We start from the raw sequence: 72,089 nt of genomic DNA, 5'->3' as shown, positions 1-72,089 counted from the left end.
TCAACAAAGTTTTGTACAATATGGATCCGAGCATTAATGATGTAAAATACTTGGATACATAGGATCATAAAATGCGAGTAAAGTCGATTTATTACAGCCCATCTTTTAAAGACCAAGGGGCACAATCTCACTGAGACAACTGAGCAACTTACATAAAGCTCTCCTAAATCCCAAGTGGCATCGATTTCCTATCTATTAAGCCCCTTGGGGCCAACCTTGGCGAGCCCAGCTTTCGCTGGCTCTAGCTCCTTTAAGAGATCTTTATTCTCTTTTTGAGAAGTTTGTGTTAAACACAACAAATTTTTTCTGTCAAACGGATATCGATCCTTAATTTGGCCACCCGTGCCCACATTAAGGCTCATGGGCTACTGGGCTTTGCGCTCATTATTTACTAATATTAAGGGGGCACATCGATCCCCTGATTTGGTGTTGCCACATGACCAGTGTCTCGGGGGCTACTGCATTGGCAATCCAGTGCAGAAAATTTAAGTGCAATATAGTTTTTGAGGAGATTATGACCCTCAAGTTGGTCGGCCGCACCCAACCTGAGTCTCGAGGACTTTGCACACCGCTTTTTGTGTCCCGAAGTATTCTTCCGAGCTAGGAGTTGATCCTCAGGCCGATTTTGCGAATCAACCTGAGTCTCGGGGGCTACTGGGAATAGCGGTCTTATGTCATCCTATAGGTGCATCTCCGGTTTTAGACCGATACACACCTTGAGGGCTACTGGTTATATATCTCGGCAGAGAATAAATTGCACCAATCAAAAATATTGACAAAAAATCGGCCCGCAGTCGGGGTGTGATACGTCTCCAACGTATCTATAATTTTTTATTGTTCCATGCTATATTATATTCTGTTTTGGGTGATTAACGGGCTTTATTATACACTTTTATATTATTTTTGGGACTAACCTATTAACCGGAGGCCCAGCCCGAATTGCTGTTTTTTGCCTATTTCAGTGTTCCGCAGAAAAAGAATATCAAACGGAGTCCAAACGGAATGAAACCTTCGGGAACGTGATTTTTGGAACGAACGTGATCCAGAGGACTTGGAGTCTACGTCAAGAAATAAATCAGGAGAGCACGAGGCAGGGGGCGCGCCTACCCCCCTGGGCGTGCCCTCCACCCTCATAAGGCCCACGTTGCTCCACCGACGTACTTCTTCCTCCTATATATACCTACGTACCCCCAAACTATCAGATACGGAGCCAAAAACCTAATTCCACCTCCGCAACCTTCTGTACCCGTGAGATCCCATCTTGGGGCCTTCTCCGGCGCTCCGCCGGAGGGGGCATTGATCACGGAGGGCTTCTACATCAACACCATAGCCTCTCCGATGATGTGTGAGTAGTTTACCTCAGACCTTCGGGTGCATAGTTATTAGCTAGATGGCTTCTTCTCTCTCTTTGGATCTCAATACAAAGTTCTCCACGATTCTCGTGGAGATCTATTCGATGTAATCTTCTTTTGCGGTGTGTTTGTTGAGACCGATGAATTGTGGGTTTATGATCAAGTTTATTTATGAACAATATTTGAATCTCCTCTGAATTCTTTTATGTATGATTGGTTATCTTTGCAAGTCTCTTCGAATTATCAATTTGGTTTGGCCTACTAGATTGATCTTTCTTGCAATGGGAGAAGTGCTTAGCTTTGGGTTCAATCTTGCGGTGTCCTTTCCCAGTGACAGCAGGGGCAGCAAGGCACGTATTTTATTGTTGCCATCGAGGATAAAAAGATGGGGTTTATATCATATTGCATGAGTTTATCCCTCTACATCATGGCATCTTACTTAAAGCATTACTCTGTTTTTATGAACTTAATACTCTAGATGCATGCTGGATAGCGGTCGATGTGTGGAGTAATAGTAGTAGATGCAGAATCGTTTCGGTCTACTTGTCGCGGACGTGATGCCTATATACATGATCATACCTAGATATTCTCATAACTATGCTCAATTCTATCAATTGCTCAACAGTAATTTGTTCACCCACCGTAATACTTACGCTCTTGAGAGAAGCCATTAGTGAAACCTATGGCCCCGGGTCTATTTTCCATCATATTAATCTTCCAACACTTAGTTATTTTTATTGCCTTTTATTTTACTTTGCATCTTTATCATAAAAATACCAAAAATATTGTCTTATCATATCTATCAGATCTCACTCTCGTAAGTGACCGTTGAGGGATTGACAACCCCTTTATCGCGTTGGTTGTGAGGTTCTTATTTGTTTGTGTAGGTGTGAGGGACTCGTGCGTGATCTCCTACTAGATTGATACCTTGGTTCTCAAAAACTGAGGGAAATACTTACGCTACTTTACTGCATCACCCTTTCCTCTTCAAGGGAAAACCAACGCAGTGCTCAAGAGGTAGCAGGGTGGTGCACCACCTTGGAAGTAGTCCGGCATAAAGCTCGGGCGCCAGTGGCTGGCTCCATAGAGGGCATTTTCGGCATTAAGCTCGGCTAAACTCCTTCAACTTTTTTGAACCAAGGTGATCTACGACACCTCGGATACAGTCCGGCGCTAGAGCTCGGATACATTCTGGCGTTGGAGCTCGGAAGCGGCCCGGCGTTGGTGCTCGGCTGCAAAAGATACCTCGAATACAGTCCGGTGTTGGAGCTTGGACGCAAGAGGACACTGCCGCCCGGGAACAACTTCAAACCCGAGGTGTGGCATAAAAATAACAAGGCATTGATAAAGGCCGGAAACTTAAAGGGGCTCCTCGGATACCCGACGTGTAAACTCTTCGGATTTACTTCGGCGATCCTCAAGATCGAAGATAAGAAGATTTGTTGAACCAGTTTTCAAGACCGACGACCGGAGATGAAGAACAGTTCAGAAGGATCGAGGAGCGTCCCCAACTTGAAGACCGGTCCAGGGGGGCTACTGACGGTGTCCTGGACTAGGGGGTACTCACCACATCGTCTCCCGACCAGGTGGATCGGGCCGAGGACCCCCATGGCGGTTCACTCATGGGCCACTTCGGGCAGCCCATGTCGCATACAAGGAGTATTCCAGAAGACTTGGTGATCAAGACAAGGACTCGTCTCCACCAACGTATTTGGCTAGGACTCTTGTTATCCTAGGCCTCTGGTGCATTATATAAGACAAGGCCAGGCTAGTCGATAGATTATTATGACACTAATCATCATACACCTAGGGTTTAGACCACAGCTTGTAATCTCTATATTCATCAAGATCAATCAAGCAGGAAGTAGGGTATTACCTCCATTAAGAGGGCCCGAACCTGGGTAAACATCGTGTCCCATGTCTCCTGTTACCCATCGATCCATGACACACAGCTTGGGACCCCCTACCCGAGATCTGCCGGTTTTCACACCGACAACGACAGCTTAGGTTTCTTGCCAAACCATAGTTCATACGGTGTCGTCTCAACGGATTTAGATGGTGCCCTATTAACGTGAATGCAGCCATCTCTAAAGCATAACCCCAGAACGATAGCGGTAAATCAGTAAGAGTCATCATAGATTGCACCATATCTAATAAAGTACGGTTACGACGTTCGGACACACCATTACGCTGTGGTGCTCCAGGTGGCGTGTGTTGCGAAACTATTCCACATTGTTTCAAATGAAGACCAAACTCATAACTCAAATATTCACCTCCACGATTAGATCATAGAAACTTTATTTTCTTGTTACGATGATTTTCCACTTCACTCTGAAATTCTTTGAACTTTTCAAATATTTCAGACTTATGTTTCATCAAGTAGGTATACCCATATCTGCTCAAATCATCTGTGAAGGTCAGAAAATAACGATACCCGCCACGAGCCTCAACACTCATCGAACCGCATACATCAGTATATTATTTCCCATAAGTCAGTTGCTCACTCCATTGTTCCGGAGAACGGAATCTTAGTCATCTTGCCCATGAGGCATGGTTCGCAAGCATCAAATGATTCATAATCAAGTTATTCCAAAAGCCCATCAGCATGGAGTTTCTTCATGCGCTTTATACCAATATGTCCTAAACGGCAGTGCCACAAATAAGTTGCACTATCATTATTAACTTTGCATCTTTTGGCTTCAATATTATGAATATGTGTATCACTACGATCGAGATTCAACAAAAATAGACCACTCATCAAGGGTGCATGACCATAAAAGATATTACTCATATAAATAGAACAACCATTATTCTCTGATTTAAATGAATAACCGTCTCGCATTAAACAAGATCCAGATATAATGTTCATGCTCAACGCTGGCACCAAATAACAATTATCCAGGTCTAAAACTAATCCCGAAGGTAGATGTAGAGGTAGCGTGCCGACGGCGATCACATCGACTTTGGAACCATTTCCCACGCGCATCGTCACCTCATCCTTAGCCAATCTTCATTTAATCCATAGCACCTGTTTCGAGTTGCAAATATGAGCAACAGAACCAGTATCAAATACCCAGGTGCTACTATGAGCATTAGTAAGGTACACATCAATACCATGTATATCAAATAAACCTTTCACTTTGCCATCCTTCTTATCTGCCAAATACTTGGGGCAGTTCCGCTTCTAGTGACCAGCCCCTTTGCAGTAGAAGCACTCTGTTTCAGGCTTAGGTCCAGACTTGGGCTTCTTCCCGGGAGCAGCAACTTGCTTGCCGTTCTTCTTGAAGTTCCCCTTCTTCCCTTTGCCCTTTTTCTTGAAACTGGTGGTTTTGTTAACCATCAACACTTGATGCTCCTTCTTGATTTCTACCTCTGCAGCCTTTAGCATCGCGAAGAGCTTGGGAATTGTCTTTTCCATCCCTTGCATATTATAGTTCATCATGAAGCCTTTATAGCTTGGTGACAGTGATTGAAGAACTCTGTCAATGACACTATCATCTAGAAGATTAACTCCCAGCTGAGTCAAGTGGTTATGGTACCCAGACATTCTGAGTATATGGTCACTAAAAGAACTATTCTCCTCCATCTTGCAGCCATAGAACTTGTTGGAGACTTCATATCTCTCAACTCGGGCATTTTCTTGAAATATTAACTTCAATTCCTGGAACATCTCATATTCTCCATGACGTTCAAAACGTCTTTGAAGTCCCGATTCTAAGCCGTAAAGCATGGCACACTGAACTATCGAGTAGTCATCAGCTTTGCTCTGCCAGACGTTCATAACGTTCGGAGTTGCTCCTGCAGCGGGCCTTACACCTAGCGGTGCTTCCAGGACATAATTTTTCTGTGCAGCAATGAGGATAATCCTCAAGTTACGGACCTAGTCCGTGTAGTTGCTACCATCATCTTTCAACTTAGCTTTCTCTAGGAACGCATTAAAATTCAAGGGAACGGTAGCACGAGCCATTGATCTACAAAAACATAGATATGCAAAAATTATCAGGACTAAGTTCATGATAAATTAAAGTTCAATTAATCATATTACTTAAGAACTCCCACTTAGAGAGACACCCCTCTAGTCATCTAAATGATCACGTGATCCATATCAACTAAACCATGTCCGATCATCACGTGAGATGGAGTAGATTTTCAATGGTGAACATCTCTATGTTGATCATATCTACTATATGATTCACGTTTGACCTTTCGGTCTCAGTGTTCCGAGGCCATATCTGCATATGCTAGGCTCGTCAAGTTTAACCCGAGTATTCTGCACGTGCAAAACTGGCTTGCACCCGTTGTATGTGAATGTAGAGCTTATCACACCCGATCATCACGTGGTGTCTCGGCACGACGAACTGTAGCAACGGTGCATACTCAGGGAGAACACTTCTACCTTGAAATTTAGTGAGGGGTCATCTTATAATGCTACCGTCATACTTAAGCAAAATAAGATGCAGAAAAGATAAACATCACATGCAATCAAAATATGTGACATGATATGGCCATCATCATCTGGTGCCCTTGATCTCCATCTCCAAAGCACCGTCATGATCTCCATCGTCACCGGCTTGACACCTTGATCTCCATCGTAGCGTCGTTGTCGTCTCGCCAACTATTGCTTCTACAACTATAGCTACCGCATAGTGATAAAGTAAAGCAATTACATGACGATTGCATTTCATACAATAAAGCGACAACCATAAGGCTCCTGCCAGTTGCCGATAACTTTTACAAAACATGATCATCTCATACAATAAACTATATCGCATCATGTCTTGACCATATCACATCACAACATGCCCTGCAAAAACAAGTTAGACGTCCTCTACTTTGTTGTTGCAAGTTCTACCTGGCTGCTACGGGCTCCTAGCAAGAACCATTCTTACCTACGCATCAAAACCACAACGATTTTTGATCAAGTGTGTTGTTTTAACCTTCAACAAGGACCAGCCGTAGTCTAACTCGATCCAACTAAAGTTGGAGAAATAGACACCCGCCGGCCACCTGTGTGCAAAGCACGTCGGTAGAACCAGTCTCATGAACGCGGTCATGTAATTTCGGTACGGGGCGCTTCATCCAACAATACCGCCGAATGAAAGTAAGACGTTGGTGGTAAGCAATATGACTATTATCACCCACAACTCTTTGTGTTCTACTCATGCATATCATCTACGCATAGACCTGGCTCTGATGCCACTGTCGGGGAACGTAGCATGCAATTTCAAAAAAATTCCTACGATCATGCAAGATCTATCTAGGAGATGCATAGCAACGAGAGGGGGAGAGTGTGTCCATGTACCCTCGTAGACTGAAAGCGGAAGCGTTATGTTAACGCGGTTGATGTAGTCAAACGTCTTCACGATCCAACCGATCCAAGTACCGAACGTATGGCACCTCCGTGTTCAGCACACGTTCAGCTTGATGACGTCCCTCGAACTCTTGATCCAGTAGAGGGTCGAGGGAGAGTTCCGTCAGCACGACGGTGTGGTAACGGTGTTGGTGATGTGATCCATGCAGGGCTTCGCCTAAGCACTACAACGCTATGACCGGAGGAGTAAACTGTGGAGGGGGGCACCGCACACGGCTAAGAGAACAATTGATGTGCCTTTGGGGTGCCCCCTGCCCATGTATATAAAGAAAGGGGAGAGAGGCCGGTGGCCAGGAGGGGCGCGGCATGGGGGGAGTCCTACTTGGACTCCTAGTCCAAGTAGGATTCGCCCCCCCTTTCCTTTCTTCCGCCGGAGGGAAAAAGGAAGGAGAGGGAAAGGGAAGGGGGGCCGCGCCACCCCCACCCCCCCCCCCCCCGGGCTTCCCTCTCTCTCCCTTAGGCCCATGTTGTCCCAACACTTCCCCGGGGGGTTCCGGTAACCCCTCGGTACTCCGAAAAAATACCCGAATCACTCGGAACCATTCCGATGTCCGAATATAACCTTCCAATATATGAATCTTTACCTCTCGACCATTTCGAGACTCCTCGTCATGTCCGTGTTCTCATCCGGGACTCCAAACAAACTTCGGTCACCAAAACACATAACTCATAATACAAATCGTCATCGAATGTTAAGCGTGCGGACCCTACGGGTTCGAGAACTATGTAGACATGACCGAGACACATCTCCGGTCAATAACCAATAGCGGAACCTGGATGCTCATATTGGCTCCTACATATTCTTCGAAGATCTTTATCTGTCAAACCGCACAACAACATACGTCATTCCCTTTGTCATCGGTATGTTACTTGATCGAGATTCGATCGTCGGTATCATCATACCTAGTTCAATCTTGTTACCAGCATGTCTCTTTACTCATTCCGTAATGCATCATCCCATAACTAACTCATTAGTCACATTTCTAGCAAGGCTTATAGTGATGTGTGTTACCGAGAGGGCCCAGATATACCTCTCCGATACACGGAGTGACAAATCCTAATCTTGACCTATGCCAACCCAACAAACACCTTCGGAGACACCTGTAGAGCATCTTTACAATCACCCAGTTACGTTGTGACATTTGATAGCACACAAGGTGTTCCTCCGGTATTCGGGAGTTGCATAATCTCATAGTCAGAGGAATATGTATAAGTCATGAAGAAAGCAATAGCAATAAAACTTTATGATCATTATGCTAAGCTAACAGATGGGTCTTGTCCATCACATCATTCTCTAATGATGTGATCCCGTTCATCAAATGACAACACATGTCCATGGTTAGGAAACTTAACCATCTTTGATTAACGAGCTAGTCAAGTAGAGGCATACTAGGGACACTCAGTTTTGTCTATGTATTCACACATGTACTAAGTTTCCGGTTAATACAATTCTAGCATGAATAATAAATATTTATCATGATATAAGGAAATATAAATAATAACTTTATTATTGCCTCTTGGGCATATTTCCTTCACGTCGGTGGTGACCTCAATGGTCATGGGTGGCACCGCTTGCTTGATGTCGAGGAAGGCCACCATCTGCGCCCCCCTGATGGCCGAGAGCACGGTGGCGCGCCATAGCGCGTCATTCCCTCTCGTAAGTTTCTCGGTTGCAATGGGTGCAAACGGAGATGAGGGGAAATAATTTGCAGAGGAACTCGCCATGGATGAATCGGAGGTAGGCTCTCATTACCATGAAAGAAAAGGTGTGAAGTGTTTGATGATCTCATTAGGAACGTGTTCGTGTTAATATATATGACAAGGTACATGCGGTGATAGGCAGGTTGTTGAAGTCTTGACCCCTAGTTCAAGCTATAAAAGATAAGGGTAGACTTGCTAACAACCTTGCCTGATACACACATACACATATTTTGTACATACAAGTCGACACGCTACTAACCTATCGTTTAACACTGTGGAGTATGATAAATAATTTGAAGTTTCTTGGGATGTGCTAGCTGCTAAAATCGCAACTAACCATATTTAAGATAACATCCTTTATATTGGAAATTATAATGACGATAAAACTCCCTCAAATTTGCAGTCGGGTCTCTTCTGAAGAAAAGGATGACACTAAGAATGAACAACCTTTTACTCTTGTTGATCTAGGAAAAAGAGGAAGTCTTATACCAAAAGAACCGTTGTGGTTACTCGACTTCTTACCAGGAGCCAGAAGACTGCTCATATCTCTATCCAATCCCCTGAGAGCAACTCCAACGGGGCGACTCATTTCATCCGCGGGCGTCCGTTTGGGTCGGCGCGGACACAAAAGTTGGCCCAACGCGTCGACCCAAACGAACGCGCGTCCGCTTTTCGTCCGCGGGCGACCCACTCCCTGCCCATTTTTTAGCTGGATTTGCATCGGCGCGGACACGAGACAGACGCGCGCTCGCCTTCTCCCCCCGGGCCCGCTAGTCGGTGGCACATTGGCCTCTCCCCATCCAACAACATACCCTCGCCCGCCTCATTCGTCGCCGACGCCGCCGCTCATTTTTTCCGGTGACTCTGCTGACGGCGCCGCAACATCCGCTCTGCAACGCTACCACCTCCCACATCATCCCACCACCGTCGTCTTTCCGCCGGGGAACCGACAGCTTCCCACCCCTGCTCCCCCTGACACAGTCGCGGTCGCGACCAAGAAGCCGCCTCGCCGCCCCCCGGCCAGATCCTCATCGGCACGCTCGCCGGACGCCGGCAGGGTAGCTAGCTGGTCCGTGCGCGCCACGACTCCCTTCGCCGGCCGTCTCCTTCGTCGATGCCCGCAAGCTGTTCGACAGTTTGCCAAGGTACAAAATGGACTCCGTCGACGAGTTCTTTTTTCACAATTTCCTTTGCGACTCCGATGATTCATCGTCCGATGACGAGGAGGAGATATTGGCTGCCGTGTTGGTCCATCACCACCTCAATAGCTAGCGCCCGACGTTCCATGGCTCCATTCCGGGTCACCTTCCGGCATTGAATCCCAACCGAGAGAGCGGGCATTTCATTCTTTGGAAGGACTACTTTGATACAACAAATCCATTGTTCAAACATCAGAAAATCCGCCGTCGTTTCCGTATGAGTAGGCATCTTTTCAACCGTATTAGAGAGGGGGTGCTCGGCTATGATGACTATTTCGAGTGCAAAGAGGATGTCATTGGAAAGATTGGTTTCTCCTCTTATCAAAAATGCACTGCCGCCATCTGAATGCTTGCATACGGAGTGCCCGGTGATCTCATTGACAAGTACGTCCGTATGAGCTAGTCTACATGCCTAGACTCCCTGTATAAGTTCTGCAAGGCTGTTATTGCTGTATTTGGCTCTGAGTACTTGAGAGAGCTGACTCCTGAAGATACAACCCGTTTGTTGGCGACGAATGCCAGCAGGGGCTTCCCAGTGATGCTTGGCAGCATAGACTGCATGCATTGGGAGTGGAAGAACTGCCCTTCTGCTTGGCAAGGGCAGTATAAGGGCCATGTCAGGGCTTGCACTGTCATACTAGAGGCCGTGGCGTCTCAAGATCTCTGGATCTGGCACTCTTTCTTTGGCATGGCCGGATCACACAATGATATCAACGTGCTTCAGCGCTCACCGGTGTTTGCTAGGCTTGCCGAAGGCAACAGCCCAGCAGTGAACTTTACTATCAATGGCCACAACTACGACAAAGGATACTACCTAGGTGACGGTATCTATCCTCAGTGGACCACAACTGTGAAGACAATATCCAACCCCGTCGAAGAGAAGAGGAAAAGATTTGTGCAAGAGCAAGAGAGTGCTAGGAAGGATGTCGAGCGTGCCCTTGGTGTTTTGCAATCTCGATGGGGCATCGTTCGGTATCCTGCTAATACTTGGAGCACGCAGAAACTGTGGGAGGTGATGACTGCTTGTGTGATCATGAACAATATGATCGTAGAAGATGAGCGCCCAGAAAGTCTGTATGATCAAGGATTTTAGTTTCAAGGTGAGAATGTTGTGCCTGAGCATGGAGGAGCGGCAATGTTTGAACACTTCACCCAATTTCATCATGACATGCGTGATTGAGAAACTCACGTGCAACTGCAAAATGATTTGGTTGAGTATATGTGGGCTCATCTTGGCAACCAATAGATGTATCTTCTTTATTCGGCTTGCAAAACTATGTGAGACATTTTTACTTTTATTCGTCTTGTAAAACTATGCTATTTTATTCGGTTGAAACTATGTTATTTGACTATATGTTTGAATGAAAAAGTTGTGTGTGAAACAATGCAAAAATGAGCTATTTGTTGAAATAGGGAGGCCAGCAGGCCATGCCGGCACATATGGGTCGGCGTGTTGGGCGCACTGCCGACCCAAATCTAAAATAGGGCGGACGCCGGGTGGGTGGCCGACCACGGACAAAAAGCGGACAAAAGCGCCGTCCGTTTGGGTTGGCCCGTTGGAGTTTCTCAGAAAAGAGCTATCAAACCAAGAAATATGCCCCGTTGGAGTATGATAAATAATTTGAAGTTTCTTGCAATGTGCTAGCTGCTAAAATCGCAACTAACCATGTGAAAGATAACATCCTTTATATTGGAAATTATAATGATGATAAAACTCCTTTAAATTTGCATCGAGTCTCCTCTGAAGAAAATGATGACACTAAGAATGAACAACCTTGTACTCTTGTTGATCTAGGAAAAAAAGGAGGTCTTATACCGAAAGAACTGTTGTGGTTACTCGACTTCTAACCAGGAGCCAGAAGACTGCTCAGATCTCTATCCAACCACCTGATAAGAGCTATCAGAACAAGAAATATGCCCAAAAGATTTGTCTGGAACTACAGGGGAAGGTAAGAGCATCAACAACTGGGCGCCCCAAACCAGCCTTAAACGCTCGGGCAGCCCTCCCGGTCACTGACCAGTCACGATTTTTTGACCCAGACACCCCCTCAAACGGGCCTCTAACGCCTGGGCTAACGGGCACCCCTCATATCCATGCCAAATATGGGGCGGATATGGGGCGCCCGGGCATGCCCGGCACGTAGGACTGACGGCATGGTCCCACGGGAAAATGCTCGGAAACCCGGCGTTCCGAAGCTTGTCTCCTCCGTCAGACCGATGTCGCCGTGTGGCGCCGCTCCGGCGGGCCGCGTAGTGCCTAGCCCGAATATTTTAGTCGATCGGTGGCACCGACTCCTACCATCCACATTTTCCTCTGCCTGTCTGCGGCCGCCGCCACTTTCCACTCCGCCTAGTAGCCATGCCCCACGCCGTCGGGTGAGGAGCCAGCCATTTCAAACGTCGGAGCACCGGCTCGAGCTCCTTGAGCAGATCCGAACAAGGCATGAAGGTTGGATTGCCGCGGAACTACCTTCGAATGCAGTGGACCCGAAGGAGGAGTTGGAGGAGGAGGAGGTGGTGGAGGATGACGACGAGGAGGAGGTTGAGGAGGAGGAGAATATGGGGGGCGCTAGCGACGCGGATCTGCATGCGGAGCAGCAGGCCATCCTCGATTCCCTCCGCTCCAAGTCGGCTGTGGAGGCCATACTTCGTTGCCGGCAGGAGATGGAGGCCACTGAGGAGGCGAAGATGCTCGCCTATATGGATGAGGTCGAGCAGGAGGAGGATGAGCCGGATCCCTCCTATCCGCCTGTCCAGCCGGCGCCCGACATCGTCGTTGTGGACTTCTCCGATGATGAAGATTAGCTAGGGTAGTATGTAGTACGTAGGATCCGTTTGCATGCTTTGTATGGATCTAGGGGTTTAAATATGAGAGACTCAGATGCAGAGTGGCTAATTTGAGGCGTGACCGGCCACTATCCGTGGACGGGCCCGGTCGCGTCCGCGGGCGTTTTAGGGACTGGATTTGCCAAGTCCGGCTATAGATGCTCTAAGAAGGTTATGTCTTCCTGCCTCACTGAACTTATTAGAAATCGAACCCGGCAAGAAGATAGTAAGGAGGACTCCACCCTCCTCCCCCCCCCCCCCCGCATCGCTCTCGCCCAGGGCGACTCGGGGGTGTCTCCATAACTTAACCATAGTGCGCTGCCGACCAATCCTCCCCTGCCCCACGCCGCCGCCGGAGGACGCCGCCGGGCGAAGCTCGTGCGGCTCCAGCTCAGGCTGGGGCGGTGTATCTTGGCGGGAACCGGCGGTGGCCCGAGCGTGCGTGGCCCTTGACGTCCGACGGCGTGCTGGCGGGTCTCGGCGGGGGGCTGTAGGTGGTGGTGGAGGGGTCGGTCATTCCCGCTCGGGCTGTACTGCTGCTTGCGACGGCGCGCTGTGGCGACCTGCACGGTGGCAGTGCTCTGCTTTCCTTGGGCGGGCGCATCCTCGAGAGCAGGAGGGGACCGTCCTGGCGGGCTTTGGTGGACGTGGTGTGCTCGTGGCAGCGGCGCTCCGGTGCTCCGGGTGGTGTCTTCTTTGAGCGGCGTGAGGTGGGTAGCGGGCATGTGGTGGCGATGCTGATTTGCAATGGATCTAGCGAGGCATCTCGGCCCGGTGCGGTGGCGCTGCTCGGGTCTTCCGGGTGGTGACGGGGCGGCATGGCCGTTCTGGTTCGACGGCGGTGCGATCCGGGTCGTTGGCGTCTTTGATGGGCGGCACGGATCTGGCTAGTGGTGGTGGACGATGTCTAGTGGCGCGCCGGTATGACGCTGACTATGTCTGTGTTGCTTGCCTTTGCGTTGCGCCCTTCTTACTTGCTGCCTGCTTGGCTCGTCGGTCCGAGTCGGGCTATCAAGGTGTTGCTGTGTCGTTTGACGGATCGGCACCGATGACCATGGATATGGCGGCGTCCGAGTGTGCTCGACGGCGGCCGTCGGTAGTCACTGGGTTGTATACCCCCTCCCCCCGGTCCACCAGGACCGGGAGGGGACGCAGGCAGGGGCGCTTCCTATGGTGGGAGCGCCGACCCAGAACCGGTGGCTGATGTCGGGATAGGAGAGAAAGGAGGTCTACCGTGGTTAGGTGGCCGTGATGTTGATGATTGGCTGTGCATGGGGGCATGGATGTCGGGGCGGAGGTCCTGGACGGCGGGCTTCACGGTTGGCTTTTCGGAAGGCTCCGTGGTGGCTTTACTTCTTGGTCATGTGGGCGACAAGGTGTGTAGTGATGGGAGGCTCCGGTCTGCCCTGGCAGTGCCCAGATCCGATGTGTATGGATTGGCCCTCATTATGGTGGTGATTGGGACTCCTCTCGGTGGTGTAGGCGAGTTTCCGAGCGAAAGCTCCGTGTCTCCAACGCCGGCGACGATGGCGCTTGTGGGTGTCGCTTGCTTCCTGGAGACGTCGTCGTGGGTCTCGTTCTTGTGCTAGGGTTCTGAGTGAAAACTTTTGTCCGGTTATTCAGACTCGGCAGCGGCGACGCTTCACGCCGTTATCCTCCTAGGGTCGTTGTCTTGGAGCTCAGGAGTCTTCGACCAGGCAGTGTGATGTTTGGCTTGTCCTAGGTTCATGTTGTATCTCTCGATCTGCTTTATAAGGGGACCTCCCCACCATATTGTATCGTTCGGCCATGTACTTTGATGTGTTGCTTTATATGTAAAACGGGGCGAAAGCCTATTTCGGAAACTTATTAGAAATCATACCCTGCATATCATTGCCCTTCAAGAAGAATTCACGGTTGAAGTAGAATATATTTCTTGAACAATAAACAGTGGCTCGACAATATTACTGATGTTTACAACTCACAAACAAAACAACATTACACAGCACATCCATACATTTTTTTTCCAGACTGCACCCATGCTTATTTATTCGGCAGATTAACTGAACGAAGTGGAGACTTGCATGGGCCTTTATTCCAGTATAGGCTAATTAAGCTAGCTTAGCCAATCTTGGGAACCTCTGCCACCGTATCGACCCAGACGCGAACGCGATTCAAATCGAAGTCTGCTGTCACAATAGTACTTCCTACCGGGACAATTCTGACTTTGAGGTCCGGCCGGTCCGCCTTGATCTTCTCCTTCGCCTCCTTGATCGTGCGCCCGACCAGCTCCGGCCACTCCGTCTTGGGACCGTCGCCTGGCGTGCTCATGTTGGAAACGAAATTGGACAAACGCCTGCAAGTAGTAGTGCTTCCTGGTCAACATCAGCGAAATGAATTTTCAGTTCCCATTTAAGTAGGCTTCACTTTTAGCTAGGCCACATCTCAATCCAGCAGTTGGTCTTCGGCTTAATTTTTCCTTTATAAGTTTGTAAGTAGTACTCCTAGTTTGGAGCATGTAAAGAAAACACTTTCTAAGTACAAAAAAGAGAAAATAGTGAATAATATGAAAAGAGAGAAGACAATGGATACTATGAATTTCTGATCATGCTGCTAGAGATGCCCGCGATAAATGATAATCTAAACCGAAGAATAGATAGGATAACAAAGATCTACTCAAAAAATAGTGAGGAAAGACATGGTACTCACCACCAGCTCTATGTACCTCTATGTGATTTGGTCGTTTCTAGCACTGGCTTGCTTTCCAGATGTGGATGTTTGGATGAAGCTGCCCTGTATTTATAGGCAATGCTAAATAAATACTCCCTCCGTTCCATAATATAAAAACGTTTTTGACACTAGTGTAGTGTTAAAAACGTTTTTATATTTTGGGACAGAGGGAGTAGAAAAGAGATGTTTGGAAGCCGTGTCTGCGCAAGCTTCTCATGGCATCCATGCACATTCACGTGCATGTTGAAATGTTGCTATTGTCAACATTTCAGGCTCCGCAAGCCCGCACACGTTGATACGTGTAGGTATGAAGGTTTGACCAAAACCTTATCATCTTATAGCAATGATGACTAGATACAAATGCAACTACTAGTTCACAAAGATAATTGAGACATTGCAAGAAGTAACGAACATTTTTCTAGTGTGTGATGCTAAATTGCGGGTCAAGGCGTGACCGTATGGTTAGGACGTGATAGCTTCACGACAAGTAATAAATTAAGTTTGGAGGAGCCGATACGGTGGAAATGTATCTATTTTTCTGGCCACTTTGTGTATAATGTGACATATAACTTTACCCTAATTAATAAATCTCATCGTTACAAGCATTGTTTTTGGCAAAAACCCAAAATTGTGTTTGTGAATGTGTAGGAATTTAAATCTAGAGAAAATAATATAAAAATATATTCCAGAGTTTCAGAAGAAAAATAATGGCACACAAAACAAAACTTGGCATGGTCCACACTTGGGGCTCTCACACCCAGGTCGTGCATCTAGGGCCTGGGTATGGGTGTGCTGGCCCTAGGTGCACCTCATGAGGCTTCCCTTAGGGCATCTACAACGCTTGCCACACATGCGCCTCATGCGGGAAAGAAAGAATGAAGCGCCCGCTGTATATCTTTGTGTCCTAGCGCATCTTCAGGCATCCCGCGTTGGAGATGCCATTATGATTACAAAATAACGGGTTCAACCGAAAACCGAAAAGATTGTTTTTCCTTTTTTTTCTTCCACGACGAGAGACGATGTCTCTACCGATCTTTATTTAAGGGATAGATCAGATTGCCTTCTCCGCTGTCGGGGAGGCCTCCTCTCCGCAGTCGTTGACACCATGTGTTCCACCATCGATGATGTCATGTTTTTCCGCTCATGTGTGAGCGATTTGGGTATGAGATGGATGGGAATTGGGTGATGTCAATCATATAATAGTGTTATTTTAGCCGATGTAACAGTGTTTTGATGTTATATTAGTGGCTCTAGTTCTATTGTTGTTCTTGAACTATTGTTTCTTGCAACTTTGTTGTTTGTAATGTAGCAATGTTTTCTTTCTTCAACTAGGGACCAAAAGTAGCAACATTTTGGAACTGAATCATATATATTATCATGATGTTAATTTTTTAGATTATTTCTATAAGTTGTTTCACCTTTATATCTCCAAATAGGTGCCCCTAAGGGCAACATACCAGAATATCATGGGTGTGGACGATGATTTGTGGATCAAATGTGTCCATTCAATGCTATTGTGTTGCTTCGATGGCCTTGAAAAATGATCATCTTAGTTAAACTATATATATTCACTGTGACTTGTGGGGTGGGACAAAAGATGGCGGATACCTATATATGTACATCTAATAACATTAGGAACACATGCCTACATAGACAAAAGTACATGTATTTCGAATTACTTGCTCAACTAAATATACACAATCATACGAGTAATTATCATCCATTCGATGTTCCATATTCCACCCTCGCATTTTAATATTCTCAGCTTGCTTTTACTAGTTTTGGCTACCATCTATAGCCATCACTTTTATTTATTTATTGTCAACAATCACCAATATCCTTGCACACCATCCAATGCCTTGATGCAACATGGAGCGTTGATGTCGCGACACCTCTCTCCTTCATCAGCTCGAAGTCGCGCATGCCGTTGAATTTGTGGTGCTTCTTATCCCCATCGCGTTAATGTTGTATGAAGCCTCAATACTGTGACCTCGCTTGCTTTCACTAAATTGAAGCCATGTGAATCCTCGACATTGCATGCCACCTCCATCGCCTCAACTCCAAATATAGCCTCGGAGCCGTGAAGTCCTGATGCGTCTCAAATGTATCTATATTTTTTCCATTTAATGCTACTTTTATATCGTTTATACACAGTTTACCACTTTTTATAGGATTTTAGTGGACTAGCCTATTATATAGTGCCCAGTGTGAACTGTTGTTTTGTACATGTTTTTGGAAATTTCAAAATTATTATTTTCCAAGCACTAAGAAATCAAATAAAAATATGTTGCAAAGATTCAACACCAGAACGACACTACGGGCCGGAGAGCCGCCAGGGGAGGCCAGGTACACCAAGCGGGTGGGCCACGCGACTAGACCCCCTAGTCGCGTCATATGGCCGCACCCCCCCCCTAGTGATTAGCTCCGCCGAATGTTGGTCCCCTGGATCTATATATACCCAAGAACCCTATATTTATCGAGATTTTTTACGTTGCGGCCTGGATGCATTTCGAGGTGACCCAATCTGTAGTCCTTTTCCGGTACTCTATTGGAGGGGAAAATTATTACCGGAGCCATCTACATCAACCTTATTGCTCCGATGATCATGCGTGAGTAGTATTCCTTCAGTAGATATGTGGCATCTCCTCTTGTTTCTCAATACAAAGATCACATGAGCTGCCCTACATGATTATGATCCATCCGATGTAATTTCTGATGTGTTTGTTGCAATGTGATGGATTGTCACTTTCTGGTCAGATTATATATGGATTTCTATTTGGTTTATTTGAGTTCTTTGATGCATGATTTATATACATGCATGCTCTTCAATCTAGTAGTCTTGCACTGACCATGTTTAAATGAATGATCTTCAAGAGAGAGAGTTATGTATGCAACACGGGTTTAACCTTGGAAGTAATCTATCTTAGTGACATAAAAACAAGAAAGATCTTGTATTATGTCATTGCCACTGAGGATAAAAAGATAGTTGCCTACTTATCTACTGATAAACGGGAGGTAAAGATAATACTCTATCGACATTATGTCACCTTGCTTCATGCAATACTCTATTTTACTTAATACTTTGAAATGTATGATGGAATTGTATTTCAAGTGGAGTACTAGATATAGATGCAGTTGAATAATGGTCTACGCTATGTAAGTACGTTAGGCCCATATGCAATCATGACATGTATGATTACTCATAACACTGTAATTTAATCAATATGCAACTATAATTTGTTCACCACACATATGTTACTTTTGGAGTGATGCCACTAGTGAAATTATGGATCCCGGCACTTTATTCCTCATAAATACAACATTGTTTGCTTTTTTCTATTCTTTTACAATCCAAACTTTTACTTTCATCAATTAAAAAATCTATTCTAACCACACACTACATTAATTCTTGTAAATAGCAAAGATAGTAGGATTGACAACCTCAGTAGTCTAAGTTGGGGACCAACAGAAGTTTTCTAGTTGTGTCCATGTGTTGATAATTGACTCGTTAAAGAACTCCCCGGATTGATACATTGGTTATAAACTGAGGGAAACGCACTTCGTGCTATAAACTGTTGCTCTTTGATACTTATATCCTTCATTATCTTGTGGAAAGAGTTTGTTGGGCCCCAAAGTGCAAGTGTTTGTAGATGCAGCCAGTCTTCCCACCATTGAGACTCAGGGTATCAATCCACGGGGTCCTGATTTAAAACAAATGGTCAGTACCTGCACACAAATAAGACACTTCGCTTCGTCTGCAAGGGTATCCACCTTACTAGTCTTCCTAGTTATAAGTATTAATGTATTTTGTGGTTGGAAGTAGTGGTTGCAAGAAAGTGAACAAACCAGTTCAAAGTGTAAACAATAATAAAAAGGGTTGATCGAGGTTGTGATCATAAGGAATAATGCACTGGGATCCATAACTTCACTAGTGGCATCTCTCTGGAAAACATAGTATATGTGTGGTGAACAAATCACAGTTGCACATCGATTAAATTGAAGTTTCATGATTGACCTTACATGTCATGATTGCATATATGCGTTACCACCTTGTATCCATAGACTGTTATCCAATTGCATATGTAGCTAATACTCCACTAGAGACTGCTATTCGGCATGCATCTCTAAGTATTAAGTAAAAATAGAGCATTGCATTAAGCAACATGACATAATGTTGATAGTATATTGTCTTTACATCCGGCTCATCACTCAGACAACTAGGAAACTATCTTTTTTCCATTAACACAATACAATCCCTTTTCTCTTTTCGTCACTGAGATGGATTACTTGCAAGACTAAACCCGAATAATATACACAACTCCCTCTTGGGGATCATTTATGTAAGATTGAAACAACGACCTAGGATTTACACCCACAGCCCATGTACGGGGAGAGGAACCACAATGATGCTCCGAACAGGGGTGTGATACCCACATGCATCACCGATGCCGAAACGCGGAACTTTGTCTTGGAGTCTCACTCACGCCACACCGGGGTACCAAGGTTGCCAACCAACTCAGAGGGTAGGCCCACCACCACGAGATTGAGGCTTCTAGATCACGATTTGTGAGCTGTTAATTCCGAGGTAGAACCACCACCAGGACCACCGCCAATGTGTGGTTTCTTTCATGGTCGCTCGGTTCGCTGTTGACCGGTCATGGTCAGTTGTTGTCCATTGACTTTTCAAAAAATGAATTTAGAAAAACAGGAATTCAAAAACAAATGCTCATGAATTTTCAAAAAGTTTGTGAACTCAAAAAAGTTCACGGGTTTGAAAAAAGAACTCGCTAACTTGAAAAGTTCACAGGGTTTGAAAAAAGAAACTCGTGGGTTTAAAAAAGTAAAAAAACATGGAGTTAAAAAAAGTTCATGGATTTGAAATAAAGTACCTGCATCGATAAAGTTCATGGATTTGATAAAAGTTCATGCATTTGAAAAACTTCACAGATTAAAAAAATCATGATTTTTTTTATGAATTTGAAAAGGTTCATAAATTTTAAAAATTTAGAAAAACTTTGCTAATTTGAAAATAGATCAATAATTTGAAAAGGAAAATAAAATGAAAAATACTAAGAGACATTGAACGGAAGCTTCCAGAAGCTTCCCAAGCCAGGTTCTGGAAGCTTCCCAAACCGGAATGAAGCTGTCGTTTGAAAACGCTTATCAAACGCGAAGGAGAGCATGTGCAACAGTTGCAAAAACGCGTGTAACTGGCGCGACAGGTGCCAAATCAGGTTTGGGCTAAAAAAATGCGTGAGGGATGTATGTCACATGTATTGATTCCTCCTAAAATCTAAAAAGTGCCTACGCACTATTTGATGTTCCCGAGCGGCCGCTCTATCACACACATGCATGTGTATTTATTTTGTCTCGTAGCGCATGTGGGTGCTGGCATTAAATGTATTCACACTAGTTCTATCAGTTAGAGAAAACAGATCCACGTACATTTATTTTGGGATTTCAAATTATTTTAAAGTCATATCTTTTAAACCACATGTCGGAATTCAGTTCCGTTTTCACCGTTGGATTCATCGCGACGAGATCTTTGAAACTAGATCCTGCATGGGTATGTTTCGACGAATTGTTTTTGATGCCAACTTTTGGTGCTATATGGTGCAACTAAATTACTTCATTGTGCAATTTTAGTACTATATGGTGTAGCTTTTTTTAGTTGCACACACATTGATATTTAGTTGGCAGGGAGACTAGTTGCACACACATATGCTCTGTTGGCTTGTAATTTAGTCTAGTTGCACACACATTGATGTTTAATTGGCAGGACACTAGTTGCACACACATAGTTGCACACACATATGCGCAATTGATGCGGCAATGTAGTCTAGTTGCACATATATTGATATTTAGTTGGCAGGACTAGTTACACACATATATGCTCAGTTGGCGCGGCAATGTAGTCTAGTTGCACACATATTGATGTTTAGTTGGCAAGACTATTGGCACACATATGCTCAGTTGGCGCGGTAATGCAGTCTAGTTGCACACACATTGATATTTAGTTGGCAGGACTATTAGCATACACATATACTCAGTTGGCGCGGCAATGTAGTCTAGTTGCATACACATTGATGTTTAGTTGGCAGGAAGACTAGTTCATCGAAACATCCCCATGCGGGATCTACTTTCAAAGAGCACGTCGCGAGGGTTTCAGCGATGAAAATGGATCTGAATTTCGACACGCGGATTGAAAGTTATGCCTTTTTAAAATTTTAAAATCACAAAAAAATGCGAACAAACACATGCACATGCATATGCATGTACAGAAGGAGATGCATATGCTGGCATTTAATACGCAGCAGGAAAAGAGACTACTAGATGACCATTCTAATTAAAAGGGAAGACAAGAAATTACCTAAAGTGCCCAGACGGCCGTGCGCCGGCTAGACCTGGCCTTGATTCCTTTATAGAAAAAGCCTACAGGCCACGTCTAGTGCGCCGACCCAGTAGTGCGGCTTGTTCCCTGCCCATTGTAGGTTATTTCAGGCTGGTTTTCTATGGGTTTTTTTCTTCTTTTTCATCTCTTTTGTTTTTTCTTTGGTTTCGTTTGTTTTCCGTGACTTTTTTCCATTTCTCTCCATTTTGCTTTTGTTTCCTTTATTTTCTCATTGTTTTGTTTGTTTGTTATACTATTGTTTTCCTTATATTTCTTTCTTGGTTTTCTTTGGTTTTCCTCTCTTTTCTTTTTTTAGTCTTCTTTTTCTTTTTAGTTTTCTTTTTCAACACATATCTCTTTTTTAAGTACACAATGTACATTTTTAGAGCACATCTTAATTAATTTTGTGATAGATGTTGGAATATATTTTAAAATGTGTCATTCATTTTTCAAAAAATAAATCTTTTGAACACTTTTTTGACTGTATGGTAACATTTTTCTGAAAATAGATGTTTTACATTTTTAATGGCAATAAAAAATTCTAAACTACACAAACATATTTTCATTTGCATACTATACAAATGTTAGAGAAACTTCATGGAATTTTTTTGGAGAGGTATGATTATTTATCTAAAATGTCACATACATTTTTAACGTATGGTTTTTGTCACATTGTATATAATTTTTTTTAAATGTCACGACATTTTTATGAAACACAGAAATATTTCCGTAAAATATCATGTAAACTTTCTAAATGATATGAATTTTATTGTGTAAGTACACAAGTTTTTTTTAAAAATATACACATTAAAAACGCATGTATTTTTTAAAACATCAGAATATTTTTATTGGGACAAACATTTTTTTTGAAGTTATCAACATTTTATTAAAACAGTGCTAACACTTTTCTACTAGGTTATTTTTTTTCAAATTCCTGATTAATTTTCTGAAGAAAAATTAAGTTTGTCACAATATGCATTTACAATATAAATAAAAAGGAAAAGGAGAAAATCGAGTGACATCAGCCCGACAAGCCTATCATACTCGAACGGTCCACCACCGCGCCCTGCAGGCGAGGTAGCGATGTGCATTGCAGTAAGCCAGTACACAAGTGAAATGAGCTCTATGGTATGCACGACGGCAGGCCCTTCATGAAAGCATCTTTCACAGTCCGCTATATATTCACAACTTCATCATGAAGTATATCCGAGAGCTGGAGGAGTGCAAACCTAAGAAAGTACCAAGCACTGTATGTGCAAATAATTAACGATCATAGCCAAGGTGGATTCCACCACCGCTGGGGATTGCAAAGATTACAATGGACATCACTGTTTGTAGGAACAATATGGAGGGCTCTTTCAGTGCCATTTGCAGAGACTGTCGGTGTTTTCTTGGGCGCTTCGGTTATCAAGATTCAAGGGATCACGGATCCTGCTACTCTAGAAGCCTTAGCGTGTCGGGAGGCCCTTGCACTTGCATCAGATTTATCCTTGTCGCAGGTAATCATCGCTTTTGTTTGCCAAGGAGTTGTCCAAGACATCGACCAACGAACGGGGGGTGTATACGCCAGTACCGTCAAGGAGATAATGGGGACCGCAAGAATTTTTCTCCATTGTACCTTCATCTTTGAGGGTTGATCTACCAACCTCGAGGCACGCAGCCTCGTTAAGCCTACTTTCGGTCTGAATTATGGGCATCATTTGTGGCTTATAAACCCACCAAATCTTCATTGTATCCCTAAGAACATTACTGAGCAATAACGGAAGTGTATTTAGACTTAAAAAAGAGTGAAATGAGCCACAGGGCCAAAGCCAGGGGCCTGGGAAGTATCCTTGCCATGCCAATAGCTATCATAAGATACCCTGTTGTAGTACTCCGTTCCATAATATAGTGCGGTTTAGATGTTCAAAATGTCAAACTTTGACCAAATTTTATAAAGAAAAATATCTAGAATTATAATCTATACCTAATAATAAAAGGGCTATTTCTTCTGGCAGTGCGTTATCAAAATTGTCTTCGATGTTGCAAAATATTAACCACCGATGCGACCTATAAGTGATAAAAAAACATTTCGCACAGGGGAATCCTCGCCTGAGCCGGCCCATGCAGTAGGAACATTCTATACTGTGCTCTGTGCGCTGGGATAAGACACAGTGTGCCTGTTTGGCCCGGCCCATGTCTGGGGGCCTTTTTTCAAATTTCTTTTTAAATTTTTCTTTTTTCCTTTTCGTCTTCCTTTTTTTCCACTTTAAATAATTTGGGACTACCAACAAGTTCCAAAAATTAAAAAAATAGCATTTTTCCGGTTCAAAAAATGTTCATGAATTGAAAAATATCCTAAAATTTCAAAAATTATCCGTGACTTACAAAATAGTTTATTGATTCATAACACATTCACTGATTCAAAAAAATGATCATGCATTTCAAAAATTGTCCGTTAAAACAAAAAAAATATTCGTGAATTTCAAAATTGTTCCACCAATTTCCAAAAAATGTTCATCGATTCTAGAAATGTTTGCCTATTCATGAAAAATGTTTTAAAAAATGTTTACAATTAGAAAAAGGCTTGCAAATAGTATAAATGTTCATGAATTCAAAAAATGTTCATGATTTTATAAAATGTTTGAAAATCTGTATAAATGTTCATGAATTTGAATTTTTTTCACAATTTCAGGTATTTTCATGAGTTTTAAAAAATGTTCATGATTTTTAAAAATTGTTCACGATTCCATGAAAATGAGTGATAGTGTATCTCGGTGATGCAGTAAAATGTGGTCACGGTCATTGGAGATTGTGATATATTTTTTCTCCCGTTGCAACGCACAGACCGTTTTGCTAGTATAAAATAAATACCATTAGATGCATTATGAGATATATTGTATTTATTTTGACATTTTCCTTCCTTGGATAAATTTGATCAAATTGCGCACTATATTATGAAACGGATAGGAGGGAGTACACACTAAGTTAGAATAGTGCAATGGTAGTACATATCGGAAGTGGATCCTCTAACATCTTCAAGGGATGTCACGAAGCTACAGTGAAATGTGTGTGTAAAACGAAAAAGGGATGTTAGGGTACCGTAGCATGTACAAAAATATGTGTACACGATTTACTGTAGTATGTACAAAAATAAATCAAAAAATAATTTTATTGCACCATAATTTTGTTTGTACGTAATTTTTGTAAATATATACAGTAGATTTGTAATTTGCAAAATTAATTATAATCATTTTAGGCTTAATCATATGGATGTGAAGGAGGGATGTCACGGTTACTGTAGCTTACGTGACATCCTTTGAGGATGTTAGAGGATCCGGTTCCGTACATATCGTGCACAGACTAAGTGCAGTTTAATTGTTGCACACTCCTCCTGAGCGCCGTGTAATGGCCGAGGAGTTGATTGCACGCAATGGAAGCCTGGTTGCACGACGCTGAAGCTGAAGTTAACAGATCTCCAAATGAGACAACAAATCTTGCGCACCTACGTACGTACGACACATCAAGGCCATCATAATTAGCATATCCAAGGTGAGCCTGCCACGACTGGTAATGTGATGAGACACGAAACTTGAACCACCGAATCATGTCACGGGAGTACTCCGTTCTACGTGTTGTGTTGGGCAACCGGCCGGCCACCAGAACACCATGAAAATTGTACAACCTTCGTCCAAAATTAACTGTCGTTGAAATGAGCGGACGTCCGTTTGAAACTCCTCGTTTGTTCATCAAAACTTGCATGTTCTTACTGACAGCAACTTGAACTTCGCTCTTACGTGCAGTTTAACTTCGCTCATTCCGAGAAGCTTCTTATCGGTTATTGTTTCTATTACTAGTATTTCTTCAAAATGCCAAAACCTAACAACCACGTCGTGGTTGTCTGCTAATATTCGATGCTAACTAGTATCCAGCTAATCCTTTTTTTAGTGACAAGGCGACAGGGTTTTTTCCAAAGAGAATATAGGAGGCATACTAATTATCGTCTGTGGGCCTGTCAGATTAAAATACTTGTGTTAGTGCGAGTGATTAGGCCAGTCTTCAGTAAACTAGTGTTAGATCTAGATATTCGTACCACTCAAAAATAAAAAGATCTAGATATTCGAGCCGTTACTAAATCTTTCCACGTGGTGGACAGTGATCTTTCCACGGCGCAATGGTCCTCGGCAATGATTTAAGGTGATTTCATACTTGCCTATTGATAAGTTTGAGTCTCAGGCAAATACAGTAGTGTATATAGATATCTCATTAGAGATGCTTGAGCCATTTAGAAGGAAGGTCATAGCTATGTAATTGGAGGTCCCGTCATGAAATATGAAGTTGACCTACATGATATCTGAACTAATGCCTTTTTTATTCGTACAAATTTTACTGTCTCTGATACGAATCAATTGACACAGCCTCTAATTCGGATTGGAGGGAGTAACATTTTCTAACATGCTAGTCTTGAAACTCTTAAGAGATTAGACACCTTTGAAAATAAAGAAAATATATTGATGTCCCTAGATGGTCGATTGTCTTATAGTCTCAAATGGGCCAATAGCGTGTTGCACGGTTGCCTCTTCGTCATTGGAGCCCGCCAATCATTGCTAATCATGGATAAGATGGCATCAAAGCCATGGTCATAACGAACCATCGCCCTAGAGAAGAAACCATCGAAGACGTTACCACCGAAAGATCCAAGATCCCAACCTCCAAACAAGCTGACAAGCCTCACTCCGGACCGAAGGTCACACCTAGGAGGCAAAGCGAAGCTGCCCTCGCCACCATGTTGACAAACCCTGTAAACCCTAACTCAACGACCAGAGAGACTAACATGAATCTACGCCAATTGAGCCATCTACACGACCGCAACCGACACTGTTGAGATGAGGAGACTCAAGAAAACATTATTGACCAGATCGGCACCGTCGCCACCAACCTACTAAAAACTCCAAAGCGAAGGGAGGGGGAGAACTCCATTCAGTAGGTCGGGGCCTCCCTGCACTCCATTCAAGTCAATGAAGGAGGGATGACCTACAAACGGATGAGGTGTGGCGGCGCAGTGTGCCCAGAAAAATCTCAATGCGTTTTAATAATGTAAAATGTGTGAAATGAGATAAAAAAATATTTGCGTCGAAGTAAGGCAGTAGAGCGTATATATGAATGGATTATGACATCAAGCAGGTTTCTAGGTGGCCGATCCTATCAGTTTATGAGCAACAAAAACAACGACCCCATGTCGATCGAGAGAGGGAAAACGAAAGGAAAACCAAAAGTAAACGCAAAAGCCACCTTCCCTGATCCGATCCATTCCGGCACAACCCCCCACCCGGGTGGTAACTCGACCGTTAGTTCCAAACCCTCCGTCCAACATAAAAGGACTTCCACCACGCAACGCAACGCCCCCGATCGCTTCGCTCTCTCACTCACGGAAGCCAAACACTTTGCCTCCGGCCGGCCACCAGCTTACCTCCGGGTTGCCCAGTTCCAGTTCCAGTTTCAGCAGGCCAAGAGCAAGAAACCCGGCAACAATGCCTCACCACCACGGCGCGCTCCCCGACGAGGAGGCCCCGTCGCCACGGCCCTCCGCGGCCGGCTGCTACACCTTCCTCCGCTCGGCCGCCTCCCGCCGCGGCCACGGCCACGGATACCGGCGCCTCGAGTCGGCGTCCGTCGGCGTCGACGTCGTGAGGGTGGAGGTCGGCACGACGGGGAAGGCGAGGAGCGTGTTCCACGTGGACCCGGCGGTGCTGGAGGCCGAGCCGGTGCGCAGGTTGGTGGCCGCGGCGGGAAGGCGCACCGCGGGCGGCGCGGTGGCGGTGACCGTGGACGCGCTGCTGTTCGAGCACCTGCTCTGGCTGGCCGCCACCGACGGCGCGGCCGCCGACGACCTGTCGGAGATCGTCGAGTTCTACTCGGAGGAGGAGGACGACGAGGAGCACCACGACGACGGCCACGGGTTCAAGCTCAAGCGCTAGTTAAGCCTCTTCAAGCTATAAATTCGATTCATCTAATGATGATTCTCATCGTATTACGCACGTACGTGTACACCATAGCATGTACTACTACTCCGTGCAGTAATCCGATCATCCTCTAGTACGTACACTAATTAAGCTGCATGATCCACGCATGTGTCCGTGGATCGATTCAACTGGATGCAGGTTCATAGCGCGAAAGAGCGTGGAACCTGGTTGATTACTTTATGTACGCTTATTATTGGGTTAATAAATAATGTGATGATGGAAGAAACATTTGTTTGCAACAAACACATGATGGACACTTGATGTCTGGCATCCACTGCAGATTCTCTTGCGAGCCTGCTGCTTTTGGCCGTCGCCTAGGTGCGTAGAACTGCAACACCCGCCGTGGCGACGGATTTCCGAGCACGACGACTCTTGGTGAAAAAGAGTCGATGGACCGGACGTGGCAACTACCCTGAGCGGTCGTGGATGGCCTCAGTGTCAATGATCAGTAGTGTGGCAGGGGCAGGCAGGAGGCCACATGGATGATGGGCAGACGGTGTCGGCCGGCCAGCCGGAGCATCCCAAGTGCCAAGGTGTGCCTCCAACCAGCACGACGCTCCGTCGCCGGTAGGCTCCCCGGCCGGCGGCGGCGGGCCAGGTAGGTGCTGCTGCAGCGCTAGCTAGCCGACGTGCGGGGGCGAAAATTGTTGCTCCCGGGTCGATGTCGTCGAGGCGTATCTGTGATGGATTGGATCGGTTGCCTAGGCCCCAATCAAATCAAACAGAATGCAGGCGATGTACTTAAGGCTTAAAGCGACACGAGACGTGACGACAGCCGCCGGATATGCGACGAGGTCGCTGCCTGAATATGTTAAGCCTGCCTGCGTGCATGATCTTCCACGGAAGGTGCATTACATATGCAGCAGGCCTCGTCGCCATCCCTTCGTCTCTACGGGATCAGCTACGGCTATATACAGCTTACTTACTTACCCAGCACCTACCTTGCGATGCAGACGCGCGAGCTAGAATCCAACACGCCATGCCAAAAGGGTCGAGGCTCACGACACGATCCACAGCCGGCGCCCCGGTTGAGCTGAACACCGGGAGTCGTTGGTTCGCCTCCATCCCAACTTCAACTCGTGTCACCTCACCTCTCGCACCGGAGCGTCACCACGTGCAGAGCGATGCGCTCGACATGAAGAGCCCATGGCTTCCCTGGGGACTTAACTTGCTGCTACGTGGAAGGAACCCGACACCCGCATACCATACCGGCGTCGGCATGGCCAGCGATCTGGTTTCGTCAGCAGCAAACCGCCGCATGGTGGTGTCACCATCATCTGAACTTGCCATGTTCTGTCAACTGTCCTGGTATCACTTGGAGCGGCATCGCTGCCAAAAAAACAGATAACGTACAGCCGGATCATAATTGTTGAACATGTGTACATGTACGTAGGTCTGGATTCTGTATGCAGTACCTGTAGTATCTGTCTTTCTCTGTATGTACGTGTACCTTAGGAGACAAGATACCGGACGCACCCCTTGTACCTATATATATGTGCCTAGTGCACTATCAATCAATTATCGATGCATCAAATCATTCTCTACATGGTATCTATCGCAAGTCGATCTTCCAGCTTCCGCTAACCCTAGCCGCCGTCTCGGGCCGCCGCCGCCGCCGCGACCTCCCGCCGCCGCCCCAAGCCGCCGCTACCACCCCTCCTCCCCGCGCGCCACCTCCCCACCGCGCGCCTCCACGCCGCGCCGCCCCTTCCCGCCGCGCCGCCTGCCTCCCGCCGCTGCGCCGCCTCTCCTTAGTCGCGCCGCCGCCTCCCTCCCCACGATCTCATCGCCATGTCTTCCAACGCCTCCACCTACTCCAACCCCTTCGCCGTCGACCCTGCCGAGATCCGCGACATCAACATCTATGCACGCGTCCTCGTGACCCTCGACGCCTCCAACTCCACGTACTTCACGTGGAAGACGTACTTCACGCTGCTCTTCCGCGAGAACAATCTCGTGGATCACGTGGATGGCACCGTGGACTCCCGCACCATGGTGGCCGACGCCGAGTGGACCGCGATCGACGCTACGATCATCCGGTGGTTCTTCACCACCATCTCCAAGACTTGTTCCACACGGTCGTGAGTGCCGGCGACGACGCCCACGCCATGTGGGTCAAGCTGAACGGCCTCTTCACCGACAACAAGCTTCAGCGCCGCGTTTTTTTGCAGCAAGAATTTTTTTACTGTCACCAGGATGAACAGTCCATTGATGACTACTGCCGCCGCCTGAAGACGTTGGCGGACGAGCTCCGTGACATTGGAGACAAGGTGGATGACGACCTCCTCCTCAGCACGCTCACCGCCGGCCTCAACGAGGACTTCGGCAACGCCGCCTCTAACCTCACCTTGATGCCGGAGCCCTCCTTCCCCAAGTTTGTGGCGTACTTGAGGTTGGAGGAGCGCCGGATGAAGGGGGTCAAGAAGTGTGTGCAGCACCACGCCCTCGCCGCCGGCACCTCCCGCGGCGCCCCTCCACCGACCGCCCCACCCGCGCCGCGCCAGCAGCCGCTGCCACCAGCGCCTCCGGGGTACTTCCCCCTCCCGCCCGCGCCTCCCGCCCCTCCCGCTGCCCCCCAGCAGCCGGGTGGCGGGCGCCGCGGCAACCGCCGCGGGGGCGGCCGCAAGCAGCAACAGGCGCCGGGGGGGGGGGGGGGCGTCAGCAGCAGGTGACTCCCCCATGGACGTACGACACCAACCCGTGGACCGGCGTCGTCCACGCCTACTCCATGCCGGTCCCTCGGGCTCGGGCTCCGGGCATCCTTGGGCCCCGCCCGGCGAGTCACCAGGCCCTCTTCGCCGCGCAGAACGCCACTCCCTACAGCGGCTATGGTACCGCCCCCCTGCCGGCGCCCGCCTACGGGTCCGCGCTGGCCTATGGCGCCGCCGCCGCGCCGGCCTATGGGACCGCGCCCTCCTTGTTGGGAATCGTCGCATAATTTTAAAATTTTCCTACGTTTACCAAGATGCATCTATGGAGTATACTAGCAACGAGGGGAAGGGAGTGCATCTACATACCCTTGTAGATCGCGAGCGGAAGCGTTCCAATGAACGTGGATGACGGAGTCGTACTCGCCGTGATCCAAATCACCGATGATCGAGTGCCGAACGGACGGCACCTCCGCGTTCAACACACGTACGGTGCAGCGACGTCTCCTCCTTCTTGATCCAGCAAGGGGGAAGGAGAGGTTGATGGAGATCCAATAGCACGACGGCGTGGTGGTGGATGTAGCAGTTCTCCGGCAGGGCTTCGCCGAGCTTCTGCGCGAGAGAGAGAGAGGTGTTGCAGGGGAGGAGGGAGGCGCCCAAGGCTGTAGTGTGCTGCCCTCCCTCCCCCCTTTATATAGGCCCCTGGGGGGTGCGCCGGCCCTGGAGATGAGATCCAAGGGGGGGGGGGGGCGGCGGCCACAAGGGGGGGAAGGGGTTGCTTGCCCCCCAAGGCAAGGGGGAACTCCCCCCTAGGGTTCCCAACCCTAGGCGCATGGGGGACGCCCAAGGGGGGCGCCCCAGCCCACTAAGGGATGGTTTCCTTCCACTTTCAGCCCACGGGGCCCTCCGGGATAGGTGGCCCCACCCGGTGGACCCCCGGGACCCTTCCGGTGGTCCCGGTACAATACCGGTAACCCCCGAAACTTTCCCGGTGGCCGAAACTTGACTTCCTATATATAATTCTTCACCTCCGGACCATTCCAGAACCTCTCGTGACGTCCGGGATCTCATCCGGGACTCCGAACAACTTTCGGGTTTCCGCATACATATATCTCTACAACCCTAGCGTCACCGAACCTTAAGTGTGTAGACCCTACGGGTTCGGGAGACATGTAGACATGACCGAGACGCCTCTCCGGTCAATAACCAACAGCGGGATCTGGATACCCATGTTGGCTCCCACATGTTCCACGATGATCTCATCGGATGAACCACGGTGTCGAGGATTCAATCAATCCCGTATGCAATTCCCTTTGTCAATCGGTATGTTACTTGCCCGAGATTCGATCGTCGGTATCCCAATACCTTGTTCAATCTCGTTACCGGCAAGTCTCTTTACTCGTACCGCAATGCATGATCCCGTGACTAACGCCTTAGTCACATTGAGCTCATTATGATGATGCATTACGGAGTGGGCCCAGAGATACCTCTCCGTCACACGGAGTGACAAATCCCAGTCTCGATCCGTGCCAACCCAACAGACACTTTCGGAGATACCCGTAGTGCACCTTTATAGTCACCCAGTTACGTTGTGACGTTTGGCACACCCAAAGCACTCCTACGGTATCCGGGAGTTGCACGATCTCACGGTCTAAGGAAAAGATACTTGACATTGGAAAAGCTCTAGCAAACGAAACTACACGATCTTTTATGCTATGCTTAGGATTGGGTCTTGTCCATCACATCATTCTCCTAATGATGTGATCCCGTTATCAATGACATCCAATGTCCATAGTCAGGAAACCATGACTATCTGTTGATCAACGAGCTAGTCAACTAGAGGCTTACTAGGGACACTTTGTGGTCTATGTATTCACACATGTATTACGATTTCCGGACAATACAATTATAGCATGAATAATAGACAATTACCATGAACAAAGAAATATAATAATAACCATTTATTATTGCCTCTAGGGCATATTTCCAACAGTCTCCCACTTGCACTAGAGTCAATAATCTAGTTACATTGTGATGAATCGAACACCCATTGCGTCCTGGTGTTGATCATGTTTTGCCCTAGGGAGAGGTTTAGTCAACGGATCTGCTACATTCAGGTCCGTATGTACTTTACAAATATCTATGTCTCCATTTTGAACACTTTCACGAATGGAGTTGAAGCGACGCTTGATATGCCTGGTCTTCCTGTGAAACCTGGGCTCCTTCGCAAGGGCAATAGCTCCAGTGTTGTCACAGAAGAGAGTCATCGGGCCCGACGCATTGGGAATCACCCCTAGGTCGGTTATGAACTCCTTCATCCAGACTGCTTCCTGCGCTGCCTCTGAGGCTGCCATGTACTCCGCTTCACATGTAGATCCCGCCACGACGCTTTGCTTGCAACTGCACCAGCTTACTGCTCCTCCATTCAAAATATACACGTATCCGGTTTGTGACTTCGAGTCATCCAGATCTGTGTCGAAGCTAGCGTCGACGTAACCCTTTACGACGAGCTCTTCGTCACCTCCATAAACGAGAAACATATCCTTAGTCCTTTTCAGGTACTTTAGGATATTCTTGACCGCTGTCCAGTGTTCCATGCCGGGATTACTTTGGTACCTTCCTACCAAACTTACGGCAAGGTTTACATCAGGTCTGGTACACAGCATGGCATACATAATAGACCCTATGGCCGAGGCATAGGGGATGACACTCATCTTTTCTATATCTTCTGCCGTGGTCGGACATTGAGCCGTGCTCAATTGCACACCTTGCAATACAGGCAAGAACCCCTTCTTGGACTGATCCATATTGAACTTCTTCAATATCTTGTCAAGGTATGTACTCTGTGAAAGACCAATGAGGCGTCTTGATCTATCTCTATAGATCTTGATGCCTAATATATAAGCAGCTTCTCCAAGGTCCTTCATTGAAAAACACTTATTCAAATAGGCCTTTATACTTTCCAAGAATTCTATATCATTTCCCATCAATAGTATGTCATCCACATATAATATGAGAAATGCTACAGAGCTCCCACTCACTTTCTTGTAAACACAGGCTTCTCCATAAGTCTGTGTAAACCCAAACGCTTTGATCATCTCATCAAAGCGAATGTTCCAACTCTGAGATGCTTGCACCAGCCCATAAATTGAGCGCTGGAGCTTGCATACTTTGTTAGCATTCTTAGGATCGACAAAACCTTCCGGCTGCATCATATACAACTCTTCCTTAAGGAAGCCGTTAAGGAATGCCGTTTTGACATCCATCTGCCATATCTCATAATCATAGTATGCGGCAATTGCTAACATGATTCGGACGGACTTCAGCTTCGCTACGGGTGAGAAAGTCTCATCGCAGTCAACCCCTTGAACTTGTCGATAACCCTTAGCGACAAGTCGACCTTTGTAGATGGTCACATTACCATCTGCGTCCGTCTTCTTCTTAAAGATCCATTTGTTTTCTATGGCTCGCCGCTCATCGGGCAAGTCAGTCAAAGTCCATACTTTGTTTTCATACATGGATCCTATCTCGGATTTCATGGCTTCTAGCCATTTGTCGGAATCCGGGCCCGCCATCGCTTCTTCATAGTTCGAAGGTTCACCGTTGTCTAACAACATGATTTCCAGGACAGGGTTGCCGTACCACTCTGGTGCGGAACGTGTCCTTGTGGACCTACGAAGTTCAGTAACTTGATCCGAAGCCTCATGATCATCATCATTAACTTCCTCCCTAGTCGGTGTAGGCACCACAGGAACATTTTCCCGCGCTGCGCTACTTTCTGGTTCGGAAGGGGTGACTATCACCTCATCAAGTTCCACTTTCCTCCCACTCAATTCTTTCGAGAGAAACTCCTTCTCCAGAAAGGACCCGTTCTTGGCAACGAAGATCTTGCCTTCGGATCTGAGGTAGAAGGTATACCCAATAGTTTCCTTAGGGTATCCTATGAAGACGCATTTTTCCGATTTGGGTTCGAGCTTTTCATGTTGAAGTTTCTTGACATAAGCATCGCATCCCCAAACTTTTAGAAACGACAGCTTAGGTTTCTTCCCAAACCATAATTCATACGGTGTCATCTCAACGGATTTCGACGGAGCCCTATTTAAGGTGAATGCGGCAGTCTCTAAAGCATAACCCCAAAATGAGAGCGGTAAATCGGTAAGAGACATCATAGATCGCACCATATCCAATAGAGTGCGATTACGATGTTCGGACACACCATTTCTCTGAGGTGTTCCAGGCGGCGTGAGTTGTGAAACTATTCCACATTTCCTTAAGTGTGCACCAAACTCGTGACTTAAATATTCTCCACCACGATCTGATCGTAAGAATTTTATTCTCCTGTCACGTTGATTCTCAACCTCACTCTGAAATTCCTTGAACTTTTCAAAGGTTTCAGACTTGTGTTTCATTAGGTAGACATACCCATATCTACTCAAGTCATCAGTGAGAGTGAGAACATAACGATATCCTCCGCGAGCCTCAACACTCATTGGACCGCACACATCGGTATGTATGATTTCCAATAAGTTGGTTGCTCGCTCCATTGTTCCGGAGAACGGAGTCTTGGTCATCTTACCCATGAGGCATGGTTCGCACGTGTCAAATGATTCGTAATCAAGAGACTCCAAAAGTCCATCTGCATGGAGCTTCTTCATGCGCTTGACACCAATGTGACCAAGGCGGCAGTGCCACAAGTATGTGGGACTATCGTTATCAACTTTACATCTTTTGGTATTCACACTATGAACATGTGTAACATCACGTTCGAGATTCATCAAAAATAAACCATTGACCAGCGGGGCATGACCATAAAACATATCTCTCAAATAAATAGAACAACCATTATTCTCGGATTTAAATGAGTAGCCATCTCGAATTAAACGAGATCCAGATATAATGTTCATGCTCAAAGCTGGCACTAAATAACAATTATTGAGGTTTAAAACTAATCCCGTGGATAGATGCAGAGGTAGCGTGCCGACGGCGATCACATCGACCTTGGAACCATTCCCGACGCGCATCGTCACCTCGTCCTTCGCCAGTCTCCGTTTATTCCGTAGTTCCTGTTTTGAGTTACAAATATGAGCAACCGCACCGGTATCAAATACCCAGGAGCTACTACGAGTACTGGTAAGGTACACATCAATTACATGTATATCACATATACCTTTGGTGTTGCCGGCCTTCTTCTTGTCCGCTAAGTATTTGGGGCAGTTCCGCTTCCAGTGACCACTTCCCTTGCAATAAAAGCACTCAGTCTCGGGCTTGGGTCCATTCTTTGACTTCTTCCCAGTAACTGGTTTACCAGGCGCGGCAACTCCCTTGCCGTCCTTCTTGAAGTTCTTCTTACCCTTGCCCTTCTTGAACTTAGTGGTTTTATTCACCATCAACACTTGATGTTCTTTTCTGATCTCTACCTCAGCTGATTTCAGCATTGAATATACCTCAGGAATGGTCTTTTCCATCCCCTGCATATTGAAGTTCATCACAAAGCTCTTGTAGCTTGGTGGAAGCGACTGGAGGATTCTGTCAATGACCGCGTCATCCGGGAGATTAACTCCCAGCTGAGACAAGCGGTTGTGCAACCCAGACATTCTGAGTATGTGCTCACTAACAGAACTATTCTCCTCCATTTTACAGCTGAAGAACTTGTCGGAGACATCATATCTCTCGACCCGGGCATGAGCTTGGAAAACCAATTTCAGCTCCTCGAACATCTCATATGCTCCATGTTTCTCAAAATGCTTTTGGAGACCCGGTTCTAAGCTGTAAAGCATGCCGCACTGAACGAGGGAGTAATCATCAGGACGCTGCTGCCAAGCGCTCATAACGTCTTGGTTCTCAGGGATTGGTGCTTCACCTAGCGGTGCTTCTAAGACATAATCTTTCTTGGCTACTATGAGGATGATCCTCAGGTTCCGGACCCAGTCCGTATAGTTGCTGCCATCATCTTTCAGCTTGGTTTTCTCTAGGAACGCGTTGAAATTGAGGACAACGTTGGCCATTTGATCTACAAGACATAGTGTAAAGATTTTAGACTAAGTTCATGATAATTAAGTTCATCTAATCAAATTATTTAATGAACTCCCACTCAGATAGACATCCCTCTCGTCATCTAAGTGAAACATGATCCGAGTTTAATTAGGCCGTGTCCGATCATCACGTGAGACGGACTAGTCAAGATCGGTGAACATCTCCATGTTGATCGTATCTTCTATACGACTCATGCTCGACCTTTCGGTCCTCCGTGTTCCGAGGCCATGTCTGTACATGCTAGGCTCGTCAAGTCAACCTAAGTGTATTGCGTGTGTTCCGATGCCATGTCTGTACATGCTAGGCTCGTCAACACCCGTTGTATTCGAACGTTAGAATCTATCACACCCGATCATCACGTGGTGCTTCGAAACAACGAACCTTCGCAACGGTGCACAGTTAGGGTGAACACTTTTCTTGAAATTATTATAAGGGATCATCCTACTTGCTACCGTCGTTCTAAGCAAATAAGATGCAAAAACATGATAAACATCACATGCAATCAAATAGTGACATGATATGGCCAATATCATTATGCTCCTTTGATCTCCATCTTCGGGGCACCATGATCATCTTCGTCACCGGCTTGACACCATGATCTCCATCATCATGATCTCCATCATTGTGTCTTCATGAAGTCGTCACGCCAACGATTATTTCTACTTCTATGGCTAACGCGTTTAGCAACAAAGTAAAGTAATTTACATGGCGTTATTCAATGACACGCGGGTCATACAAAATAATAAAGACAACTCCTATGGCTCCTGCCGGTTGTCATACTCATCGACATGCAAGTCGTGATTCCTATTACAATAATATGATCAATCTCATACATCACATATATCATTCATCACATCTTCTGGCCATATCATATCACATATATCACTTGCTGCAAAAACAAGTTAGACGTCCTCTAATTGTTGTTGCAAGTTTTTACGTGGTTTGTAGGTTTCTAGCAAGAACGTTTTCTTACCTACGTATGACCACAACGTGATTTGCCAATTTCTATTTACCCTTCATAAGGACCCTTTTCATCGAATCCGTTCCGACTAAAGTAGGAGAGACAGACACCCGCTAGCCACCTTATGCAACTAGTGCATGTCAGTCGGTGGAACCTGTCTCACGTAAGCGTACGTGTAAGGTCGGTCCGGGCCGCTTCATCCTACAATGCCGCCGAAACAAGAAACGACTAGTAGCGGCAAGAAGAATTGGCAACATCAACGCCCACAACTGCTTTGTGTTCTACTCGTGCATAGTAACTATGCATAGGCCTGGCTCATGATGCCACTGTTGGGAATCGTAGCATAATTTTAAAATTTTCCTACGTTTACCAAGATGCATCTATGGAGTATACTAGCAACGAGGGGAAGGGAGTGCATCTACATACCCTTGTAGATCGCGAGCGGAAGCGTTCCAATGAACATGGATGACGGAGTCGTACTCGCCGTGATCCAAATCACCGATGATCGAGTGCCGAACGGACGGCACCTCCGCGTTCAACACACGTACGGTGCAGCGACGTCTCCTCCTTCTTGATCCAGCAAGGGGGAAGGAGAGGTTGATGGAGATCCAATAGCACGACGGCGTGGTGGTGGATGTAGCGGTTCTCCGGCAGGGCTTCGCCGAGCTTCTGCGCGAGAGAGAGAGGTGTTGCAGGGGAGGAGGGAGGCGCCCAAGGCTGTAGTGTGCTGCCCTCCCTCCCCCCCTTTATATAGGCCCCTGGGGGGTGCGCCGGCCCTGGAGATGAGATCCAAGGGGGGGGGGGGGGGCGGCCACAAGGGGGGGAAGGGGTTGCTTGCCCCCCAAGGCAAGGGGGAACTCCCCCCCTAGGGTTCCCAACCCTAGGCGCATGGGGGGAGGCCCAAGGGGGGCGCCCCAGCCCACTAAGGGCTGGTTCCCTTCCACTTTCAGCCCACGGGGCCCTCCGGGATAGGTGGCCCCACCCGATGGACCCCCGGGACCCTTCCGGTGGTCCCGATACAATACCGGTAACCCCCGAAACTTTCCCGGTGGCCGAAACTTGACTTCCTATATATAATTCTTCACCTCTGGACCATTCCGGAACCTCTCGTGATGTCCGGGATCTCATCCGGGACTCCGAACAACTTTCGGGTTTCCGCATACATATATCTCTACAACCCTAGCGTCACCGAACCTTAAGTGTGTAGACCCTACGGGTTCGGGAGACATGTAGACATGACCGAGACGCCTCTCCGGTCAATAACCAACAGCGGGATCTGGATACCCATGTTGGCTCCCACATGTTCCACGATGATCTCATCGGATGAACCACGGTGTCGAGGATTCAATCAATCCCGTATGCAATTCCCTTTGTCAATCGGTATGTTACTTGCCCGAGATTCGATCGTCGGTATCCCAATACCTTGTTCAATCTCGTTACCGGCAAGTCTCTTTACTCGTACCGCAATGCATGATCCCGTGACTAACGCCTTAGTCACATTGAGCTCATTATGATGATGCATTACCGAGTGGGCCCAGAGATACCTCTCCGTCACACGGAGTGACAAATCCCAGTCTCGATCCGTGCCAACCCAACAGACACTTTCGGAGATACCCGTAGTGCACCTTTATAGTCACCCGGTTACGTTGTGACGTTTGGCACACCCAAAGCACTCCTACGGTATCCGGGAGTTGCACGATCTCATGGTCTAAGGAAAAGATACTTGACATTGGAAAAGCTCTAGCAAACGAAACTACACGATCTTTTATGCTATGCTTAGGATTGGGTCTTGTCCATCACATCATTCTCCTAATGATGTGATCCCGTTATCAATGACATCCAATGTCCATAGTCAGGAAACCATGACTATCTGTTGATCAACGAGCTAGTCAACTAGAGGCTTACTAGGGACACTTTGTGGTCTATGTATTCACACATGTATTACGATTTCCGGACAATACAATTATAGCATGAATAATAGACAATTACCATGAACAAAGAAATATAATAATAACCATTTATTATTGCCTCTAGGGCATATTTCCAACACTCCTACGGCGCCGCCGCCACTCCGGCCTTCGGGGCTGTTCCCGCGCTGGCCTACGGAGGGTTCTACCCTCCTCAGGCGCTGCCGCCGTGGGACCCGGCCTTGCTCGCTGCACTACACTCCGCCCCGTCACCGAGCTCCTATGGTGGCGGTGGTGACTGGTACATGGACTCGGGCGCCACTGCTCACATGACTGCTCATCCCGGTAACCTCACATCTGCCACTCCCGTTCATACTCCCACCCGTATCACCGTTGGTAACGGTTCCTCCCTACCCATTACTCACGTCGGTCATATGTCTTTTCCTTCTACTTCCACTCCTGTGCATATGTCTAATGTTTTTGTGTCTCCTGACTTAGTCACTAATCTTGTTTCCGTTCGTCGCCTTGCTCGTGAGAATCCTATAACTGTTGAATTTGACGACATCGGTTTTTCTGTGAAGGACGCCCGTACACGGATGGTGCTCCACCGATGTGATAGCCCGGACGAGCTTTATCCAGTGCATCCCTCCAGCGCCACCACCACCCGCCGCCCCGCCGCCTTCGCCGCCAGTGTCGATCTTTGGCATGCCCGTCTCGGTCATCCCAACTCCACCGTTGTGCGTCAGATTCTTCAAAGTTTTTCTTTCTCATGTAATAAAGTCGACGATCACTCTTGCGAGGCTTGCCGTCTTGGCAAGCACGTTCGTCTTCCCTTTAGCGCGTCTACAAACATTTCCACCTTTCCGTTTCAGTTGTTGCATAGTGATGTTTGGACGTCCCCGGTTGCTAGCAACACGGGCTATTTATACTATCTAGTGATATTGGATGATTTTACTCATTATGTGTGGACCTTCCCTCTCCGTCGCAAGTCCGACGCTCTTGCCACCCTCACCGCTTTTTATTCATATGTCACCACACAGTTCGGTCGTCCTATTCTCGCCTTGCAAACTGACAACGGCAAGGAGTTTGACAACGTCGCCGTCCGCAATTTACTTGCGTCCCACGGCACCATCTTTCGCCTCACCTGCCCCTACACGTCTCAGCAGAATGGTCGCGCCGAGCGCGTCCTTCGCACGCTTAATGACTGTGTCCGCACGTTGCTCTTCCACTCCTACGTGCCTACTCGGTTCTGGCCGGACGCGCTCGCAACAGCCAGCCTCCTCATTAACATTCGCCCCTGTCGTTCCCGCTGGAACTACACCCCTCACCAGCTCCTCTTCGGTGCGGTTCCATCTTATGATGGTCTTCGCATTTTCGGGTGTCTCTGTTATCCTAGCACCGCGTCCACTGCTCCTCACAAACTCGCGCCCCGGTCCCTTCCTTGCATCTTCCTTGGCTATCCTCCCAACACCAAAGGTTACCGGTGCTATGATCCAGTCTCCCACCGCGTTTTCACTTCACGGCATGTGTACTTTGATGAGCTCGTGTTCCCGTTTCAGCAGGTACCGTCACCTTCGGAGTCTCCTGCGGCGCGGTTCGTCTCTGCCTCCACCTCTAGCGGACCGCCCAGCCGCGCCCCGGGTCCGGCTCTGCCCGCGCTCCCCGCGCCGGCGGCCCCTGGCGCCGCGGCCCCCGACGCAGCGGCCTCCTCGGCCGCCCCCGCGGCCCCTGTCGCGGCCCCCTCGACCGGCCCCGCCGTGGCCCCCGTCGCCGCGGCTCCCTTGGCGGCTCCCGTCGCCACGGCCGCACCCCTCACCGGTGTGGTCACTCGGGCTCGGACTGGGACCTTGCGTCCCAGCACGCGCTACTCGTCGGACGAGTACGCATGCGCGGCTTCTACCTCGACGCCGTCACCGCTCTCCACCTCCGCTCGCGCAGCCCTTCGGGATCCGAACTGGCTAGCTGCGATGCGTGAGGAGTTTGACGCCCTGCAGCGCAACCGCACGTGGCAGCTTGTCCCGCGGCCACCCCGTGCCAATGTCATCACTGGCAAGTGGGTCTTCCGCCACAAGACTCGCCCCGACGGTTCTCTCGAGCGCTACAAGGCGCATTGGGTGGTGCGCGGCTTTCGCCAGCGCGCTGGCATGGACTTCACCGACACCTTCGCCCCGGTTGTTAAACCGGGCACGATTCGCGATGTTCTCCAGCTTGCTGTTTCTCGCGCTTGCTGTTTCTCGCGCTTGCCTGTCCACCAGCTTGATGTGTCTAATGCTTTCTTGCATGGCCATCTCGACAAGCAGGTGTTCTGTCAGCAGCCGACTGGTTTCGTCGACACCGACTATCCGGACCACGTGTGCTTGCTCTCCCGTTCTCTCTACGGGTTGAAGCAGGCACCTCGGGCCTGGTACCAGCGGATCGCGGCCTTCCTCCAGCAACATGGGTTCCGGTCCACACGGTCCGATGCCTCCCTGTTTATCTACCACCAGGGCCATGCCACCGCATACCTCCTCCTGTACGTCGACGACATCATCCTGACTGCGTCCTCGCCAGCGCTTCTTCAGCAGATCACAGCTCGCCTCGACACCGAGTTCGCCCTCAAGGACTTGGGGGCTCTCCACTACTTCCTCGGCATCGAGGTAGTGCGCCGGGCTACTGGCTTCTTTCTGCACCAGCAGAAGTACGCCTACGAGCTTCTGGAGCGAGCGGGCATGCTTAATTGCAAGCCTGCTTCCACTCCTGTCGATACGAAGGCTAAGGTGTCCGCCGTCGAGGGCTCTCCGGCGTCCGACGCTCCCTTCTACCGCTCCATCGTCGGTGCGCTTCAGTACCTCACACTGACGCGTCCGGACATTCAGTATGCTGTCCAGCAGGTGTGCCTTCACATGCATGCTCCTCGTGACACCCATTGGGCTCTCGTGAAACGTATACTTTGGTACATACGTGGCACCACAGCCATGGGTCTCACCCTGACGGCCTCACCTACTCCGACGCCTACTCCGACGCCGACTGGGCTGGGTGTCCCGACACTCGACGCTCCACTTCCGGCTACTGCGTCTACCTCGGGCCCTCTCTGATTTCGTGGTCGTCTAAACGACAACCCACGGTCTCACGATCGAGCACCGAGGCCGAGTATCGGGCCGTGGCCAACGCCGTCGCGGAGTGTTCCTCGCTACGACAGCTCCTCCAGGAGTTGCTATGTGAGGTCACCAAGGCGACGCTCATCTACTGTGATACCGTCTCCGCGGTGCACCTCGCTGCCAACCCTGTCCATCACCGACGGACGAAGCACATCGAGCTCGACATCCACTTCGTCCGGGAGCACGTCGCACTTGGTCGTGTTCGTGTTCTACATGTGCCCACCGATCAGCAGTTCGCCGATGTGATGACGAAGGGACTACCCACCTTGACTTTCGAGGGCTTTCGGTCCAGTCTTTGCGTCACCGGCGACGCTTCGACTGCGGGGGGTGTTGAACATGTGTACATGTACGTAGGTCTGGGTTCTGTATGCAGTACCTGTAGTATCTGTCTCCCTCTGTATGTACGTGTATCTTAGGAGACAAGATACCGGTCGCACCCCTTGTACCTATATATATGTGCCTAGTGCACGATCAATCAATTATCGATGCACCAAATCATTCTCTACAATAATACTCTGCATATCTCTCTCTCTCCCTTGTATGACAGGCTCTTCTTGAGCTAATTATATGAAAATTCAGGTGGGCAGTCTTTTCTGACCCCCGGTGACGTTTAAAAAAAAATACTCTGCATATCTTCTCTTTTACTTCTTCGCATTAGCCAAACACCAGTCGCCTGAAAATGGGATCGGCGTCGATCAATTTCCCCGATGAGGACGCACGCCGTGGGGACGGCGACGCCAGCCACGGGTGGAGGTGAACGTGAACGGGAGTCAGGCACGGCGGGTAAACATCAGAGGATGAGGACGGCGACGGAGGAAACGACTGAAATGATTTTTCTGTCAGGCAAAGAGGTGTTTCATCCCCAACACCAACAGGTAATAAAACTTTCACTTCGAGATGGCAAAAACTAAATAACCATACAAAGCAGGATTTCTTTTTTTCCCATTCCTTTCATTTTTTCTGTTTCTGAAACATGCAACAGACCGGACCTGAATTCTCACCAAGGTAGCCAGATATGGGGTTGAAGGTCATAGCCATGCCCAAAGATTCAGCTACATGAATAATTGGATACATACAGAAGTGTGACTGATTTGCGAATACACTATCTGCACAGAGATGTAATCAAACGGCAGCTTTACACATGAAAGAGCCAGAAAAAGAACTCACGAGTAACCGACTACCCGTATATAAACACGCACATTCAAGGTGAACGGGTCTAACTAGATTAACTCCAGGAGAAAAGAACACAACACAACAGCTCCAGTTTACCAAGACGTGGAAGAAGAGAATAACCCGGAGTGCTGGAATACCTTCATCATCTTACAAGATGTGTAGATGGCTCCTGTAAGCTGCCAGGGAGTGGAAGAGCATCGCGTATCCCGCCGAGTCGCTGGAGTTATGTACACTAAAATGAGTTCGATGCTAGTCTCGCAATGGCCTTGCTTCAAATCCCCCTTCCTTCCGGCTCAGTAGGTCGTAGGCCATGTGGGTTCCTAGGATTCTGTCCCATATTGAGAAGAACGGCTGAGAGTAATTGTACTTTGTGCCTTGGAGCTGATGGTGGATATCATGGTACGCCGTGTTATTTTGGAACAAGTGCTGGAAGATGTTATATGGCAACCAAAGTCCGCAGTGATCATCGACCGTCTTGAGCACAGCGAAGCAGAAGAAGAATACGGCAGTCCTTGGCGTCATACCGGAAACCAAGAAGGACATAGCACCACCTAAAGTGTCCAGTAGAAGCCCCTCCAATGGGTGGTTGTAGAGAGCCCCGATGGCATAAGGAACGATCAGCCGGTGATGTTGTGAGTGGATATGTTGATACAGGAATTTGTTCTGATGCATGTAGCGGTGCACGAAATACTGCCATGTGTCCATCACCAGCATTGCAACCAGGAACTGAAACGATTGAACCACCATAGATGGCTGGACTAGAACAGTTGAACTATCTGAAGTAATCTGCAAATAATCCCACAGAATCAGGTTAGATAGGTTAAACGATGAATTAGTTGTCCACTAAGGGGAAAACGGCACCTATTGAAAGTCCTCATCAACAAACAGATGCAACGTAAACAGACCAGCAAAAGCATACAGCCGTTCTAATGTTGGCACCATCGACAAACAGTTGCCTTGCTTTTCTTTGTGATTAGAAATCTTCAGGGCAGTAGAGATAACTAAAATGAGTGAATTTACGAAGCGTGCCTGAATCTTTAGGATAATATCGAGTGAATAGCATAAAACTACCACTTTTCGTGTTATGGTTCCAAAAAACTACCGAAAATTTGTTTGTGACTGATAACTACCATTTTCGGAGTCGATTGTTTCAAAAAACCCAAAACGCCCGTTGCTAAGAAATTAATCTGGTTTATGACAGGTCGGGCCCGCACCTAAATGGACCGTCAGTTTGACCGTTAGATGACATATGGGGCCCACATGTCAGTGCCTCTTCCTCATAAAAACAATTGGGTCCCCGTAAATATTCTAAAAATGCAATCAGGTCCCTGTAATCTTTTGAAAAAAGCTATCAGGTCCCTCCCATGGCCGTGCGCCCGCAGCCATGCTCGCCGGCCAGCAGCCGCTGTGAGGAGCTTGCCGGCCAGCCATGGCGCCGCCGTGGAGCTTCCTTCTGTCGCTCGTCGCCCTCCAGTACGCGCAAGGTGCAGGTGGATGGCTTCGTCGCCCTGCTGGACGCCGCCATGGAGGACCGCATCCAGGGAGGCCTCCTGCCGGAGTTAGCCGCCCGGTCCACCCGCAGCCGTGACCCATCGCCGCCTGGACCCTGCACGAGCGGTGGCTGCCAAGGTTGGCCTGGCAATGCGGCGCAGCGCCTCATGCTAGTGGCGCCATGGCTCCAGGCCGTAGAGGACGGCGCGGCGGGCTGCAGACTACGGGCAGGAGAAGAGGGTCTTGGGAGAGGAGGCAGTTGGGGAGGCGGAGGAGCGGCCGGCCGACGCCGGCAAGGTGGAAGAAGGTGCGGCTGGCGCTGGTGAAAGCGGAGGCGGCCGGCGCTCCGTGGCCCTGCTGAACGCCGCCCTCCGCAAGGACGCAGTTTCGTGGATGGATGCGGTCGTGCGCATAGGCCAGCGGTGTGGCCGGCGCCCATGGCCGCGCCGCTGTCTCCGGTGAACTTCAGGGTTTGTCACTGGTGGGAGTTGACGTCGAAGAAGGAGAAGGGAGGCAGAGAGGAGTGAAGGAAATGAGGAAGAGACACTGACATGTGGACCCCACATGTCATCTAACGGTCAAACAAACGGTCAAACTGACGGTTCATTTAGATGCGGGCCCGACCTGTCATAAACCGGTTTAATTTCTTAGCAACGGGCGTTTTGGGTTTTTTGAAACAGCCGACGCCAAAAGTGGTAGTTATCAGTCACAAACAAATTTCCGGTATTTTTTGGAATCATAACACGAAAAGTGGTAGTTTTATGCTATTCACTCGATGATATCAAGAGGTGCAAGTTTGCTTTTAGTTCTGCAAGCATGCAATGCTTATAAGCGATGGTCCATTCATCCATTGAATGCAGCTAAAATCATCCAGAATGAAATAACCTTTCTGAGCAGATTGCATACAAACGCGGTGATGTGCTGATGTGTTACTTCTTAGGAGTCTACAAGCTGCTGTTCTTTCTTGATGAATAATGTGAACTTTAGTGAATTAGGCCAGTGAAGAGTACTGCTAATTTTGAGAAATTATGGACTGGTATACCACATTCGGTAAATATGACATCTTTTAGGAGACAGCGATTAGCCGCACTCATCGATCAATGGATGGATTATCTGTTTCACTCTGTAAATTTTAGATGACATTATGGCTGGATAGAAGCCAGATTGAGCAGAGCTTTTCAGAGCCAAATGTTTTTAAAACAGAGATGTTAAATTAGAGGAAGCCAATCGACCGATAGGTGGTAGGTATTTAAGCAATCATAATTTAACTGCCGACAATTTCTCCAAAAATTAACTAGTTAGCCAGAAAAAGGACTCTATTTGAGATCGTTAAAAATGTAAATCCACATAGAGCAAAGGCCAGAAGACAATGAACATATACATTCGCTGTATCAATGACAGCAGTGATAATCTTTACCAAATGAACTGCCTACGTGAAAACTGTTAAGAAACTGCCTCCAAGTATTAGGTGTGCAGCAATTATGTAAATCTTGTTATTTCTTACGTGCCGAAGCTCTTACAATACAGCATATTATTTTTCCTTGCCTAAGAATTATCACCATAAAGACAAGAGAATCGACTCTGCTCTGAAGGTTTTCCATTGAAGTTTTTGAGTAACTTTTTATCAGAATATTTTTTGAGTAATTAACCATATTCATATAATGATGGCGGCAGCCTAATGTACCAATGGTCTGCAATGCAAAAGAGACAGAAAAAAAAGATGTAACTGTAGCACAAGCCAAAATGTGAGGAATTAGTGATTAGCTCGGCTGGGTTTCTGTTCATCTCCATGGCAGCTTACGTCACTGAAGTAATGGGAGCAGCAATGCCAAAGCCTGAAGGGATTGTAGGCTTACTTACCATGAAGAGGATCATGGCGACGATGGCCTGCACGAGCTGCTGCAGGAGCACGCCGCGCACGACGGCGGGGAGGGCGACGAGGTTCTTGTCCTCCTCCTCGGCCCGCGTGTGGAGCCTGTAGCGCTGGAGCGGGCGGCGGTGCAGGAGGAGCTGGTAGCCGCCGGCGTAGACCCAGTAGAGCAGGATGGGCGCGAAGGTGCCCATGGTCTCGTCGCTCACGTAGCCTTCCCACGGCACCATTGCTGGGCTGGCCGCCTCCTCCTCCTCCTCCTCCCCTTATCTCCCGCGGCAGGTCGCAGGAAGAAGAAGAAGAAGAAGAAGAAGAAGAAGAAGAAGAAGACGCGCAGCCAGCCGCCAAGATTGGGTTTTGACGGCGGGGGCGCGCCCTCTCTGCCTCTCGCCGCCGCCACGCAGATCTAGGGAACAGGGAACGGCCGGCCGTGTTCTTGTCCGCCTCGGATGGGGGGATTGAACGTGGACGGGGCCAAAACGAAATGGCACGACCGAGGAGGGTACGGATTGTGCAGGGAGCACGGAGGGGAGAGGGGAGAGGGGAGAAGGAAGGATCAGCTGATGATTAGCAGAAGAATCAAAGAGGAGACCGGATGACAGGGAGGGAAGAGAAGATGACGCCGCCTTGAACAAAGGGCGTCGTCTCCTACTCCTCGTCGAGAAAATTATTGCATGGAGGGGGATCTTTTATCTGCTGGACATCAAAAGTAAGCGCCGAAGAGGAGACCTCGCCTCGCCTTGGGTCTACGCTTGTTATTTGTGACAGTCTGACAGGGGAGGTGATTCAGGATGTTTCCCATTCTAAGCCCTCAGCCCCTCACATGCAGCAGCATCTCGTTTCTTTCACTGAAAAAAAAAATCATATGATATGTACGTACTCCCCCCATTCAAGACCGAATGCGCCGGAAGCAAAAATTATACCACTAAATTCGTATTTTCAATATGAATTCAGTGATTTAATTTTTGCTCCCACCACAGTCGGTCTCGTTGGTTAAATATATGGTCAAACTTGAATCTCGAAAAACGTGGACGCTCCAGGGAGTACCTCTTTTCTATCTGAAAACCATGTGAGTCCGCCTCCGCCACATGAAGGAAAAAGGTTCCATGATTGATTTCATCCAGTCACACACGTCTTCCTTCCCCCTCTCCAAAGACGACCAGGGCAAAGTCTGCGTCCCCTCGATCTTCGCCGGCGAGCCCATGGGTTTGTCTTCCCTCTTACTGCCGCTCGACGACCGGTGGTTAGTAGATAGTCTAGGGTTTTAGCCTTCGCAAGGATGACGCTCGGACGGATGTCGGTGCTTCTTTGAGTCACAGGGTCCAATCCTCCTCAACTTTATCTGTCGACACTACACGGAGCTCCAGCGTAGCTTATGCAAACTTCTCAGGCAGCGAGGTTGGGGTTTCTCGTCATGCGTACACAGCAGCGAGATTTGATATAGGATCGGTTCAAGGGTTCGGTGACGACTGTAGCTCCAGTACGACTTCCTAGCTATCATCTTTGGCTCCGGTATGTGAGTGGCGGTTCATCCTGACAGCAGCAGTGATCGTTGCATGGTCTAGGGACCTCAATGTACTAATAGTTAAGATGTTTCGTACTCAGAGGGAGTACTTCTCATGAACTTTTGTGATAAATGAGTCATTTAGAAAAAGAAAAGATTCTACATCGCACTGTGCAACTGATCCGGACGAGGTTCTTGTCAAATCTAGTACTGTATTTGTTTGTACTGCCAAATGGAGACTGATGTGACCCGTATGACCCATTTAGAGATGATAAATGGTGACATTCCACGTCAAATCAGCTGCTACTGGTAGTGGATGCTCCGAGATCATGGGAAGCATCGACAGATAAAGCCACGTTCTCACAGGTAAAAAAGGAAGGAGCGTCAAACCAAATGGAGATCCACACGTCCCAATCATTGATACCAGCGAACATGCGTACACCCACAACTTGACAAGGCACCGTCACATGCTCGCACCACAACAGCGATGCCCCGTACAAGGATGCTGCCAGATGGTCAAGGATCATAATGCAGGTCGATATACAACCAAACGATACGGGATCTGGTAATAGTTATCACAACCAGTACACTTGTCATGTTATCCTCAAGTTTTTGTCCATCATTGGCAAAGTAATCATCAGCCCCATCATCAGGGAGATCAGAAACGATAAGCTAAACCAAACTGAAACGCTTAAACAAGCTATAAGAACCATCTTAGCATCTTCTCGAGATAGATATGCATCTTTCCATGTGTTCGGTTCGGCGGTTGTGGCATGACAGGCATCAGTCACAATTACATATGGTTACTTGGCACAAGCTAATAAATAAAAAAACTGTCCACATTTTGTCTTGTGATCGAAACCAGATTTTTATGCAAACAGCGGCCCGACGACGGGGCATCACAGCTAGCAAAAGGAACAAGGGCCCTAACGTTAGCTGCTTCTCAAAAAGTTTCATAGCTGAGAACTCCTTCCTGATCTGCAAAACAGAATCGCTCGGCACCACGGTGTGTAGCTTATATTTTCTTAATGATCTGAACAACGTCCTCGTCCTCAAGCTCATGCTCCTGCAGAGATCTTGCGGATTAGTGCTAGAAAGGACACAGTGTAACACGACAGTGGTTGAAGAATGCATACCTTGCCAACTCTCTGAGGCTTATGCTTCACGCTAGAACCCCACACCAGTGCACTGCAAGTTTACCGATCAATTAGCCTCACAGATTAATGGTTACAGGGGAGCAAATAAGCCTGGAGATGTGGCTCTACTCACTATTTAAACTGTTTCGCCATGTCCTTGTGGATTTGGTTGCAGAAGTCTTCCACTGTTTTCCTCTTGGATGATAAGATCACAGGATCCTCGTAGTCTGGGTTCAGCCCTTTGGGTTTTGTGTATAGCCTGCACAAATCTAGGTATTCCCAGACCATCTCTAGAAGCCCATCAAGGTTCCACTCCAGATGTGCACTGTCAGCAGGTAACAGACAGAAGAAAGTGCTTTAGTGGCCAAGGAAAAATACATGAGAAACCACACATATCAAGAAGACAAGTGAAGACTCGCCTAATTGGGCAGTAATGGGGAAGTTTGTCCAAGATATCCAGCTCTTCAACTGTGATCTGGTCAATTTTGTTGACGACGTAGATGCAAGGCATGTAGATTCTACTTCCCTCAATGACATCTATAAGGTCATCTGCTGTTGCATCAAATCTCAGGGAGACATCAGCATTATGAATCCTGTACTCACTACAGATTGCTTTTACAGTGTCAAGGTCCAAGTGTGTGTTCGCTACTGTTGATGTAAAATTGATGCCACCCTTTTCCTTTCTCCTGAATGTCATATTGGGAGGTGTCTTGTTCAACCTAATACATGGAAAGCTCATACAGGTTAAACATCAACCTTGTCTCAACAACCAAGACATTCAGAGATGAAATCATTTCATTGGAAACAAACTGAGTAGATGACCAAGAAGTAAAGGGAATAACACGGTCCACCATGGAACACCTTAGTACAAGGCTGTTTGCTCTGTTTTTGAGTCGCCGACTAATCGCCGATTAGTCGCCGACTAATCGCCAAGTCGTCGCGGCGTGGCTGGCTCGCGCAGGCGACTTGACTCGGGGAGCAAGTCGCGCGACTCGCGTGGCTCGCCGGCGACTTGGGGCGATTAGTCGCACGACTCGCTGGCTCGCGTGGCTTGCTGCTGCTGTATATGTGATCATGTGGGGGCTGGGGAAGGAGGAGGACCGAAGGAAAGAGAGCGCAGGGTGGGCTCTATATGTGCTCTGCTTAGATGTAGTATATGAAAGAGAGTGCAGGGTGGGCTCTATATGTGCTCTGCTTAGATGTAGTATATTTTCTCTGTTGTATATGTGCTCTTCTGCTGCTGTATGTCTATGTGCTCTGCTGCTCTATGTACTGTTGTGCCATGGCGACTTGGGGCGACTAATCAAGCCAAGTCGCTGACTCAAGCCAGCAAGTCACTAGCCGCAGCCTCGGCGACTCAAAAACCTTGGCTGTTTGAGAAAGAAACACCTTACAAGAACAAATATTATCACATGCAGTATCTGGAAGTGCCAACGCCTAGTAGACACGGTTGCAACTAATGTAATTGGATAATGTCTAATTCACAACAAAGGTAAACAAAACCATTTAGCTCCCTGACAAACAATTTCAGCGTGGAAGAGCGGGACAACAAGTGCTGAAGATGGTATCAACATAGAGACTTACCGGATGCCAAATCCCTCAAGCTCCTTCTCAATGAGACGTTTGTGAGTTATTGGTTTTATGGCGTCAAGAACAATCAGAATGACATTACATGTCCTGGCTGTACTGATGACCTGAAAATCGTATCAATCATTAAGCCAAGGAGACATGACATATAACTCCTTAATGATCGGAATAGGGAATAATTCAGGAAATTCTTAGGCTGAAGTGTGCATAAATTGTACTGGGTAAAAGAATAAATTGTAACACAGGGACAAACCCCTTTGTGGTAATATAAAGCTTAGTACTTTACAGTATTGAAAAGCATATGAAATTTCCTGAAATTATTTAGAAAGGTGGTAAGTAGAACATGCAGGAAACTTAATACTCCCTCCGTCCGAAAAAGCTTGTCCCAAGCTTGTCCCTCAAATGGATGTATCTAGCACTAACTTGGTGCTAGATACATCCATTTGAGGGACAAGTTTTTTCGGACAGAGGAAGTAGTCAACAAATTACATGACTTTGAAAAAATGCGACACAAATGAAATTACTTTTTGCCATCTCAAGGAAGATTTTAAAGAATATCTAATTAACTTACCGGAAATATCCAGTAACAATGTGCTTTATGAGCTAGAAAGTTAGGAAAAAAAACAATAGTGATTGCTACAATGACAATTAGCATGATTTATATGGTGCATTATAGCCAGTTTTTTTCCTAAAAATAAATATTATCTGGAGGGAGTGACAATGCATTTTTGTACACACGTGCATACTGCTGCCACCAATGATCAATATAATAGGTGGGTGTTCAGATGATTCGCACAAAAGATGGGTTCTAAATGTTCACAAAAATATTAAACTGAAAGTGCAATGAGAACTTGTAACTAATATAACTATTCATGTATGATACATCATGACATGTTTGTTGAGACCATGCGTCCATCTATATTAACTGGACTGCAAAAATAGAGGAGAAGCTGGACATATTTTACCTGCCTCCCTCTACCCTTTCCATCTTTAGCACCTTCAATGATTCCCGGAAGATCTAGAAGCTGAATAAGAAGTAGTGACTATTACAAAACAAAGAACAAATATTCTCTGGCAACAAAAGCCAACTCGCAGCTTCCTTTGAAAGTGAAAAAATACCTGTACTTTAGCTCCTTTGTACATAATAACTCCAGGAATACATGTTAAAGTTGTAAACTCATAGGACGCGACCTTTTGAATCATATAAGGAACAGAAAGAATGTGTTACTATATCAGCATTGAAACTAACATGATAGTCCAGATAAGTGTAAAAAAAACACTAGTACAGCAAGAGCAGACCTCTGAAAAAGTTCCCGTCAGCTTGTTCAACAATGTTGATTTCCCAACCGAAGGAAAGCCCACCAAACCAACACGTGCATCTCCACTTTTCGTCACGTCAAACCCCTCACCAGCACCACCACCACCTTTGGTTGTAGGAGTGAGCAACTCTCGCCGTAATTTTGCAAGTTTAGCCTGACGAAAGGAATAACTCTTGAGTACAGCTTTTTCTTATATATAGAAGTAGCAATGATAGCTTAAACATAAAGAGATGCTTGTAACCATCAATCCTACAGAAGAACAATGATTCAGCTAGATGATGGAATGGAGCTTGAGACCCCGTTTCAAGCATATCTCAACCCTACATGCAAGATCTTACATCATGCAGCATATAACCACAGTATTGCATTGACCTGGCCCTCATGCGATAATTATGCATCAAAGGTCCAAGCACAACAGAGGGAACCATGCTATCAGATTTGATAAAAGTCAATCTCTACACACTGTCAAGCCAATGATCCAGATTAAAACTGACAGCACCGCCATATGGTTGGACATGAAGTAAGGCAAGTTATATGCAGCAACAGCAGCACATACATTTAGGCATTAGCTTTTGTGAAATAACTAAACTGTCTATAAGCTCTTCAGAGTCCTAGATATAGCATGATATTAATATATGATGGAATTGATCCAGTAAATTGAAATAAATAGATAGGAGCTTCAAATCACCTTCAGAAGACCAAGATGGTGTGCAGTGGCTTTGTTTTTCTGCGTCTTTGACATCTGTCAAGTAAAACAGACGGAAAGAACATAAGCAGAGGGTTCAGAAAGTGGATAAATCTGGCATTTGGCCAACTATCTGAAACGTTCGTGCACACTTGTCCAATCCCTCCAGAGTAGTAAGAGCATTATGCATATATAAGTAACATTTCCAGGGTCTCACTACTTCACAACAATTTAATTATTGTCAAATGTTAATCACAAACCAAAACACACCAACGTATCATATGACTTCAGAATCATATTAGTGTCCACTTAAGTACCACTTGATTAAATCATCACTATGGCATACAAGATGCGGGTGAACAGTTACAACTACCAAATCACAAACAGGCAGATGAAGGAGTAAGTGAATTGCCATTGAACCCCGCCACTCTAGTATAAACCACAACTAACCAATTCAATATCCTCTGCACCAGTTTTTGAGCATATTTGATCATGACTTGCGAGCAAAACAAATGCTCCTTCTCACATAACATTACAGCTAACACCTGAGCGCCCATTTATATCAACCAAGCCCCGTTTGATAAGAGACGCTAAATCAGGCATATATATGGTAAAAAGCTATCAGCAACCTAAAGGCCAGTATTTGATTAACTTATATTTATTGCAAAACAACAAAATGCATCACAATTCAAAGAAATTTTTTATCCAAATCATTTCAGTCCATGACCAAAAGGTGAAGACCAGCGACGGAGAGACCAAATGCCACCAAAGCTTCAATAGCCCTCAACTAAGCATATGCCTAGAATCTATGGGTATCCTATCAAATCAAGTGTAGACGCAGCTCCACCACATGAAACATGTAGCAAAGCGAGCTGAAAACAAACAGTTCTAAATCTAAGAAGAACAAAAAAGTAAGCCACTGCTACTGCTACTTCTAAACCTAACATAACCCCCAAATCCAATCTGCCTACCTACAGCTCAAACCACACAGGGAGCGGGCCACGGCGAACCAGCATGGTAAATTTCAATTCGAAACTAAGCAAATCCCGCACGGACTACAGCTCTACCACTGCTAATCGCAGGAGCCAAATCCATCGGCCGTCGCGGCGGGTCGCTGGAGGGCCGGAGGCCACGGTCAAGTAAGTACCTCGTCCTCGATGTCCTTGATCTTCTGCATGACGGTCGCCATGGCTGCGGGCCGCGGAAGGGGGCTCGGAGTCGGAGGGCTGTAGAAGGTTCGCCTGCTCTTCGCCGGCGCGGCTTCGCTCGCGTGGATGCGGAAGGGGGGTCGGGGGAGAGGAGAAGGACGTGAATGTTCGCGAAGTGGCTTGTGAGGGTTTTGGTTCGGAGGCGGCGGAGCGGGCCACGACTCTGCATGGGCTTACTTGCGAAATGGGCCTTCGGAGAAAAAGGAGTTGGGCCACACTTTGCTGTTTCGTTTGCCAAGGGCCCAAAACGGCAAAAATATTTTTAAAAAAAGGACCGGATTATATGTTCGGGGTATTGAACCCGACGTGAATCGAACACGCAACCTTCTGATCTGGAGTCAGACGCGCTACCATTGCGCCACGGATCCGGTGATGCTATAGTTTACACTCTATACTATCACTAAATTAAAGCAACGACAGAACCGCTGCCTACCGTGGTACCTGAACGAGGCAGGCAGCATCAAGAAGCACCTGACCCAACTGCTCGTCCCTTACCCACAATCAACGGAAGGTGAGACATCTTGCCCTCATCATCAAGTCAAAGTACCATAGTGACACATCCACTTGGAGGGCTAAACCAAATATACAAAATCTGCCTTCTGGGCAGCAATTCTCAAGGTGAGACATCTCTTGATTTCAGCCTCTTTTTACCAAATTGTTGATGGCAGTAGCTCCATTTGGAGTTCTCCTTGGTTCTCTCAATAGCAAAGTATTTATGATAATCTGATTATTCAACAACCTCCTTTTGTTTATCCTGCTGTTGTTAAGGACCTTTGGCTTCCAAACCAGAAAACTTGGAATGTAGATTTAATCAACTCTTTGTTCACTTGACATACCGCCAATGCTATTTTGCAAACTCATTTTTTTACAGAACTATTTTGCAAACTCCTATTATTAATTTTTTGGGGCAGGATGTTCTTGTTTGGAAACTAACTCCTGCAGGTGAATGTTCATCAAAAAGTGCTTACAAACATTGTTTCAATAATCTGCTCTGCAAGCTAACCAGAGACCAAAACTAGTTCCCCAACAGATTGTTGGTCTTCTTAATCAGATATGGAAAGAAAAACAGGTTGTGCCAAGAGTTCAAACTTTTGCTTGGAGCCTTCTTCGCCGAGCTCTTCCCACTAGTAAACGAGCAAGTAAGTTCTCCAAACACATTGTGGAAGAGTGTGCTAGATGTGGTACTTTAGAGGATGAAATGCACATACTTTTTCTATGCCCTTTCTCTAAAGTTGCTTGGTCTCCTCTCCACAGTTCATAAGAACGGAGGTCATCGCCAATTATCATCATTCAATTCCTCAAAAAATTCAGGACTTTGCTCACTTCTGCTCATCCACATATCAACATCCCTAGTTCATACACTTTCTTGTGGTGTATTTGGAAGGCAAGAAATGATGCTCTATTTGGTAGAAAATTTTGCGAACCATCACAAGTGTTTCATGTAGCTAATGAATGAGGGTCTGTCTAGGACACATCTAGATGTGACATAGTTATGTCACATCTAAGCTGATGTTCACTGTGTTTGTGGTCTATTTTTTTGTCCTAGTTTTTTTTATTTCTTGTTGCTACATTATATATTTATGGGAGTTTAGATGTGACATCTTTAAAAAACATCTAGATGTGAATTAGACAAACTGAATGATATTATCCATGGCTCTAAGCTAGAAGATATCATGATTCCACGGGAACAACGCTCCACTTGCTCTGCAAACCAGCTCATAGTGCCACGACAAGTGTTCCATATCCATAACTAAAGATAGTGAACAACTTAGAACAGCAAATAAAATCTACTTAGTGATAAAGCAAACAAGCACACACGAGAATATTCACCCCACGCTATTTATCCCCAGCAACGGCGCCAAAAAAGGTCTTGATAACCCACAAGTATAGGGGACCAGCTGTAGCCTCTTTCGATAAGTAAGAGTGTCGAACCCAACGAGGAGCTAAAGATAGAACAAATATTCTCTCAAGTTCTATCGACCACCGATACAACTCTACGCACACTTTACGTTCGCTTTACCTAGAACAAGTATGAAACTAGAAGTACTTTGTAGGTGTGATAGGATAGGTTTGCAAGATAATAAAGTGTAACGCCCACGATGCGGCTATATCTCCCACGTGTCGAGGCACGACTTAGAGGCATAACCGCATTGTAGGTATTGTCGCAAGAAGGGTCATCTTCACACAATCCCATGTAATGAACAAGAATGGGATAACGAGAGTTGGCTTACAATCGCCACTTCACACAATACATAAATTAATTCATACATCATCCAAAATCCACACATAGACCGACTACGGTCAAATCCAAATGAAAATAAGATAACCCCAAATGCTAGATCCCCGATCGTCCCAACTGGGCTCCACTACTGATCATCAGGAAACGAAACATAGTAATGACCACGTTCCTCGTCGAACTTCCACTTGAGCTCGGTTGCGTCACCTGCACTGGTATCATCGGAACCTGCAACTGTTTTGGTAGAATCTGTGAGTCATGAGGACTCAGCAATCTCACACCCACGAGATCAAGACTATTTAAGCTTATGGGTAGGAAAGGGTAGTGAGGTGGAGCTGCAGCAAGCACTAGCATGTATGATGGCTAACATACGCAAATAAGAGCGAGAAGAGGAGCAACACAATGGTCGCGAAGCTAGAGGTGATCAAGAAGTGATCCTGAAACTGCCTACGCACAACCATAACACAAGAACCGTGTTCACTTCCCGGGCTCCGCCGAGAAGAGACCATTACGGCTACACACGCGGTTGATGTATTTTAATTAAGTCAAGTGTCAAATTCTCTACAACCGGACATTAACAAATTCCCATCTGCCACATAACCGCGGGCACGGCTTTTGAAAGATAATACCCTGCAGGGGTGTCCCAACTTAGCCCATTATAAGCTCTCACGGTCAACGAAGGATAAACCTTCTTCCGGGAAGACCCGATCAGTCTCGGAATCCCGGTTTACAAGACATTTCAACAATGTTAAAACAAGACCAGCAAAGCCGCCCGATGTGCTGACAAATCCTGATAGGAGCTGCACATATCTCGTTCTCAGGGCACACCTGATAAGTCAAGCTACGAGTAAAACCAGCCCTCAAGTTGCCCCGAGGTGGCCCCGCAGGTTGCTCGGTTCGGACCAACACTCGAAGGAGCACTGGCCCGGGGGGGTTAAATAAAGATGACCCTCGGGCTCGCGAAAACCCAAGGGAAAAAGGCTTAGGTAGGCAAATGTAAAACCAAGGTTGGTCCTTGCTGGAGGAGTTTCAACCAAAGCGAACTGTCAAGGGGGTCCCATAAATCACCCAACCGCGTAAGGAACGCAAAATCAAGGAACATAACACCGGTATGACGGAAACTAGGGCGGCAAGAGTGGAACAAAACACCAGGCATAAGGCCGAGCCTTTCACCCTTTACCAAATATATAGGTGCATTAATTAACTAAGAGATATTGTGATATTCAAAAATATCCATGTTCCAACATGGAACCAACCTCAACTTCACCTGCAACTAGCAACGCTATAAGAAGGGCTGACCAAAAGCGGTAACTTAGCCAAACAACGGTTTGCTAGGAAAGGATGGTTAGAGGCTTGACATGGCAATATGGGAGTCATGATATAGCAAGTGGTAGGTAGCGCAACATAGCAATAGAGCGAACAACTAGCAAAGCAAAGATAGAAGTGATTTCGAGGGTATGGTAATCTTGCCTGAAATCCCGCTAGGAAGAAGAACGAGTCCATGAAGAAGACAAACGGACGTAGTCGAACGAATCCTCACAACTCCGGAACGAAACCGAAGCTAACCAGAGAAGCAACCCGGAAAGAAACAAACAACATAGTAAACAAACACCACATACACATGGCATGATGCACAAACAAGTATGATGCATGTCCGGTTTAAATATGCATGGCATGGCAAAGTGCACAAACAATACTACAAGTTAAGTTGAGCTCAATATGCACCGGGTTGCATATTGGAGAAACACCACATTTAATTATTTAGTTAATAACTCTCGTTTATGTACCCAAAAATATTAAATGTTATTAAACATGGCAAGGGGTGAAGCATATGAAAACTACCTATCTAGGCAAGTTTAAATGAGGCCGGAACAACGAACAACAATTCCGGAAAAACCTCATGTACATATTGTAGATTTGGTACTGTTCTGCCCTAAACACAATTTTAATGTTGTTAAACAGCAAAACAAAGTACACCATGTTGTTCTATGCATTTTTTCACCCCATTTACATATAAAGTTTATTAAATTTGGAGCTACGGTTATTAAGTTATGAAATAAAACATTTTAGCATGGCATCTAGCAAAATAAATGCAAACAACATTTTAAACATTTTAAGCATGGATGACAGCAGCCTATTATGAAACTAGACAAAATTCTAAGCATTTTACATATAGAAAATTATTCACATATGATGTATGGTTAATTAGTTATTAGATGCATGAACACTAGGGGTTTTTCTGCAAAACTGTTAAACACTGGATAATACTAAAATCGCAGAACTGGAAAAAAACATCTACGGGCCGAAACTGGGGCGGACTGGCGCAGGACTGATGGGTGGCTCACCATATGGGCTCGGCCCAAACTGTGGAGAGGCCTGGCAGGTTGGAGGAGAAGGTCGGGCCTTGGCGCTGGAGCGGCCGGCTGGGTAGCGAACCGGTCAACGCGAGCGACAGGGGCATGGCGAGGCGAAGCAGAGGCTGGGCGCTGGCCTTGGCGCGGCTGCTGGTCAACGCGGGGTCCGGAGGCGTCGGCCCCCTGGTTCGAAGCAGAGGCGAAACGCTCGCGTCCTGAGACGATGTAGAGCGACGCAGCGGCTCAATGCGGAGGCTCGGCGGCAGCGGGACTTGGCGCGACAGGTGAAGCAGAGGAGGTCGCAGGCGGGCGACGCAGTAGAGGGACTTGGCGGGGCAGCGGAGAGGCGCAGGGCTTGATGCACGACGGTGGCGCGGCGACTAGCTTGGTGGCCGGAGACGCGGATCCGGGCCAGTTCGGGTCGGGGAGGCGAGGTAGCAGGCTGGCGTGGAAGAACTCAGGCGGCCATGGCGTTTTCCTGTGCAGAGAGAGGCGAGAGGGAGTTGAGAAGGGACGCAGAGAAGAAAAAAAAGGAAGGAGGAGAAGGGGCGACGCTCATCTGGTTGGCCGCTGGTGCTGCTCCGGCAGGGAGGTGGAGGCGCACGGGAGGCTCGGGGTTGCGGCCGGAGCTGTTGCTGCTACCGGTGGACGACGGGGACGGCACGAGGTGGGAGGCGGCAAGGAGCTCCTCTCCCTGGCTCGCGACGAGGGGAACGGGGAGGTCTGCGTGGGCTGTGGTGGTTGGATGGATCGGGAAGGAGGAGGCTTCGGCTTGCTGTGGTTGGGCAGCGGCGCAAAACGAGGGAGGTGGTCGGAGCGATCTGGTTGGGTGGATGGGGACTCTGAGGTGGGTGGCGGCTGGATCGGGAGGGATCCCGAGGAAGGGAGTGGCAGCGGCAGGTGAGGGAATGGATGGATGGGACAACTAGCGACTAGGGTTTGATCTGTTTAAATAGCATGTGGATTTTTGGTTAGGGGCTAAACGGACCCTCCGATTGAGATCGAACGGTCGAGATAGATAGGTTAGGATAGTCAAAGAAGAAATCAAAGATATTTTAGGGATGTTTGGGGATGATCCGGACTCATCGATAACGACAGCTCGGGTCGGGTTCAGAGAAGTTCGGACGCGCACGAGAGGGGGGTCTAAGAGAGGTCGACAAAGACGAGGAAGAAGCGGCAACTGCGAACGACTACGAGTTTTATGAAAATAATGGCAGCGGACTACCGATGCAATGCAAATGATGACATGATGAATGCAGCAAACAAATAAATACACACAACGATAATGAAAAAATATGGAAGCCGACTGGAGCATCGGTCTCGGGGCGTTACAACACTCCACCACTACAAGAGGATCTCATCCCGAGATCTAGGATGGCACCGGAGAGAAGCAGAAAAGGAAGAGGAGAGGTAAACTAAGTTGCTTCTTTGACAAATGAGTGAAACCACGAACCTTGAGAGATTGAACGAATTAAAAGAGAGAATACAACGAAGATGAACAAAGTTGAAAACAATCCGTTAGAAAAGAGGAACAAGGAACATTACGGGAACCTTGTAGGTTGAAAGACATAAGAAAAGGGTTACAATGGACAAGAAGTACATGCAAGCACTCCGGTTGAAATGAGATGTACAAGGAACGATAAGGATCAATTACGACAACACTCCGGTTGGAAATGGAAGGCATAGAATATGAACTTGGCAAAAGAAAGCACTTGGATGAGACTCCGGTTAGAAGAGGAATGATAGACACAACACTCCGGTTAAAACAAGATAAAGAAGGAATAAGAATGATATAATTTGGACAACACTCCGACTGAAAATGGAAGGAATTAACATGAACTTGAGAAGATGGGATGATACTTGATGAAATCAACAACACACTGCCTCCGGAACTATTGAAAAATGGCACAAGGGGTAAGAAAGATTTCATACAACACTCCGGTTAAATGGATAAGCAAGAAAAGAATATGATCTTGGCAAAATGAGATGATGGGTCGAAGAAAACATCACAATGCCTTCGGGACAAATGAAAGAGTGGAATCAAGAGAACAGAGAAAAGAACAACAACTTCTATCACAATTGAATTTAAAAGAGCCTCCTTAAAAAGAAGGATTGAACGGAGTTGTTGGAAAACCAACAACGAAAAGAATAAGCTTGTAGTGGACTTATGGAAACATCTCAACATTATGAGGTGACAAACGGCCACTAAAGGAAGCCATTGATTTGAGTGAGAGCACCAAGGCGATGAAAAACTTCTTTCATCAAGAGGATAGGAGAAAACTTGGATCATTGATATGCACCATAGTAGCAACATTCCTTAGGGAAGGCTTTAGGTGAAACATGACACAAGATAAATCCAATGAAGAGATTGGTGGATTTAAAATATCTCATTCTTGACAACATGTGAACTCAAATTGTCAAGAATGACATAACACCACCTCAAATGATAAGGTAGAACGAATTGCACTTTGGAATGCAGGAAGAAGAATATTTGAGCTCTTCCAACAAGGATCTTGAGAACACTTCGAGAATGAAATCTTGAAGAGCAATTGAAGAATGAAAAGAATCCTTGACGAACCACCATGTTTATCCTCCATGAAGAACTCCGATAATAAAAGAAGGATCAAACGAAAGGGAAAGTTGAAAAGAACTCCGGGAGAAGCCTTGCAATGATTAGATGAAGCTTTGAAATGATATAATTGAAATAAATTGGAGCTCCGGAAAGAAAAATGAACAAATGAGATCAAGAATTTTGATGAATCTCCGGAATAAGGAATTAATCACTTGGATGAAACAAGAATAAGAATTACATTATGCTTAGCCTTCACCAATTTAGATTGATGACAAGCAACGGATTTTGCATACTACTTATTCTCGTAGAAAGGATTAAGATAGATATTGCGCAAACTTGGGAAGGTCTTCATCGAACCACCGGTAGGATTGAAACAACGAATAAATTGATATGATAACGAAGGAAGAGAAATCTTGAACGAACCACCGCGAGAATTGAAAACAATTGAAGAAAAGAGGACGAAGCACCGTAAGAATTAAAGAACGCGCGAAAATACTTGAGGGAATTTAGATACATGAGAACGAATAGATCACGAGCTGACTAGAGGATACTTGAACGATGCACCGGGAGAATATGGAGATGAACGAAGAGACATCAATTTAGAATAATTGGAGAATGAAGCTGAAAACTTAGAACAAAGAAATCTTCTGAAATGATGGCCTTTGGATGATCAAGAAATGAAAACAACTCTGAAATGCTCCGGATGGGTAAGAAAAGAATTGCGCGATTGGAAACAATTTGAGAGGATGGCAACAAGTTAGAACCATGAATCTTCAAGAGAACGGACCAAGATTCAAGAGAAATTCTTCTACCTTGATCTTGAAATGTTGAGAATGACGATGAGAAACACCACCATGAGTTGTTGAGGCACTCCGGAATGAAAATTAGAAAGGTTGAACCAACGATGAAAAGAATTTGAAAGATCTTGTAGAAAGACATACGACTGATGATAATTCATTCTTACGTCAAACTTGGGGAAGAATTTGAGAGTAACTCCGGAAAACTTAGAAGAGTCAGGTAAGATCCTGGGAAAAGACCTGTGGGTTAGGGCCCACTCAAAAGATACACCGTTGAACGATTGCTTGAAAAGAGAGATTGCACCGGTTGAATTAAATGGCTTGAATGAGATAGCATCCTCAAAAGAACTTGAGTGAATTGAGAATGGAAACTTGAATCTTCTGAGATATCTTCATCACTCTGGAACAATTGAATAGCGAGAAGTGGATGATTAAGAGGTGCACCGGTACGAGAAAAACATTTGAAATGAGGAAAAGATATGATCGACAAAGCTTGAATTTAATCCACTGGAGAAGAAAGAGAATGAATAATGATGAAGTTAAGGCTCCGTTAGTATCTTCCTGAGAATCACCGGATAAGAACATTGACGGAAAATAATGGAGAGACTTCCCATCTATAAGATGGATACTTGATTAAGAAATCTGAGTCCTTGAAGAAAAGGGTGGGTGGGCGGGAAAAACAAAGGCAACTTGGGACGGATGACACAAACACCGTCGACAGAAGTTAGAATTGATCTTGCGGATGTTGAAATGATCGGATCCACTTGAAGAGAAGCACACCAGGTGGGAAAAGAATTAACATGACAACCTCAATGATCGAAAGGATTAGCAATCCCATAGAAATATGAGAACACCGTTTAGAAAAAGGTATGGAATCAACACTTGACATCGAAGCAACTCGAATACCACAAACCAAAACAAAACAAAGGATTGGCTTAGGAAATAAGCCGGAACCAAACATATGATAGATCCCATATCGTATCATGTGTCTGTTGGAAAGATAATCTAGGAGCTACTTGAATTCCCACTTATAAACTCCCGAAACTTTCTAGTTATGCAATCTGGTGTTGGGGATACAGGGGACACAAAATATATCACCCAAACTAGCAATCCCTAGATCCAGCTGTATCCATCCGTCAACACATAACCAAGAAACCTTCGGAAATTGTGTACCTCAACCTTCGAAAAGCATCCGTTATACGAGTTATGGCAATACTCCCGAACTCCCGCCCCAGTACTGGGTGGCGTCGAGGTGATCTCACCAACAACTGCATAAAAGAGATTTTTGATGTCGGCGAAACTCAGGTATTCCAGAACTGCAACGATAAAATTGTGACGACAACACCTCGGAGCTCAACTCCCCGGGACACTGCCACAACCCCTAAATGTCAGGAGGCACCAAGAACAATGTTCTCGTCACAAAACCATCGGAACGATTCCAAGATACACGCGTGATCCTAATTTTTTATAGTGAAATTTGAGGAGAGAAGAGTCAAAACTTCTACGTCAGGAGGCCTCACCAGAGCGACGAAGGGACTGAGGAATAAAAAGAATCCTACTCTCCGATATATATAATCCTAAGACTCAAAACATTTTTGTTCTAGACTCAACAACGCCAGCGATTCGATCAAGCAGGGGGCTCCTAAGTCGGGGATAGCTCTGATTACCAACTTGTAACGCCCACGATGCAGCTATATCTCCCACGTGTCGAGGCACGACTTAGAGGCATAACCGCATTGTAGGTATTGTCGCAAGAAGGGTCATCTTCACACAATCCCATGTAATGAACAAGAATGGGATAACGAGAGTTGGCTTACAATCGCCACTTCACACAATACATAAATTAATTCATACATCATCCAAAATCCACACATAGACCGACTATAAATCCAAATGAAAATAAGATAACCCCAAATGCTAGATCCCCGATCGTCCCAACTGGGCTCCACTACTGATCATCAGGAAACGAAACATAGTAACGACCACGTTCCTCGTCGAACTCCCACTTGAGCTCGGTTGCGTCACCTGCACTGGTATCATTGGCACCTGCAACTGTTTTGGTAGAATCTGTGTGTCACGAGGACTCAGCAATCTCACACCCGCGAGATCAAGACTATTTAAGCTTATGGGTAGGAAAGGGTAGTGAGGTGGAGCTACAGCAAGCACTAGCATGTATGATGGCTAACATACGCAAATAAGAGCGAGAAGAGGAGCAACGCAACGGTCGCGAAGCTAGAGGTGATCAAGAAGTGATCCTGAAACTGCCTATGCACAACCATAACACAAGAACCGTGTTCACTTCCCGGGCTCCGCCGAGAAGAGACCATCACGGCTACACACGCGGTTGATGTATTTTAATTAAGTCAAGTGTCATTCTCTACAACCGGACATTAACAAATTCCCATCTGCCACATAACCGCGGGCACGGCTTTTGAAAGATAATACCCTGCAGGGGTGTCCCAACTTAGCCCATTATAAGCTCTCACGGTCAACGAAGGATAAACATTCTCCCGGGAAGACCCGATCAGTCTCGGAATCCCGGTTTACAAGACATTTCGACAATGTTAAAACAAGACCAGCAAAGCCGCCCGATGTGCCGACAAATCCCGATAGGAGCTGCACATATCTCGTTCTCAGGGCACACCGGATAAGTCAAGCTACGAGTAAAACCAGCCCTCAAGTTGCCCCGAGGTGGCCCCGCAGGTTGCTCGGTTCGGACCAACACTCGAAGGAGCACTGGCCCGGGGGGGGGGGGTTAAATAAAGATGACCCCCGGGCTCGCGAAAACCCAAGGGAAAATGGCTTAGGTAGGCAAATGTAAAACCAAGGTTGGGCCTTGCTGGAGGAGTTTCAACCAAAGCGAACTGTCAAGGGGGTCCCATAAATCACCCAACCGCGTAAGGAACGCAAAATCAAGGAACATAACACCGGTATGACGGAAACTAGGGCGGCAAGAGTGGAACAAAATACCAGGCATAAGGCCGAGCCTTCCACCCTTTACCAAATATATAGGTGCATTAATTAACTAAGAGATATTGTGATATTCCAAAATATCCATGTTCCAACATGGAACCAACCTCAACTTCACCTGCAACTAGCAACGCTATAAGAAGGGCTGACCAAAAGCGGTAACTTAGCCAAACAGCGGTTTGCTAGGAAAGGATGGTTAGAGGCTTGACATGGCAATATGGGAGTCATGATATAGCAAGTGGTAGGTAGCGCAGCATAGCAATAGAGCGAACAACTAGCACGGCAAAGATAGAAGTGATTTCGAGGGTATGGTCATCTTGCCTGAAATCCCGCTAGGAAGAAGAACGAGTCCATGAAGAAGACAAACGGACGTAGTCGAACGAATCCTCACAACTCCGGAACGAAACCGAAGCTAACCAGAGAAGCAACCCGGAAAGAAACAAACAACATAGTAAACAACCACCACATACACATGGCATGATGCACAAACAAGTATGATGCATGTCCGGTTTAAATATGCATGGCATGGCAAAGTGCACAAACAATACTACAAGTTAAGTTGAGCTCAATATGCACCGGGTTGCATATTGGAGAAACACCACATTTAATTATTTAGTTAATAACTCTCGTTTATGTACCCAACAATATTAAATGTTATTAAACATGGCAAGGGGTGAAGCATATGAAAACTACCTATCTAGGCAAGTTTAAATGAGGCCGGAACAACGAACAACAATTCCGGAAAAACCTCATGCACATATTGTAGATTTGGTACTGTTCTGCCCTAAACACAATTTTAATGTTGTTAAACAGCAAAACAAAGTACACCATGTTGTTCTATGCATTTTTTCACCCCATTTACATATAAAGTTTATTAAATTTGGAGCTACGGTTATTAAGTTATGAAATAAAACATTTTAGCATGGCATCTAGCAAAATAAATGCAAACAACATTTTAAACATTTTAAGCATGGATGACAGTAGCCTATTATGAAACTAGACAAAATTCTAAGCATTTTACATATAGAAAATTATTCACATATGATGTATGGTTAATTAGTTATTAGATGCATGAACACTAGGGGTTTTTCTGCAAAACTGTTAAACACTGGATAATGCTAAAATCGCAGAACTGGAAAAAACATCTACGGGCCGAAACTGGGGCGGACTGGCGCAGGACTGATGGGTGGCTCACCATATGGGCTCGGCCCAAACTGTGGAGAGGCCTGGCAGGTTGGAGGAGAAGGTCGGGCCTTGGCGCTGGAGCGGCCGGCTGGGTAGCGAACCGGTCAACGCGAGCGACAGGGGCATGGCGAGGCGAAGCAGAGGCTGGGCGCTGGCCTTGGTGCGGCTGCTGGTCAACGCGGGGTCCGGAGGCGTCGGCCCCCTGGTTCGAAGCAGAGGCGAAACGCTCGCGTCCTGAGACGATGCAGAGCGATGCAGCGGTTCGATGCGGAGGCTCGGCGGCAGCGGGACTTGGCGCGACAGGTGAAGCAGAGGAGGTCGCAGGTGGGCGACGTAGTAGAGGGACTTGGCGGGGCGACGGAGAGGCGCAGGGCTTGATGCACGACGGTGGCGCGGGGACTAGCTTGGTGGCCGGAGACGCGGATCCGGGCCAGTTCGGGTCGGGGAGGCGAGGTAGCAGGCTGGCGTGGAAGAACTCAGGCGGCCATGGCGTTTTCCTGTGCAGAGAGAGGCGAGAGGGAGTTGAGAAGGGACGCAGAGAATAAAAAAAAGGAAGGAGGAGAAGGGGCGACGCTCATCTGGTTGGCCGCTGGTGCTGCTCCGGCAGGGAGGTGGAGGCGCACGAGAGGCTCGGGGCTGCGGCTGGAGCTGTTGCTGCTACCGGTGGACGACGGGGACGGCACGAGGTGGGAGGCGGCAGGGAGCTCCTCTCCCTGGCTCGCGACGAGGGGAACGGGGAGGTCTGCGTGGGCTGTGGTGGTTGGATGGATCGGGAAGGAGGAGGCTTCGGCTTGCTGTGGTTGGGCGGCGGCGCAAAACGAGGGAGGTGGTCGGAGCGATCTGGTTGGGTGGATGGGGACTCTGAGGTGGGTGGCGGCTGGATCGGGAGGGATCCCGAGGAAGGGAGTGGCGGCGGCAGGTGAGGGAATGGATGGATGGGACAACTAGCGACTAGGGTTTGATCTGTTTAAATAGCATGTGGATTTTTGGTTAGGGGCTAAACGGACCCTCCGATTGAGATCGAACGGTCGAGATATATAGGTTAGGATAGTCAAAGAAGAAATCAAAGATATTTTAGGGATGTTTGGGGATGATCCGGACTCATCGATAACGATAGCTCGGGTCGGGTTCGGAGAAGTTCGGACGCGCACGAGAGGTGTTGGAAATATGCCCTAGAGGCAATAATAAATTGGTTATTATTATATTTCCTTGTTCATGATAATCGTTTATTATCCATGCTAGCATTGTATTGATAGGAAACTCAGATACATGTGTGGATACATAGACAACACCATGTCCCTAGTAAGCCTCTAGTTGACTAGCTCGTTGATCAATAGATGGTTACGGTTTCCTGACCATGGACATTGGATGTCGTTGATAATGGGATCACATCATTAGGAGAATGATGTGATGGACAAGACCCAATCCTAAGCCTAGCACAAGATCGTGTAGTTCGTTTGCTAAGAGCTTTTCTAATGTCAAGTATCATTTCCTTAGACCATGAGATTGTGCAACTCCCGGATACCGTAGGAATGCTTTGGGTGTACCAAATGTCACAACGTAACTGGGTGGCTATAAAGGTGCACTACAGGTATCTCCGAAAGTGTCTGTTGGGTTGGCACGAATCGAGACTGGGATTTGTCACTCCGTGTAAACGGAGAGGTATCTCTGGGCCCACTCGGTAGGACATCATCATAATGTGCACAATGTGACCAAGGAGTTGATCACGGGATGATGTGAGTTACGGAACGAGTAAAGAGACTTGTCGGTAACGAGATTGAACAAGGTATCGGGATACCGACGATCGAATCTCGGGCAAGTACCATACCGATTGACAAAGGGAATTGGGTACGGGATTGATTGAATCCTCGACATCGTGGTTCATCCGATGAGATCATCGAGGAGCATGTGGGAGCCAACATGGGTATCCTGTTGGTTATTGACCGGAGAGTCGTCTCGGTCATGTCTGCATGTCTCCCGAACCCGTAGGGTCTACACACTTAAGGTTCGGTGACGCTAGGGTTATAGAGATATTAGTATGCGGTAACCCGAAAGTTGTTCGGAGTCCCGGATGAGATCCCGGACGTCACGAGGAGTTCCGGAATGGTCCGGAGGTAAAGATTTATATATGGGAAGTCTTATTTTGGTCGCCGGAAAAGTTTCGCACTTTATCGGTATTGTACCGGGAGTGCCGAAAGGGGTCCGGGGGTCCACCAAGGGGGTCCACCAGCCCCGGGGGGCCACATGGGCTGTAGGGGGTGCGCCTTGGCCTATATGGGCCAAGGGCACCAGCCCCAAGAGGCCCATGCGCCAAGAGATAAGGAAAAGGGAGAGTCCTAAAGGGGGAAGGCACCTCCGAGGTGCCTTGGGGGGAAGGACTCCTCCCTGACCGCAGCCTTCCTTGGAGGAAGGGCCAAGGCTGCGCCCCCCTCTCCCTTGGCCCTATATATAGTGGGGGGAAGGGAGGGCAGCAATACCTAAGCCCTGGCACCTCCCTCTCCCTCCCGTGACACACCTCCCTCCCCCCGCTTGCGCTTGGCGAAGCCCTGCCGGGATCCCGCTACTTCCACCACCACACCGTCGTGCTGCTGGATCTCCATCAACCTCTCCTTCCCCCTTGCTGGATCAAGAAGGAGGAGACGTCGCTGCTTCGTACGTGTGTTGAACGCGGAGGTGCCGTCCGTTCGGCGCTAGGATCATCGGTGATTTGGATCACGACGAGTACGACTCCATCAACCCCGTTCTCTTGAACGCTTCCGCTCGCGATCTACAAGGGTATGTAGATGCACTCCCCTTCCCCTCGTTGCTAGATTACTCCATAGATTGATCTTGGTGATGCGTAGAAAATTTTGAATTTCTGCTACGTTCCCCAACAAGAGGGGGGGTCTGATAGAGGTCGACAAAGACGAGGAAGAAGCGGCAACTACGAACGACTACGAGTTTTATGAAAACAATGGCAGCGGACAAACAAATGATGACATGATGAATGCAGCAAACAAATAAATACACACAACGATAACGAAAAAATATGGAAGCCGACTGGAGCATCGGTCTCGGGGCGTTACATAAAGAACACATAAATAAAAGCTAGGGGCTGTTTAGATAAACAAACAACTAAGTTGGTTTTATTAGAGAGCTTTTTGTCGCAAGAAAGTTATTTGTCCCTAGGCAATCAATAACTAGACCGGTAATCATTATTGCAATTTTATATGAGGGAGAGGCATAAGCTAACATACTTTCTCTTCTTGGATCATATGCACTTATGATTGGAACTCTAGCAAACATCGGTAACTACTAAAGATCATTAAGGTAAAACCCAACCATAGCATTAAAGTATCAAGTCCTCTTTATTCCTGTCGTGGAATTGTCACGACAGATGTCCTAGGGTGAGGACTTAGTCGTGAGGCCAGTGCATCTATGTAGTAGCTTGAGAGAGGTTGAGCGGAATCGAGAGACGCAACACAAGACGAGGATTTAGACAGCTTCGGGCCCCGGGAAACATCATCCGGTAACAACCCTACATGCTGTTTGAGGCTAGGTCTCATTATGATCACGGGAGAGTCGCCGGGGACCGGCTCTCGGTGTCTAGCCCTAGAGATTGTTTCTTGTTCCCTCTCCCCCTTTGGGGTGCCCTGCCCCTCCTTATATAAGTTGAAGGGGCGGGTTACATGACTAGTCCTAGTAGGATTAGGATTACTCAATTACAAGTGGAGTCCTAGTCTTGCTTCCTTTGTAAGGGAATATTCCTTACGCTTTCCTCTTAAACGGGCCCACCAGAGTATAAGCCGGCCTGCTGGGCCTTGGGCCTTGTCGTCCGTTTGATCCGCCCGCCGGGTCTCCAGTGAGTCACAAGTCTAGGCGGGTTACATGTAAACCGCCATGTCTGGGCGGATCGCCAGTGAGTCTCTTAGCTCCAGCCAGGTCTCTGGTGAGTCGCCAAGTCCGTCCGGGTCATAATTCCGGCCGGGTTATACCGCGGGGTATATCCCCGACAATTCCCACACGCCATAACCCACTTATCCGTGTTTGTGTTTCTATCACTCATGCAACACAAACAATAAGGGAAACCATGAACATATTGCAAACCCTACAGCGGGGATCCCTCACACTTGCGCGACACAGAGAGCACCATAGGACAGCACCAATAATAAAACATGCAATTCAAACCAATCACGATCATTAATCAACCCATAGGACAAAACAGATCTACTCAAACATCACAGGATAGCCATATACATCATTGGGAAATAATATATAGTGTTGAGCACAATGTTTAAGTAGAGATTACAGCGGGAGAAGAGGTGTTACACCGCTGCATAGAGGGGGAGAGAGTTGGTGATGACAGCGGTGAAGTTGTTGGTGTAGATCGTCGTGACGATGATGGCCCCGGTGGCGTTTCGGCACCACCGGGAGAGAGGGGGAGAGAGCCCCCTCCTTCTTCTTCTTCCTTGACCTTCCCCCTAGATGGGAGAAGGGTTTCCCCTCTGGTCCATGGCCTCCATGGCGGCGGAGGGGCGGGAGCCCCTCCGAGATTGGATCTCTCTCTCCCTGTTTCTGTGCTCCCAGATTCTGGCCTTTCACCGTTTCTTAAATTCCCGGAGATCTGTAACTTTGATTGGCCTGAAATTTTAACATGATTTTTATCCGGATATTAGCTTTCTTGCGGCGAAAGAAGGGAACCAATCACCTTACGGAGTGGCCACAAGGGCCCAGGGCGCCCCCCTGCCATGTGGACTCCTCGGGCATCGTCTCACGTTGATTCTTTTTCCCAAAAATCACATATATTCCAAAAAAAATCTCTGTAAGTTTTTATCTCGTTTGGACTTTGTTTGATATGGATTTTCTGCAAAACAAAAAACATGCAACAAACAGGAACTGACACTGGGCACTGGATCAATATGTTAATCCAAGAAAATCATATAAATTGTTGCCAAAAGTATATAAAAGTTGTAAAAATTGGCATGAAAAAATAAAAAATTATAGATACGACGGAGACGTATCAGCATCCCCAAGCTTAATTCCTGCTCATCCTCGAGTAGGTAAATGATAAAAAAAGATAATTTTTGATGTGGAATGCTACCTAGCATAATCTTGATCGTATAATCTAATAATGGCATGAATATTAAGACATGAGTGATTCAAAGCAATAGTCTAGCATTAGACATTAAGACAATAATACTTCAAGCATACTAATAAAGCAATCATGTCTTCTCAAAATAACATGGCCAAAGAAAGTTATCCCTATAAAATCATATAGTCTGGCTATGCTCCATCTTCACCACATAAAGTATTTCATCATGCACAACCCCGATGACAAGCCAAGCAATTGTTTCGTACTTTTAATGTTCTCAAGCCTTTTCAACTTTCACGCAAACATGAGCGTGATCCATGGATATAGCACTATAGGTGAAATAGAATATGATGGTGGAGGTTGTGTGGAGAAGACAAAAAGGAAGAAAGTCTCACATCGACGCGGCTAATCAACGGGCTATGGAGATGCCCATCAATTGATGTCAATGCGAGGAGTAGGGATTGCCATGCAATGGATGCACTAGAGCTATAAGTGTATGAAAGCTCAGAAATGAAACTAAGTGGGTGTGCATCCAACTTGCTTGCTCATGAAGACATCGGACATTTGAGGAAGCCCATCATCGGAATATACAAGCCAAGTTCTATAATGAAAAATTCCCACTAGTATATGAAAGTGACAACATAGGAGACTCTCTCTATGAAGAACATGGTGCTACTTTGAAGCACAAGTGTGG

General features: G+C 46.9%; 3 protein-coding genes, 1 long non-coding RNA gene and 1 other non-coding gene across 6 annotated transcripts; 1 reads left to right on the top strand and 4 right to left on the bottom strand.

Annotated features, from left to right (window-relative positions):
* Window positions 1-14,338: 14,338 nt before the first annotated feature.
* Window positions 14,339-15,201, bottom strand: LOC120974470 (uncharacterized). The gene is made up of 2 exons (XR_005769865.3): window positions 15,138-15,201; window positions 14,339-14,784 (listed from the first exon to the last, which is right to left on the bottom strand). It is a non-coding gene; the product is annotated as an uncharacterized lncRNA (long non-coding RNA).
* An 11,676-nt stretch (window positions 15,202-26,877) lies between these two features.
* Window positions 26,878-27,777, top strand: LOC109760278 (uncharacterized). The gene has a single exon (XM_020319104.4). The coding sequence runs from the start codon at window positions 27,060-27,062 to the stop codon at window positions 27,504-27,506; it is 447 nt and encodes a 148-aa protein (XP_020174693.1). The 5' UTR covers window positions 26,878-27,059; the 3' UTR covers window positions 27,507-27,777.
* A 15,497-nt stretch (window positions 27,778-43,274) lies between these two features.
* Window positions 43,275-47,590, bottom strand: LOC109760276 (very-long-chain aldehyde decarbonylase GL1-9). Of its 2 annotated transcripts, XM_073508128.1 has the most exons (3): window positions 46,762-47,590; window positions 46,422-46,592; window positions 43,275-44,196 (listed from the first exon to the last, which is right to left on the bottom strand). In XM_073508128.1, the coding sequence occupies exons 1-3, from the start codon at window positions 46,999-47,001 to the stop codon at window positions 43,660-43,662; spliced, it is 948 nt and encodes a 315-aa protein (XP_073364229.1). In that variant the 5' UTR covers window positions 47,002-47,590; the 3' UTR covers window positions 43,275-43,659. The 2 variants fall into 2 exon arrangements, with proteins under 2 accessions (XP_073364229.1, XP_020174692.1); XM_020319103.4 differs by lacking the exon at window positions 46,422-46,592 and having other exon boundaries at window positions 46,762-47,558.
* Window positions 47,591-48,976: 1,386 nt separating this feature from the next.
* Window positions 48,977-54,342, bottom strand: LOC109760275 (developmentally-regulated G-protein 3). The gene is made up of 10 exons (XM_020319102.4): window positions 54,150-54,342; window positions 53,006-53,059; window positions 52,298-52,471; window positions 52,118-52,189; window positions 51,964-52,023; window positions 50,996-51,105; window positions 49,831-50,130; window positions 49,545-49,736; window positions 49,412-49,463; window positions 48,977-49,341 (listed from the first exon to the last, which is right to left on the bottom strand). Exons 1-10 carry the CDS (start codon window positions 54,189-54,191, stop codon window positions 49,291-49,293), a joined length of 1,107 nt encoding a protein of 368 aa, XP_020174691.1. The 5' UTR covers window positions 54,192-54,342; the 3' UTR covers window positions 48,977-49,290.
* Window positions 54,343-54,506: 164 nt separating this feature from the next.
* On the bottom strand, window positions 54,507-54,578 carry TRNAW-CCA (transfer RNA tryptophan (anticodon CCA)). Its single transcript has one exon. It is a non-coding gene; the product is annotated as a tRNA-Trp (tRNA).
* Between the last annotated feature and the right edge of the window lie 17,511 nt (window positions 54,579-72,089).

Source organism: Aegilops tauschii, chromosome 2 (genome assembly GCF_002575655.3).
Source record: "Aegilops tauschii subsp. strangulata cultivar AL8/78 chromosome 2, Aet v6.0, whole genome shotgun sequence".
NCBI classification, from domain to species: domain Eukaryota; kingdom Viridiplantae; phylum Streptophyta; class Magnoliopsida; order Poales; family Poaceae; genus Aegilops; species Aegilops tauschii.
This window is presented reverse-complemented; position numbering and strand designations above follow the sequence as displayed.

Bases quoted from the DNA above. Each gene is read 5' to 3' on its own strand.
- LOC109760278 (XM_020319104.4), top strand. From the start codon at position 27,060: ATGCCTCACCACCACGGCGCGCTCCCCGACGAGGAGGCCCCGTCGCCA.
- LOC109760276 (XM_073508128.1), bottom strand. From the start codon at position 47,001: ATGGTGCCGTGGGAAGGCTACGTGAGCGACGAGACCATGGGCACCTTC. The intron at 46,593-46,761 runs GTAAGTAAGCCT...TTTGCATTGCAG, and splicing joins TCGCCATGATCCTCTTCATG to ACCATTGGTACATTAGGCTG. The intron at 44,197-46,421 runs GTAAGAGCTTCG...GATTATTTGCAG, and splicing joins GAAAAATAATATGCTGTATT to ATTACTTCAGATAGTTCAAC.
- LOC109760275 (XM_020319102.4), bottom strand. From the start codon at position 54,191: ATGGCGACCGTCATGCAGAAGATCAAGGACATCGAGGACGAG. The intron at 51,106-51,963 runs GTAAAATATGTC...TACGATTTTCAG, and splicing joins GAAAGGGTAGAGGGAGGCAG to GTCATCAGTACAGCCAGGAC. The intron at 49,342-49,411 runs GTATGCATTCTT...AGATCTCTGCAG, and splicing joins AGCCTCAGAGAGTTGGCAAG to GAGCATGAGCTTGAGGACGA.